The 72089-nt window shown below is 41.9% G+C and overlaps 1 protein-coding gene and 1 pseudogene across 1 annotated transcript; both read right to left on the minus strand.

The window, feature by feature from the left end:
• Window positions 1–8209: 8209 nt before the first annotated feature.
• On the minus strand, window positions 8210–22389 carry LOC114618961 (annotated as a pseudogene).
• A 3672-nt stretch (window positions 22390–26061) lies between these two features.
• Otud1 (OTU deubiquitinase 1) lies at window positions 26062–28586 on the minus strand. Its single transcript, XM_028764941.1, has one exon. The coding sequence runs from the start codon at window positions 28584–28586 to the stop codon at window positions 27231–27233; it is 1356 nt and encodes a 451-aa protein (XP_028620774.1). The 3' UTR covers window positions 26062–27230.
• Window positions 28587–72089: the final 43503 nt, after the last annotated feature.

Below are 72089 nucleotides of genomic sequence, written 5' to 3' on the forward strand. Positions count from 1 at the left end.
TCCATATCTCTAGTCTCTTGATTTAGATTTTAAACTCCCTCTCACCTTGAAATTAAGCACCAGTTTGCAATTGACTTTTACAAAGGGCCCCACAGACTTCAATGCATAAAACAGAGGACCCAGGCCTCCAGGCACTTGTAAGGAATCAATCAATGGCTCCTTCTGCTCTTTGTCCGTGCACTTGGCAGTGTAAGATGCTACCTTGATTTTGGAGATTTGAGACAGAAGTTGGCTGCAGAACCTGTTATTGAGAGCAAAGATCTTTTGAATTACACTGAGAATGGGAGTCCTGCAGAAACTGAACCAGGAAAAGGAAAACAGAACGATCATCTGTTTGTGCTGGCTCTGCAAGCCAGGGTGCTGGCAAGGCCGGAGAATTTCAGCTGCTAAGAAAAAGGTAATGGATATTTCCAGTTTCCTGTCACGCCCTCCTCCCACATTCTTATCCTCATGCTCATCGGTCTTTGGAGACTCATAGTTTCCAGTTTACTAAAAGCCCACACTCATCCGTCCCGTTCTGTTGATTCCTCTTACACTTGTCTGGACTTTACAATTTGTACGTCCTAATACTTTCCACATCTGTGTTTATCCAATAACACAAAAGTAGACACATCCAAGCTGTGTCCCATTCATCTCTACCCCAGGGACAATCAGACAAAGGAAGTCTGAGTCTTCTGTCTTCTCATCAACACTATCCTGACTCCTTCAACATAGGGAAGCTTTGCTTTACTCTGTAATTCAGAATCCCTCTCTAGAAACTTAAAACACTCATTAAGTACATACTGTCAGTTGTTCTTCTACTTGATCCTAACAAACTCAGGGTATCAATACTTTTCTTTTTTCCCAGCAGATAAAACTAAAAGAGTGATATTTTTACAGTTCAATATTTTTTCTAATCCTGTGTCTGTGAGATGGCTCAGCAAGTAAAAGTAATATGGAAATTTTGGGAAGTCCACCACCGTTACCATGTTACTGGGGCTTTGGGGTTCCCCTTTGGAGGTTACTTGTCTCATTTGTAAAATGAATTTAAGAGTGGACACAAAGGGAAGCTTCAAGACATTTTGTTAGACTTTAAAAGAAAAATTCCAGGATGGGAAGCTGTAACTCTTACCAGCTTCCTGGAGAAAGATGGAGACTAGAAAAAAAGGCTTGGTCTAGCCTGGTCTATGCATAGACGTCAGGCACGCCAGGCATCTACCTGGTGGGAAGGGGAGGTGGAGAAGAAGAAAGCCCAAAATGTTACCAAAAGCATGCTTAGGAAAAAAAAAGGAAGAAAGATTACAATGTTTTGTGTGATTCAGAAATACAGGCTCCAGGCTTCAGCTCTGTGACTGCCTTAAGTACAGAAATTCCAGGGAAGAAAAAGTACATGGTCCCATTAAAGAGATAATTATTTCTCTTATCTCTTTAGGATGAGCTAAGGTGACATCTCTTGGCTAGGTGATTGGCCTTCTATAATGAACTCCATGGATTGAGTAGCTAGTAGGTCTCCATCTAGGCCAGAGAACTAGCTTTCTCCAATGGGCCTCCACACAGCCCCGATCAAGGCTGCAGTAATGGTGCTTTCTACCAAGCTTAACAACCTGAGTTCAACCCCTGTAACTCACATGGTAGTAGGAGAGAATCAACTACATACATACACACACACACACACACACACACACACACACACACAGTAAATAAGTGGTTTCTAAAAGTAATTTGTTTGTTGGTAGGTATGACTTCAAAGCCTACATTCTTCCTTGTAATACTTAATGTTCCAGCATTTTCTTCATTCATTGATCCAAGTATGTACATATGATTTCCACAGAGACATGGAAAACAGACATGTGGTACTTCTTTATCCTCGAGGCACAGCGAGCACTGGGTGGAAATGTTACTACAACAGTTGTTGATTCTCTACCTGCCAAGCCAACCTCACCAAACCACCCATAAATGCAACAAATAAAAAGCACATCAGCTAAATGGACTGCCCTAGTACTTCCACCAAGCACAAACATCCCGTGTTGTCACTTGAGTACAGAACTATTGCCTGGGCAGTCACAAGTTTGGCTCACTCACACCCTGGGTGAGCTCTGGCATGGTGTATCTCCACTTGGCAGATCATGCCCACTCAAGGATGACGGAATGGCCTTGCGACTGCTGCAGAGCTTCAGGACAGGGAAGGCTTCCCTCGGTTACCTTCTGAGAGTTGCTCACTTAGCAGTTTTAGAAATTAAGTCAGAACACTGTTGCTTAATAGTTGGTGGGTCCATATGTTCTGCCCTGTGTCTTCTATATCCAGTAGTGATCGTCCATTTGGTTACTTAACTGTAACATAATGAAGTGGCATTAAGCTATAGATCTTTTCCAGGACTATGGGAGATGTGTGTGTGTGTGTGTGTGTGTGTTTGCATACATATGTGTGTGTGTGTACATGTATGTACACATATACATTACATACACATATATAAAAAGAGGGTAGTAGATATCCTCTAATTTGATAATTGTTCCAGAATTGCCTTTCGTGTGAGACCTGCATGTGCTTGCTAGAAGAACTACAGGCTCATAAACACAGTCAACCCAGCTCTCCCTCAACCCAGCTCTCCCCTCTCAACCCATTGCCTCAGCCTCTATCCTATTTCACATCCTTTTTCTTAACACTCACTTTTCTGCAGCTTCTTCTCTATGTGATGTGGCATTCTTTCTTTTTGTTTTCCTGTTTAGCATGGAACCCAGGGTACAGAACTTGCTAGACAAGTGCTCGGCTGCTGGGCCACACCTCTAGCCCACAGATAGTTTTAACAATAAGCCAAACCCTCTACTTCTTCACTCTCTGCTTTAAAATATTTAAACTGCTTTCTAATTTTACTTATAATAGTTCCAGATGTCATATAAAGTCTGCTTGGGTCCCCGCCAATATCTCTGACCCCATCTAATTCCTCATTGCATAAATATTTTTGGAATGAACCAGTAACATTTTTCTGGGGCTGGAGAGATGGTTCAGTGGTTAGGAACACAGACTATTTTTGCAGAGGATGAGAGGTCAGTTCCCAGCACTTATATAGGGCAACTTCAGACTGTGTGTAACTGCAGATCCAGGTGAGTCTGATGCCTCCTGCTGGTCACTATAAGCATTGCATTTATATGCAGAACCCCTCCCATTCAGGCACAACCACATATACCTCATTTAAAATAAAATGAAATACACATTTTTCTTCAATTTTATAACTTATGGAAACTTCGCGAAACTATTGTGCTAGAATATAACATGAATTCCAGGTAGTCCTCTAGATGACGACTAATTGATAAGTATCATTGGTAAACACATCTATTATCAGTAGTTAGCTCTGCTTTGTCAGTAATGGAACGATAAACTTCACCCCCACTACACCTCAAAGGCAATTTGTGAAAGCCATGCGCTTTCATTTTTGGTTGCCTGATAGTTAATAGGGCAAAAATCAAATTGAATTATCTGTATCAGCCAAACAGTACTGTACTAAGGATGAGCTGTAGATGTTTTAATGATGAGGATTTGACTGGCTGATTGCTGTGTCAATCAAGGATTCATTAAATTTCATACATAAGGAATTTTTCAAAGAATTTTCACCAATTATTATTACTATTTTACTAAGTTTACTATAGCTTAGATTTACTAACAACACCCAGCCAACTGACAGCAACTACTCAGAACACTAGGAAGGGAAGTGTCAATACTGCCATGATCTAGGAATAGTTGACAAACAGTAGGCTGTTATTGGGCTTTGGGTCTGTGACGGACAGGTTCATTAGTATGCTGGCTTCGTCCCAAGAATCCTCATGCTGTCACACTTGGCTAAATGATCATGAAGCCAACGCAGACCGCAGATAAAACCCACAATTCTACCTGAGCAGATCCAGTGAAAAGCAGCCCAGATTGTTAGTTAAACATATAGTTAGAGAAGTGAATGAGTCCAGGTAAAAATATATAATTACTTTGAAAAAGACTATTTTTCAGGTTTATGATTTCCTTAACTACCCCCCTTCTTAACCAATACTTATTTATAGCAGCTAGGCCCTGGAGTCCAGGAAAGTCATGCTTCAAGATTCAGTCTGGGCTCCTACTGAATTGGGCCATGGGCGTGTTTTATGACCCAGGACAAGGAATGGACATTGGGTTTTTGAAACTAACCCATTTTATCCTGAAAGTTCATTTTCAATTCACTCTCAATTGCAAAGAAAAAAGTCATTTTTCTAGACATTTTTAATTTAGCCTGTAAGGAAACCCAAGGGCTTAAAATGCTTTAACTATTCTAATGTAATTAGAAAATGTCATTTAATGCCTTATCTTCAAAATTCAATCTCTTAAAATAAACCTGAATGACCCAAGTGTGCAGAATCAGCAAACACATGCAGACCAAGAGAGCAGACTGACATTAATGGGTTTTGATATATCCGCTGAGAATCACATGGGCGTCATGAGCTTTAATCAGTCCAGGAAATACAGAAGAGCCAATGGTACAAAGAATATATCAAAAAGGAAGTTCAGTGATCAAAACGAACTCCAGCTCATTGATACACTTAGAAACGGCCTGTTTTCTACCTGAAAATCTTCTGACTTGAGGCTGGAGGGATGGCTCAGTGGTTAAGAGTGCATTTTGTTTTGTAGAGAACCTGAGTTCCACTACTAGCCCCCAAATCAGGTGACTCACAGCTATCTGCTACTCCAGCTAACCTAACACCCTCTTATGGCCTCTAAAGCACCTGACCCCGATCTCCCTTCTTTCTGTCTCTCTGTCTCTGTCTCTGTCTTTCTGACTCTGTCTCTCTCTCTGTGTCTCTCTCTGTCTCTGTCTCTGTCTCTCTCTCTCTCTCTCTCACACACACACACACACACACACATACAGTCACACACATAAAAATATGTCTTTTTTCAAAACTCTCCTAAAGTGAAAACAAACAAAATACCTACACTCTACTACTAGCAACATCCTTTTAAAAGGTGATAAAGGACTTGCAAAGAGGCAATACAGCCCACAGTTCACAAGAAACTTGAGCACAAATAAGCAACTTTGTTTGCTATCTTTGTGCTGTGGCAGGTGGATCCAGGCCCCACAGGCACAAGCCAGAACACACCCCCACCCGGAACAGTTCCTGAAAGGAGAAGAGACTGCTCAAGTAAACCGTCAGTGGAGTTTTCTGCTGCAATGGCCTGTCCAGCATCCACTTTATGTGATAGCTAATGTTATCTATGTAAATGTTAATATGGCAGGAAATACAGAAAATTGTATTAGGGACACAGAAAAGATTAACAGTTTCCTTTTCCCTTTCATCTAATTTAGTGAATTAAAGAAACCAGGAGTAAACATTGGGTACCCAATTATGTTCTGGCTTCAACTGTTTTTATCCAACCACTATTTTAACATTAATTATTCATTTTTAATTAGCATCAATTCATTTTTTCAAACAAAACTTACACCTTAAAGCATCTTTAGCACAAATTGCAGTAAAGAACTTTTTAATAAGAGGTACAGTCATCCCTTAATTTTCATGAGAGATTGGTGTCAGGACTCCAGGGACTAACAAAATTCACAAATGGGGCTGAGAAGATGGCTCAGTAGGAAAAATGCTTGCTGTTCCAGCAGAAAGAACTGATTTCAAATCCCAGCACTTGTCAAAGCAAGGTGTGACGTTGATCTTCACACACACACACATATAAGCTCGCCCCCACATGAACTTGTACAAACAAAAAATGAATAAAAAGTTAATGGTCAGATCCTTGGGATACACACACACACACACACATATTAAAGCATTTCTAGATTACTTATATCCAATGTAATATAAATTTTATGTAACCAGTTGCTAGCCTGACTCGTTTAGAGAATTATGACAAGAAAATGGATATTCATAGTCTGGTTATGCAATTTCACTTTTACTATTTATTTTATTTGTATGAATACTTTGCATGTATATATTTATGTACACCAAATGTACATGTGGGGCCAACAGAGCACAGGAGAGAGAGTCAGATCCCCTGGAACTGGGATTTAGGGATGTTTGTGAGTCAATAGGTAGGTGTTAAGAATTCCTATGAGTCCTCCCAGAGTGCAATGTGTACTCTTAACCACCGCGCTATCTTTCCATCATCCATAGTTTTTTGGTTGGTTGGTTGGTTGGTTTTAGTATTTTTGATTCGTAGTTAGTTGAATAGATGGGGGTGAAACCGGCCAACATGGAGAGAGAACTGTATTTCAAACCAAAGGAAAACCTCAGCCTGAGAGGAGAAACTATGCACTTTTGCAAGTTGTGTTTCCATTAGAAGAATGTGTAAATGTATTTCACTTGACAAAAACCCATTTTCAAGTAGCAATACATTTTAACTTGCTTCTAGATTCTGGGTAGATGAATCCAGAGAACTGTGGTAACAATTTTGGAATTTTGGTCTCTTTAAAAAAACACAGAAATATAAGAATATGTTTCTATTTTAATCTCAGGTGTTGAATACGGGGCTGCTTCAGATTGTCCACAGCAGCTGACTATGATTTGCCTTGTGTAGGAAGCATGATTTTTCAAGACACAGGTATTTTCTGTGACATTTGGAATTCTGGGGACTTTTCAGAAGGTATATAAATGGTAGGGCCCCGAGAGGCGGGTGGGTTATTGGTTGTTGGTTGCTGTTGATTGCTGCTGGTCACAGTTTGTCAAGTAGTTGTGGACAAAGAAGAGACAAGAAGAAAGATATCTAACAGAGAAGATCAAACTTGGCCAGAGGAACTCGACGCCCCTAATCAGCAGGAATTAATCTAAAACTAATGTCACCTCCTTTCCCCTCTATCTTTTTTTTTCTCTCCTATCTAGAGTTAGAGGCTTGAGGGGAGAAAAAAGAAAAAAGAACTCATGAAGTATCAAAAGACCAGCTACAGAGAGCTAGGGAAGATCATCTTTCCAGAACTTGTTAGTTACCAATTCAGTGCAGAGTTTGGATCCACAAGATCACTCTTGAATCTCGGGTCTAACTGGAGCCCACCTGTGGCAGAAGGAGCCAGTGCAGATCCTCCACAGCTCTCTCCCAAGGGATGGATGGATGGGTGACATGCTGCAGTCTAGCCACAGAGGAAGCTACGACTTCAAAGGAGTCAGATGAGGCTATGTATAGCCGGGATCACCAACAAGCAAGGACCAAAGTCCAAGCCAAACCAAAGACCAAGGACCAAAGACCAAGACCAACCAACATGGACAAGCATGAAAACTGCACACACACACACACACACACACACACACACACACACACACACAGAGCTGGGCCACTGCCAAGAAGGGAAACTCTCTCAGGACTTTCTCCGCCTCCCTCATCTCAGTCCCTTGGCACATTTACTTTATCACTTTGAGAACCAGCTACATTTTCTGCTCCTCTGGGACTTTGTGGAGTTAAATTACACTTAAATTTAGATGTTAGCACCCCTGACTCCAAATGTGCTGTTTATTCCAAAAGAAAAACACTGATCTTGCATGGGCTGAATGTGTACCCAGGTGCTGGGAGCCACCTGCATCAGGGTTACGACTTCCCCTTGATGGATTCTGATGGGCGAAAGCATGAAAGAGTGACAGAAAGCAGAAAAATAATGACAGACTTGAGAAAACCTTTAGACCAGTGGTTCTCAGCCTTCCTAATGCTTTGATATAGTTCCTCACCTTGTGGTGACTCCCAACCATCAAATTCTTTTCGTTGCTATAACATAACTGTAATTTGCTACTGTTTTTGTTTTTTTCCTGGAAACACCTTTTATAGCCACACTAGCAGGGACCCAGTGGCAGTTGCCAAAAGGCATTTTTTCCACACCAGAAAGGAGCTATGACTTGATTTTTCCTGCTTCCAAATTGTTCATCAAATCCTGTGTCTCCCAACAAATGAAACATCCTTTGTCAGTGAAACCAAGACGTGTTCCTCTAGGGGATGGCAGTGAAACTCCAGTCTGTGTGTGCCATGTGAGCAGGAAGGTCAGTCTTTCCTCTTCTTTACAAATCTTTTCCTTCTAAAGTATCATTCCGGAAAACCGGGAATGAAGGACTAAAAGGTTGAGGGAGGAAAGGGGGTTGGGGAGCACACACCATGAACACAAGCAAAATTAAAATTGTACAAACTCAGTTTATAATAAGACTACTCCGAGACACCAAAGGCTGGTTGAAGGAATTCACCATTTTGCAGGAGCCGGGGCTATGTGCTGTGTGGCAATCTGAGCCAAGCAATTCACTGCCTTGAAGTCGTAATCCCCCTGCCCACGCCATAGCCTGGTTTCTACACCATGCCTCGACAGGGAGGGCCTCTCATCCCACCACTCAGCCCACCACGAGGCTTCCAGGTTCCCGAAGGCGGTTATCCCTGTAGTCACCTTCCCTGTCAGTTCGACTCTTCTCTTCCACATTCAGGCGGACCACACCTCAGAACATGATGGGCATATTATTAAGGACCATCTGGACAGGTGCAGAATCATCAAACACCAAAACCAAAATTGGGTAACTTCCCTCCACTGTTGATGCACGGCTCCACCACATTCCCATAATTTTGGGGGAAATCTTTCAGTTCCAACGTGTCAACCTCATGTGGCAGGTTCCCAGTGAAGTGTTGGTGACTGTCAGGGCACATCACCATCCTTCGAAGGCCCACAGCTCTTGGTTAACTAGCCTCACAGATTGGTCGGGGTCCGCTCTAAGGAGGGATATTGATCCGTTGCTCTAGAACTCTCTGATCCCTCTGAGGCCTTTGTGGTAGGATCTGAGGATCAGGCTTAGATTCTGGACGGGGCTGTGACGCTGGCACTTTGACCACACAAGGTGGTGTCCCCATCACTGAAACATTCCCACCGGGAGGAAGGCTCTTACTAGTCACTAGGCTCAAGAAAATGTCTTCAAGTCCTCCTGTGCTGGGGCCACATTTGGGAAGCGCTCTTCTGCACATCCTTGGGAGCAGCTTCTTCCAATTCTGGCTCAGGCTTGTCCTCTTGAGTGCCAGGCACAGGTTCCGGCTCTGGTTCCCATTCTACAACAGGCTCCTCTAAGTGCTCCTCCAAGTCATTGCTGACAGTCTGATCATAGAAAGTGCCAGAATCATGAGGCACCACCTCTAGTGTCTGCTGTCTTTCTTCAGGTTTCTCTACTTCTTCCTCGTATTCTTCTTGAGGCTCTGTGACAAAGCCACCGAAGACCTCATCTTGGTATCCAAAGATGACGTTGTGAACATAGAATTTGTTGGCAACAGAGCCCTCAAGAGCAAAGACAAAGGTCTGCATGAACCTCGGCAGGGCCTGGATGTTGTTGGACAGTAGCCCCATTGCTTGGACCACTACCCCATCATTCAGAGTTGCGTGAGCATCCGCATGGAGGATCTTGGTGTGGCAGTTGGTAAAGTTTTGTGACATCACTTTCCTGTGGATTTTCTTCTGCCTGTAGACTGCATCTGCTGGCTTCCCATAGGTATCCAAGCCCCCATGGACATAGGAAGAGTCTTTTCATAAAATCTCTGCAGCATGTCCAGGACCTGGTTCAGCAGGGTATAGTACTGTCCCACAAACTACTGACCGACCAGCAGGGGACTAGGCGTCTCCATAACCAGGACAGGGCTGTTGCGTGGGAGGAGGTGGCAGCATCCTTCGCGCAATCAATTTTGCTAGTGTTATGAATTGTAACGTAAATATTTTTGGAATTGGACGTTTACCAGAGAGGTCATGACACACTAGTTGAGAATCGCTGTTTTAGACCAGTTTAAGTGATGAAGAAACCAAAGTTCAGGAGATCCTGATTGATGCCGAGTAGAAAGAACATGGCAGCCCAATGCTGAGTCCCAGGCTCTTCAGTTCTCAGCACAAAAGTCACATCCAACCATATATACTATTACACAATGGATGCGCAATGCCCCCCCCCTCCAGGCCCCTGGGAACCCTTGGTCCCCAGCTGGAGGCATTCTTTTGGAATGGGGTCTAAAGGAAGGAAGTGGTTAGCTGACTGTTGGCCTTACAAGTTACAGCCTGGCCCTGGTTCTCACCCCAGCTGTAAGCTTCCTTCTCTCCACCCGCCCCCAGCCCTCCATCATGCCTTTCCACGGTCCTGGTTCCCTCCTCAGCTGTAAGCCTCCCCCCACCCCATCCCACCTTTCTCATCCCACCCACTCACCCCCCCCCCCCCGTGCATCTTCTCTCTGAACCTTCTAGACAAAAATAAACCCTTCCTTCTTTAAGTTGCTTCTTTCAAGAACTCTGTGAGAGCTTGGAGAAAAGTAATACACTTGAGCAGCAAAAGGAGATGCTTGTGTTCATTGGTATTTTTAATTCTACAAAAAAAAAAAAAGGCACAAAGTTATATCTTAAGCCAAGTATGCACCAAGAAGGTCACTCCCCTATTCTAAAGTAGAATTCTATAGTACGTAATCATCTTTATCATTCCTAATTCACATCTCTCTTCCTGTTAAGACCTTTCTGTAACGTAGCCTCATTCTACGGAGAAAAGCTTGCCAAGGGTCAGTTTCCCAACCACCAGCTCTCAGGTACTTAATGAGTTGCTATCGCTAGAAAAAAAACCATAGTTTTGCAAAGAATGAGCAAGCTATTCTAGTTCTTTTTCCCCATCTCCACTTATGCTTTAAGTCCCCCCGTATCTGAGCCTACTTTGTGATCTGCACAGCAGAAGCCTGAATCTCACTGTGCTTAAGAACAGACAGATCAAGATTTGCTTCCTACCACACACAATGTCTCAGTTATGCCATTTAAAGTAGTTCACACTGTTACAAGAATTAAAGTCTTTATTACTGTGCCACAGCATTAAGAACAGCACTGAACTAAAGTTTGGGATGTGGGGCTTTCAAGAACTTGTAATGTTATTTTTATGCTGTAGCTGTTACATCATTAAGTTGTGCATGTTCACATTTTTTAGTGTCAAACAACTAACTCAACACAGCTTAAAACGAAAACCAGCAATTTCCATTACAGCCCTCCCATTCCCCAGACATAAGCCCATGCCTGTACCTTTTTAATCTGGTATTTGATTATACATTTTAACTAATGTGCATACCTTTTGTTATGTTATAGTTATGTGAGTTGATATTTAGTGTTATTATAAATATAAATGTAGTTTGATGATAACATGTAAATGTTATTTTATAGAAATATTAAAATATTTGGTTTTTACTTTTAAACATTACAAAATGTTTAAGTATTGTTGATGTGTGTCTATGTGTGGATGGATGTGTGGGGGTGCCCTGGGTGCATGTGGAGGTCAGAGAACAATCTGCGGGCATTGGTTCTCTCCTTTAACCATGCAGATCCCAGGGATTGAACTCAGGTCTTCAGGCTTGATGGCAAGCACCTTTGCCTCCTGAGCCATCTCACCTGAACCATGTTTTTAAAATTGAAAATTAAGAATTTGACCCTCTTGCTTTCTCTCTCTCTCTCTCTCTCTCTCTCTCTCTCTCTCTCTCTCTCTCACATATATATATATATATATATATATATATATATATATATATATATATGATCATGTATCACATGTAGCCCCCATATATCCTTGGGGAAATTCATCATTGCATGAACTCATAGAGTAGACTTATGCAACCTCAAAGGTTATATATAGATGTATTCCTTCAACTAGTTACTACACTGGCTGCAGTTAATAATTTGACTGCTGTAGTAAATATCTTTAAATCAATGTCCCACAGGTTGGGTGTCATTCTTCCAAGGCAGAACTGAGAACATATTATTCTGAGGCTGTGGATAGGGTGAAAGCTGTCACCTTAATTCTTCCAATGACACATACCTCTGCAAAACATCAGGAGTACACATGAGAAAGTGGTTATTTGCTGAATGTCTCTCCGGTGAATGGGAGACAGTGACTATGGGGCTTCATCACAGCTGTCAGGGACCCAGGATCACTGAGCCAGGTTGAGAATGCAAAGATATTTGTACCAGTGCATCCCCAAAAGGGTCTTTGGGTCCAGACCCTGGCAATGCGCTGTAAGCATTCAAGTCCTTTTTCACCAGCACAGTCCATAAATAATCTAAGCAATATCAAGTCACTGACTTTATTGTGTCTGTCTTAACTATAGAGTCTGCTATTTCTGATTAAGAATACTGAATGAAAAAATATATATAAAGAACATGACTGCTCCTAGGTATAATGGAGAAAGTTCACTGTGGATAAAAGTGAGAGCAGAGGCAGAGTCACCTGGTAGAGCCCAGAGTGGACATGACCCTTGGCCATGTAAGGAGAGGGAAGAAGTTATGGGAGAGAGGAGAGAGGAGAACCAGGTGCAGCAGCCAAGATTGCAAACAGTAAAAAAAAAAGGGGGGGGGAGAGCAGATAACCAAAATGGCCAGATTATATAGGGAAGATCTTCTGCAAGAAGAACAGTCCAATCACTAGGCTGGAAAGTTGATGGGGGTAGAGGGCAGGGTATTTCAGCCATGCCCTGTAATTGGTAGGGATTGAGGGTTGATGGAGCCTGGCATCCAGATCCACTCTGCTATGTTAAATAGGCACCCAGCCATTTGTCCCAGGGTATGAGACTTAGGGAATTCTAAGTGAGATCACTGAACACATAATTAACAGTTGGAATCATTGTCTTTCCTTGGAATTTGCAAGACAGTGTTCTGCCATCTTTTCATTGTTTCTATCTTGTATTTTTCAGCTCACTATTACTGTGATATTACTGTGATACATGACATAACGTAAAAAGAGGAAAGCTTTATTTCAGATGACAGGCTTGGAGGTTTCAGTTCACAGTCAATTGACCTTATTGCTTTTGAACTTGTTTGCGGTATGTCAGATCTTATGATTGGGAGTGAAAGAGAAAAAGGAAATGAGCAGGACCCATAATTGCAAGGACACCTCCCCCCACCCAACACACACACACACACGATGAGAAAAACTCCCACTAGGTCCTGTCTCTTAAGGTTTCCACCATCTCTCAATAGTATCCTGCCTGGGATGTTCAAAATGCAAATAATAGCAAGTATGATGTTATGCTTTGCCCTAAGACTATGATTATAACTTATTTTTCCTCTCTGTAGGCTTTGATAATATACTTTTTGAAATTCTTAATAAAGAGGCTGGGGAAATGGCTCCATAAGTAAAGTGCTCATTTACACAGTCCCAGAGCATCCATGGGAAATCAGGGTATGGTCACTCGTGCCTAGAATTTTTACACTGGGTATCGGGAAGTATAAAGACAGGAGGATGGCGTGGGCTTTATAACATAACTGAAAACAAACAGCAAGCTGAAGGCTCAGTGACAGACCCTGTCTGAAGAGAGTAAGGTGAGATAAATGAGACACCTCAGCATTCCCTGTTAGCGTCCACAGACATGTGCACACGTGTTTAAAAACAAAAAAATCTAGTCAAATTCCCACAATGCCTCACTTCAGGGGTCCCATTCCCATCTGAGTCCACAGATCCAACTTCTACAGCTGTCTAGGATGGCCCTGTGGATGCTGAGGGACTTTGAAGTCTGGAAACTGTCACAAAGTTCTAGGAAATCTTTTCCCTACTCTTTCCTGCCAAGCGGTGCCGTGTTCTATTTCAGGAGCATGACAGTCAGATATTAAACTTCCTAGATGAATCTTTTTGCTTTCTTTTTTCATCCCATTTTCTATGCCCTGCCTCCTTGTTCTACTTTGAGCGATTTATTCCATTTTATCATCCAAATTTCTACTGAATATTTGACTTCAGCTATGCTATTTTTAACTTCGAGAATAGGTTTTAAAAATAGCTTTCTACTCCCCAGGGTCCAAGACCTCCCTGCAGATGTCATGTGTGGGTTGATTTGTGTCTTATCTCTTCTTTGGGGTTTTGTTCTCGGTCACTATGTTCTTTTCTGTTGTCTTTCTTTCCCCTCTGCTTGCTCTTTCCTTTTTGGTTGTTTTGCAGTTTTGTTTCCAAGATGTTTTAACTGCCTTGTGACATGGTGCTAGTCCTCGGGACGTCATGCAGAGCCTGCATATAGCGAAGTGTCTCGAGACTTGTGGCTTTTACAGAGGATCCCAACTGAATGTCTCTTCCTTTAACCCCAATCAATAAAAGGAACCTGCTTCAGGTCAGTGTGCTCAGTCACTTGCAGGCAAAGCTGGGGCCTCGCCTTTTAACATCTAAATTTTCTGCTAGATGCCTGATTTCAGTATCGTGGGCCTTTTTTGATTCTCTATCCAGTGTCCATGAGGTCAGAGTTCCTAGGGCTTCCCTGGAGTGGGAAAGCCTTTGTGATCTAGACATTAGCATCCACGAAAAAGACTCAGGGGCCCAATGCTGTCTCCAAATGCATAGCCTTAACTCCACTTGTACGGTTGCCATTAGAGGTCACCCAGGGCCTCCAGTTCTATATTTCTGTTCAGGATTCGGCAGAATGAAGCTGTGCCCAGGCACCACCTCCCCAGCTGGATAAAGTCTTCAGCCATACAGTCAGCTAAATCACTTACTAGTGCACTTTTTGGTTTCCACAACCCATTCCTTTCTTTTCCACAGTCTTTGTTCTTACACCTTTCCATCATTTTAATGGGAAAATACTCTGGGAAAAAAAGAGGTAGAAACTTGCTGAAAATGACATTTTTTGAAACCTTTTTAATATCTCAGGAGCACAGCCTGTATCTGCTTTATCCATAGAAGAGTTGTAACCAACGGAAGGGATAAAACAAAACCTTTTATCACTGAGCTACATCCTAGCTCTACACAAATGTGAAGTCAGAAGAGCAGGCATGTGGTACACATCTGTTATCTCAGCACTTCAGAGGTAATGGCAAGTACATGTGAGTTAGATGACAGTTTGTTCTACATAGTAACTTCCAGGCCAGTCAGAGGGACCTAGTAAGACTGTCTTAACATTTAATTAATTAACTAATTAATTAGTTAATTTTAAAAATCAAACTAAATATTGACTAAAAGGAAAGATTTCAAAATGAAAACTAGTTAATATCATTGTTTTCAAAAGGACCTATAACTTTCAAATTCTGAGATAAAATTCTGATGTTAAGCATTCCAATGCAAAAATGTGAAGAGAAATATTCATATTAATAAATAACATCAAAGCCTACTAATAAGCAATGATATGCAATGCCAATGTAATCTTAATGAAGATGGCTCAGAAGGTAAAGATGCCTGCTACATAAACCTGGCAACCAGAGGCCTAGCCCCAGAAGCTACATAAAGGTAGAACTAGATCCAATTGTATAAAGTTGTCCTCTGACTTGTCCATGCATGCTAGGTATGTGCACCCATACACACATAATAAAAGGTTTCAAGCTGAGGAGATGGCTCAGTGGTTACATACTTAAGAAAGCATGCGGATCAGACACACACACAAACAAACAAAGACAAAGACAGAAGCTCCCCCAAAATATGCTGACCAGTGAGCCTAGCTATACTGGTGAGCTCTGGAAACCCTGAGAAACCTTGTCTTATTGAAGAGGTGGGAAAAACAAAACAAAACTAAAGTTAATCCCTTGGGCTTCTGACACATACATGTTCCACCATGTGCATGTGCACTCACACATGCAAAACATGTGTATGCAAACATGCCATATATACATGAAAATGGAAAAAGGCCAAACAAGCCTAAATTGAAAATTAAAGCAGACTAGGCATAAACTTGATGGGTATAGACTCTGCACAGTGTGAAGGACCTCACACTGAAAAGGCAGCTCAAAATGTGCTTTGAGCAGAGAGCAGCTGGCAAAGAGGATGTTCCACACGCATCTCTGAACTCCCCTCGTGTAGCTCAAGATCAATCTTCTGCAAGATGCTCAGCCTCAGGAGTCCCTTCCCTAAAGAACTTTATCAACCACAGAGGACTAACTTGGATCCTAGGAAAGGACCCTGGAGGTTGCACCATGCCCAATGAAGCGCTCTCTTAGTGTTCTCAGACAGCCTTGATTCACCATGCATGTCCTCCTCCTCCCTTCCCTAGGCTGAGTGTCTACCACTATCAAGGAGCCCGGAGTCTTTTCTCCTTCCCCTACAGCTCACAGCAGGATTTGAGCTTTAGTCAGTTGTCCCTTCTTACAGTTCATGTGTTATGGGACTTCCATGAATAAATGCATAATTGCCTTTTCTACTAATCTGTCTATGTAAATTTATTGCATAGCTCAAATCTATCTAGATGGACACAGCAAGATAATCTTTTACTACCTAAAAGTGCATATGTTAGTTCACTGTTGTAATATATTATTATAGAAGTATATATTATTCTATATAGAAGTAAATAATATATTATTATATATACTATAATTATTATATATACTATCATATATAGCATTATAGAAGTAGATTTAAAATCCACTGAGTTCTAATTCTATACTCTGTTCATAAGATACATACATACATGATGTTATTTATAATTCAATACCATCACGGCTTCTGAAATAGATACAGTGATTGGTGCTGTCACACGAGTGATGAAGCAAGGTCAAGAACTTAACCAATTTACCCAAGGTCATGCATGCTGTAAGATCTTCAGCCATAATCCAAGCCCCCCACTCACCAGTAGACTCTGCTCCAAAGGAGCCCCTAGTAAGCAAACTTGTGAGCAAAATGGGATTATAGCCTCTTAATTGTTAAGTAGATAACTATTGAGGTACAGCCCAAGAATTTACACCACACTGCACACAATGCTTATCTTCAGGAAGTCAGTATTTGCTGACTCTTTGCTTCCTACATCCAGAGAGTGTTTTGTCTGTTTCCAAAGTTACTCAGCACATCATTGTGGTTGGCCCTGATGCCTTCTGACCTATCATCAGAGTCAGTTTTCAGTCATTGTAATAAAAGGGCTGAGAAAGTCAACTTGAAGGGAGGATTATTCCTTTTGGCTTCGCTTCTGAGGCTTCTGTCTCTGGCTGGTTCACTCTGTTGTTTGGGGCCTTAATAGGAGAGGCACAACATTATCTATGTGTGGTGGTTTGAATATGCTTGGCCCAGGAAACTGGCACTATTAGGAGTTGTGGCCTGGGAGGAAGTGTGTCACTGTGGGGGGTGGGCTCTGAGGTCTCCTCCTGTGCCAAGGCTCCACCCAGGGCAAATGACAGTCCCCTTCTGCTACCTTCAGATCATGGATCAAGATGTAGAACTCTTGGCTCCTCCAGCACCATGTCTGCCCACACGTTGCCTTGCTTCGCACTGTAATGTTAATAGACTGAACCTCTGAAGCTGTTAAGACAGCCCAGTTAAAGGTTGTCCTTTATATAAGAATAGCCTTGGTCATGATGTCTGTTCACAGCAATAAGACTCAAACTAAGACACTGTGGAAGAGTGTAGGGGAGCAGAAGAGTTCACATCAGGTAGCTGGGAAATAAAGTAGGAAGGGACAGGGTTCTAATGTCCCCTTCAAGAGTATGCGCCAGTGACCTAACATCCCTATAGTAGACTACCCACTACCCAAGCACTTCCCAATGCACTATCAATTAGTGACCAACACCTTTAGCATGTGAGCCTTTGGGAAACATTTAAGATAGAAACAAAATCAGTAGATAAAAGAGGACACAAAATCCTGACAGAGATGGGGCCGATGATCTCCAGGTACCCTCATTTACTGAGGAGCTCTTGGCAATGCTCCAGTGATTGGACCCACGCCCATGCACATATGGGCAGCACTAACCAGAATTAATGGTTTATAAAATAAAAAAGACAGGAAGTTAGAAGTCAGGAGGGGGAATATTGGGAAGCAAACGGGTATGGAGGAAAGAAATGGGGCGGGGTATATATGAACATATTTCATTGTATGTAATATTCAAATTTTTTCAAAACCTATTTTTAATGATGGCTCTTAAATGCTTTAACCTCCCTTTTAGCCCACCACCCACCAGAAGTAGTGAGAAAGAAAGGATATTGGAGTGGGAGGGACCTGTTTAGAAATGGTTCTTTTGAGTAACTCTCATCTGTGTTGTCTGGAAATTGGCAGTTCAGTTCACAGGTCAGCAGTTGGTAGCTCAATCCACTCACAAATACTTCACAGAAATATCAGCAGATAAGTTCAGTAGAGTCAGGTTAGCAGCAGCTGTGGCACAACCTAGCAAGAACAGCCAGAACAGCCAGGCCTCAGCCTTGGCATAAGTCAGCAAGACAGACCAGCAGAAAAGCCAGGAAAAGTTCTCAGCTGCGCCTTTCTCTGGAGAGTGACAATCAGACACAAGACCAACAAGTGTTTAGCTATGCAAGCAAGCCAAGCTCTGCCTCTGTCACTGTCCACTGGATCCTTTTTATACTCCCTACAAACATCATGTGTTCTCCATGGGTCTTGTCTCAGCACGTGTGTCTCCCTGACTTCACTCTGCAAATCAGCCTGAGTCCAAGAAAAATGGCAAGAAACTGCAGCACACCACGAGAAGTGTTTCAGTGCATTTCTCTCTGTGAAGTCCCAACAAATGGAGCCCAGGTACACACTGTAAGGCAGACCAATACATGAGTGTTGTTAGCAAAGAATCCTTCATCACATGTCCTTTCATGTGCTTGGTTTAGCAGAACACCCTTTCACTTGTCTCTGCTTCAGTGAAATGTTCCATCATGAGTCTGCCTTAGCCTTTCACCTGTGTCCACTTCTTTCAGATGTTTGCCCCAGCAAAACACCATCCAACACAACTGACTTTCCAAAGAACCCTTAAGTTTCCACTTCAGTTGTATAGATATTTGAAATTCTCAAAAATATTTTTTTAAAGCAAGGCATACTAAACAATATGGTTACCTGTCTCTATTCTCTAGGGTTCATATAGACAGTACCATGCTGAAGAGCCATTATATTCAGGACAGTTATCACTTTCTTCTTATATTGATTACTTTTGATTGATTTCTGCTAAGAATATATGACTCAGTCTCCATGGGGAGGTGCCTTCTTCCTCCCTAGAGCTTGGGTGACGAGGTGTGTTATTATTCCCTCTGTGTGCCAACCCATTCATGATGATTCTTAGTAAGTTTCAGTTTGCAGGGTTAGTCTCATGGTTAAATCCTAAGTATGGCCCTTTCATACAGCCTCTTGCCCACTCCACAGTGCAGCTCCTGCTGTCTTCCTTCCCGGGGAAGTGGATGACAGCAAGGGTTAATCTTTTTTTACATATTCAATTTTGGTAAGTTAGTAAAATTACTAAGAAAAAATTAGTGTTCACAAATATTAGCAAATAAACAAAAACTGATTATAAGCAAATCAGACTACATACAACTATTCTAAAGGAAAAATCACACAGAAAATTACCAAATAGAATCAGAGAGAAAATAATTCCAGGAATATGCTAAACAAAGTGTTTAAAGAGCATAAAGAGAGGAAAAAAATGTTTCTATATTGTTCTTTCTAAAGAAATGCCAGGCTTACATAGGACACAGATTTTTTTCAAGACATTTCTGATATAACACCAAAAAAACAATTAAGAATAGGAGGAAATAGAAAACTAGTTTAAAAATGTGGACCGCCTTGCATGGGTACACATGATTTGTGACAATTACAGTGTTGAGGGGTTCATAATATCCTAGAGCCACCATAAGTCTTCTCTCATATAAAATGACATAGTTTTATTTACTTGCAAAATAGTTTAGTATTCTATATCTTTCTCCATAAAGACATGTAAAGTCTAAGTCATTTCTAAAGCACAGATTCAGAAAGACTGCTACCCTGTACTGTAATTCATTTGCCTCTTTGTATAGTGTTCTGACCCACAACACTTCCAGGCATAATGTACTATATGGTGGCTTCCCAATGAGGGGAGATGCAGAGGTCACCGGTGCCATCCTGCCTCATGAAGCTAGATGGAGATGTGACAGTGGTGATAAAGCTTACGTCATGCCCTGGTGACATGTCTGGGCAGCAGTACACCATGCCAACCCACATGGCTCCCTTTACTTCCATTAGAAAACACAGAAATGTGTATTTTTGTTGTTGTTGTTGTTGTTGTTCCAGTAGCCTGGCCTAGCTAATATAACCACCTATTCTTATAGAATCAAGCCACCTTATAAATCAATGAAGTCAGCTCTTAGCAAATTGTTTTCCTCTGGAGATCTCCAGCTTCTGCCAGGTAAAATGGAAAGATTAAAAAAAAAAAAAGAACCCTGAGAATTAGTTTCTTTTTTAAGTTCAAACCTAGGGGTTGGAGAGATGGCTCAGTGGTTAAACGAGCATTGATTGCCTCTTCCAGAGGCCCTGAGTTCAACTCCAGCAACCACATGGTGGCTCACAATCATCTGTAATGGGATCTGATGCCCTCTTCTGGTGTGTCTGAAGACAGCAACAGTGTACTCACATACATAAAATAAATCTTTAAAAAAAGAAAGGAAGGAAGGAAGGAAGGAAGGAAGGAAGGAAGGAAGGAAGGAAGGAAGGAAGGAAGAAAGTTAGTTCAACCTGTAGCTGAAATCCCTCTCTTTTCTGGCCTAGAAGTTCAGGTGAACTATTGCTAAGGTTTCTGCTTCAGATACACAGTATTTTATTGAGACAATAAACATGGCTTATAGTAAAAATGTCATTAAAAGATTACTCCCCCATTAGATCTAGTGAGCTCTTGCAGCAGGCTGGCTAAGGCAGGGAAGTGACTACCGCAGGAGGCATTCTGGGTGTTGGTCCCCTCAGCTGTGGCATTTCCTCTTGCTTCCATCCCTCTGACATCACCAGGCTTGTTCCCATTTCACTGACGGCAACCAAAGTGTGAATACTTCCTGTTTGTCATTAGAACTGAAAGCTTCTTTGAAGTTGATTTTACAGACTAGCTGCACATGTGTTACATGACACGTGGCCGGGAACTACCTTCACAATTAACATGTAACAAATCAGGAGCTGTCTCTGTATACACTGCCAACCTCCTGGCATCCTGAGTTCAAAATTACAGTTAAAAATTATGGCCCAAAGAATAAAAAGCTTCATAAAGATCTTTGCGTGTGTGTGTGTGTGTGTGTGTGTGTGTGTGTGTACACTCACATACAAAAGTGTATTTTCTACTTCAATTGCTTTAAAATATTAAATGTACACCCCCCCTTGGGATCAAGTCATCCTCTCTTCAAATCACCATTGTTTATATTTTAATTGTCAACTTGTGAATGTGGGTGCCTACTCAACTACTCAACATCTCAATATGAGAAGAAAGTAGTTTCCTCTCATGGACTTGAGGGCTAGGGACATGGAGGACTAGCTCGCTTCCAGGATAGACAAAATTCACACTCACTCAGAAGCTACTATCAAAGACATTCGCAGGAAGCCGGCAGGTCTGTACCCAAAGTGTTTGTGCACAGTATGACATGGAGTCTTCTGTGAAGGCTGAAATTTGCACTACTTCAAAGTTAGGGGAATAGTGAACTAAACACAGAAATATATAAACAGAAAGGAGGTGATGACAGACATGTTTATGAATGCTTATCTCTGCAAAGAAGGAAGCAAAGCATTAGGCAGCTTGTGACAAATTGGGCTTATTTTGTGGATTAGTACAGCCTGCATTTGACATTTAAATTAGGCACTGCATGCTTGCATTCAGAAATCTCTTCAATGGTCAAACCTACAATACCACAGCTACCAAAGATTAGGTAAAGGGAGTGGGGGACAAAACAATCTCCAGTAGACCAAATCTACAGCTTAAGCATGTGACTCACAGGACAGCCCCCTGTCCTACACTAGAAAAAGTAAAACCCGGTTAATTCACAGTTAATTCTAATGAAGTCCAATGTCTCTAACCGATATAGGACATCACAATGGGGAGTCAGGAGCAGAGAGTGACAATTGTGAGAAGCCAGAATGTTTGTCAGGGACAGGAAAGAGGGAAGCTGGTGGAGGGAGGTCCCAGGAAGCTGAGACCCTGTGTAGCACAGACACTTGTCAGCCACCCACTGAGTTCCACAGCAAAGGACCCAGTCCAACAGAACCCTGCCCCTCTGGGATGCGCAATGTGAGAAGATCAAACCCATTTATTTTCTAAAGGCACACAGATTCTTATAGAATTTAGAATTCCATCTAAGCCGGGCGGTGGTGGCGCACGCCTTTAATCCCAGCACTTGGGAGGCAGAGACAGGCGGATTTCTGAGTTCAAGGCCAGCCTGGTCTACAGAGTGAACTCCAGGACAGCCAGGACTACACAGAGAAACCCTGTCTCGAAAAACCAAAAAAAAAAAAAAAAAAAAGAATTCCATCTAAAGCAAATTACTTTGTTTGCCTTACATTTTTATACACAACTGACCATTTATTTAGAAATTTCAATTGTGAGAATCAAAACTTGGATTACATTTTCCGAAGACTGATCTGATAACAGTGAATTCTCTCTCTGATCTTTTCCTCAGAGAACAATTGCCAGTGACCCAATTTACAGCAGAGGAAATACACTGACAGTTTTGATCTGATTCATGCTACTTACCCTGGCCCCATTGATCAACTGGCACAAGCATGCTGTCAGTGCTACTGAATACGCCATCCTGAAAGAATGCTTGAAATGCGTCCAACATTTCAGGCCAGGCTATAGAGAGGAAAGAACGAGCTAGAAACAGCTATATTCTGGACTTGGTCAGGGTATCCTCATCCAAAGCAAGCCAGACTGAGACTCTTAGACCAGATGGCACCTTCTACATGAACTCAGATTGACTGAAGTTCTGTATGGTTCTATTGGTTCTTAAGGTGCTTGAGAGGTGACACAAAGATATATTCAATTAATGCTAAGTCTGATTACAGAATTTTAATACTCTGGGGCTGGAAATGAAGCTCAGAGGTAGAGTGTGTGCTTAGCATACAAGACACCCTTGGCTATAATCTCAAATATAGTCTTTTTTGTGATTGACCATTTTAAAGTGCCCAAATAATTTCATCAATGATTATACTCAGAATTTTTAGTCATTTTTCCATATCATATCCAGCCCCTAGATATTTTCAAAGTTCCTATTTCCATCCAACTTATTCCCTCTTTCAGACGCTAAGTACCTCCTCTGTAGAACCTGGGAGTCAACTGTGGACATAAATAGCCTACACCCACTACACTTATGCACATGGGAATAAATACGTGGCTTTCCAGCGACTATTTGACATAGTCTAGATACACCTCCATGTGATGACTGTTAAATCAATACATGCTACACACCCACTCCTGAACATATCAGGTATTTTTGTCTTTGCCAGCATTCTGTTGCTCTGAGAACAACAAGCAGGCCTTATCTCACAGTTCTAAAGTCTGGAGAGTCCAGATGGAGCATGGTGACTGTTTCCAGAGAGGCCCTTTGTGATATATCAAAACATGGCTGACGGTATTAACTGCAAAGCAGAGCAAGACGGCAGACGGCCACTTTTATAATAAAACCAGCCCCTCAATATCCCAATAATTCACTGGCCCAGTTAGCTCTCAAAGATCCTATCTCTCAAAATGGCACATATGGCTGGGGACTATGTTCCCAGCACACTTTCTAGAGGAGGTTCTCAACCATAGCACCAACACAGAAAATTGTGCATAAGAATACTTTCCTTCTTGGATGCCTTGCCAGCTCTCCCTTAGTACTGTGGTGAATTAAGAGAAAAATATACGTTTCACTGAAGCGGTAACATTACCTCAAGATCCTATTTTTGTTTTTATTTGTGGACAAAAACTACAAAGAAAACCTTTCATCATAGGGCTGGTTACACACCAGAACAATCTTGATGGTCATGGAATCCTCGGGCATTCATCCTATGAAATGTGGTTTCAGAGGAAAGCTTTGTGTATATATAAATGTAACGAAAGCTCCCCAAGCATGTTACCTATAGTGATTTAATATCCAATCCCATTAAATCCATTAAAACAGGTACATTTTATCTCCAAGGAAACATCTGAGTGGAAAATGAACACGATTCAGATACTACACTTCTGCCAAAATGCTAAATTTCCCTGCTGTCTCAGATTTTAGACAGTAATCAAATGTACATTAATAATTCTTTTTTTAAAGATTTATTTATTATATGTAAGTACACTGTAGCTGTCTTCAGACACCCATATGAAGGCATCAGATCTCATTGTAGATGGTTGTGAGCCACCATGTGGTTGCTGGGATTTGAACTCATGACCTCTAGAAGAGCAGTCAGTGCTCTTAACCGCTGAGCCATCTCTCCAGCCCAATAATTCTTTTATCATAGGACTTTTGGTTACTTTTGATCTTCTGAGGTAGGGTCTTGCTATAGATCCCAGACTGACCTAGAACTTCCTATTTAGCTCAGACTGGCCTTCTGCTGCTTGAGCTTCCCTAGTAGGATTTACAGATGTATGTCATCACACTCAACCATTTTATCATAGCTTTTAATCTATATGCCACTAAATAAAATGCTCAAGTTAACAGTATGATTTTCTCACTAATTTACCTTTAAACAATTGTTGGGATTATTTTAGATCTTATCCTTACCATGATTTAGAGAAAAATAAATTCAAAGTCTAAGTCACAGCATCAACTGTCTCCTTCATAGGAGGTTCTGGGTCTTGGCTGCTTTGCAAAGAGTAGCTGAATGAATAAATGCTTAATAATCTGCTTGCTAAAATAACTGTAAAGAAGAATAAACCTTATTATCACCTACCTTTTCAGATGTTCATGTCCTGCGCTTAGTGATCCAAGCTTGCCACTACTGACACAAAAAATTGGCACAGCAGTGGTAGAGAATATGAAATAGAAGTGAATACTGCATTTCCTTCTTCAAAGACAATAAAACAAGCACAAAGCCACACAGAGCAAATGGGTATGTAAGCAAACTTCTCAGACCACACAGCTAAAAACCATCTCATATTCCATCACTGAAAAGCAGTGTACAGGTAAGAAAGGTTCCTACTGACACCTCACATGAAAAACATCACTCTGCCCCCAAAGATGTAGAAATATATGCATTTGAATTAGCATTGCACTGGCTGAAGCTGACAATTGCCCTTGTGTATTGCACTCTATCTCACTACCTTGTCATCTTAGAAACTGTCAAAATCCTCACACTTTCCGGTGGAAATCTATGGCCAGGGATCCTGATTTGAAGACATAAGTAACCTACTTAGATCAGTAAAAGGCTTAAGGATACTTTGAGGAACATCACCCACTCTGCCTTCTGGCATAGGTTCTCAGCATCTCTAAAGTTCATAAAATAAAGCAGTGGTTTAGCCGCATAATTCAGATAGCATTTGTTCCTGACCACATTATGTAACCAGTGGAAACACAAAACTTTACCTAATCCACAATTAACATTTAAATTTCTGGTAATTTTTTTCTTTCCTTGATAACCAATGTAATCCTTCCAAGCATGTAGTTAACAGATTCCAGTGTCTGCAACTGTGGTATCTAAGCAATCTGGTGAAAATAAATCCGAATTAGCTATCGTTATTCTGCAAGATACCTCACATCCAACATTATATACACAGATAGGTGTGTCTTTTAATCTATTTGTGTTGCTAGAACAAAACACTTGAAACTGGGTTAAGTATAAAAAAAATTTATTCCCCTTTAGAAGCTGTGAAGTTCAAGAAACTGCCCTGCTTCTTTTCTGATAAAGGTCAGTTACTTACAGATAGCGACCTCCCGGCATCCATGAACTGCAGAGGTCCAAAAAAGGCCTAAACCTAAATCTTCCAGCTCTTTCATAAGGCTTATTTCATTTAAGGGGCCAGAGCCCTCATGACTTAATCTCTTTCCAAATGCCTCACCTAGTGGGAATTGTGATTTTTGAAGGTGGCACATTTATATCGCAAAATGCATTTTAGAACTAAATCTGGTTAACACATTTTAAAGTAGATTCACATTGCCATGACAACCACATTAGGTAAATTCTGGACACCACATTGGCAATTCTTTGTTACAGAAAAGTCTATGCCAAAAGAGTGGGTCACACAAAGTATGACATTTAATTAGACTTGGGCTGTTGAATTACACTTCCTTGTTCATTAGCCAACAGGCACAGATAAAATTTGATAGAATTATAATTAGAAATAATAAGAGCAATTTCTTGAGTCATTCTACCTTTAAATTTTATTTCATTGAGACTTACCCTTTGATATAACTAGACTTTCTCATTCCTGTGATAATATGGAAAACTTCTCAGGATTCTGGGACATTTTTACACTTGAAAAAAAAATGTGTACATTTAAAAAAAAGTTCTTTGAGACTTGGCTACTTAAAAACCACTCTACCCAGAAAGATGTAAAAGTATACATTTTATTCATTCATTCCATCAGCTGAGAACTGTTATATTGTACAAATACATTATTGTACAAAAAAATCACAAAATGTTACAAAATAAAAAAGTACAAACTGCATTACTTAATAAATACACTAAATGTAGTTAAAATGGCAACAGATTTTTTTTTTTGGTTGGAAACACTGTTTGACCCAGCAAACCATACAAGCTGTTTACATTTCTACATAATACAAAGTGAATTCTATTTTGCCTTTAGGAAGAACTTTAAAAAGACAGAATGTTAAGACAATAGCGACCTGCTAAAAATAGTGGTTGAAATCATGAAGCTGTATAACGCAAGAGGCTGAACTTCTCACAAAATTTCATAAATGCCTTTCCTAAGTTGATGAATAAAAAGAACGCAATCGAGACCACCAGACAATCTACTCTATAAATATCAGAGTACAGAATCATCATTCTGCCGTCAGCAAATAGCAGACTTCTATTCAAGTAAGGCCTGGTACTGTCATTAAAAAAAAAAAAAAAAAAAATCGTCCCAAAGCTATCCTTTCCTTAACTGTCTTCAAAGCGGACCATTTATTTAAAAAAAAAAAAAAAAGTCTCCACCCAAACAAATCGGTTTGTTTCATCAAAATGGAATGGGCTAATCATCTGGTAACATAATGTGTCAATATCCATTTGAAATAATTAAGAATTGTGAAACATTTCAACAATAAACTAACTACTAAATCACAAACTGAAATAAACTTCATAGAAAGCACTTCTCTGGATTCTGCTTAAAAGCCGTTTCTCGCGATTGGAACACGTCATAGATGAAAGTACACCCATTTTTAAAAATGTGCAAAAATACATTTTTATAGAAAATAGGCTACCAGGAATGAACAAATTCATACCGTGAGACATCAGCTTGCAAATTAAGTAGCGCTTACTTTATACAGCAAATTATAAATAGCAGTAGGCTCACCCAAAGCTATCAGGAAACATCATTCAGGTGCCCAGCAACCTGCGGCTCTGAGAGGACATTCAAAAACTGATTAAGGCATTACACCTAAAGCCAGTCTACTAGGAAATTGAAAAGTGCCATTACCCTAATTAGAGTTCGTGTGGTTCTCCCAACACAACTGACGTACGCCATTTCCCTCAGCTTGTCAGGTCCTCAGACTTTTCAAGAGCATGCATTTTGTTCAATATACATTTTGGACAGGGATATAGCCATAGACTTGGCAAGTTCTTCATCGCGTTTTCTCTGCATCTGGGTTTGCTTGCACCAATTGTCATACTCTGGGTTAGGATAGGAGTGGTCAAAAACAGCATCATAGTGTCCATTGCTGAGCCAGCTGAGCCAAATATTGGGCCTTAGAGAATCCTCTGGGCCCAGATAGTGGATCATGGTAGACACGGTGGGGCTCTCCAGCCTCCCTCCAGTAGTTAAGTGTATATTCACATTCAGCATCTGCCCCATGGCCAGCAATTCGGGGTATCCGGCCCACGCCCCATCTTGGGCAGCAGCGATAATAAACTCCCCCACGTCTCCCTCGATGAGGGGGCTGAAGTGGTCGAGGTGGTCCGCGATGTAATGCACAGTCTGCTCCCTCAGCTCCCGGTGCAGGCTCTGGTCCCCGTACACAGTCTTGCTGACAGCTCGATAGAGGCAGTTGCCGTCGGGGATGATGTGGAATCGGTACTTGTTCTTCTGCCTCAGGTACTTGTCCTGCCTCTCCACCTCCGCCAGGTACAGGGCTAGCTTCTCGTCCCTGGGATCCGCCCGGGGAGCGCCTAGGGCTTCGCCTTCGCCGTTCTGGGTCGGCTCGCCGCTGCTCCGAGCGGGTGCGGGGACTGGGTGAGCCTCGGCTTCGGGATCTTGCCGTCTGTGCGCGTCGGTCCCGGAGGCGTCGCTGCGATCGCTCGCCCGGTCCCAACCTCGGGGACTGCGCTCCGTCCGGCGCTCCTCACCCCACGGGCCGGCGCCGGGCTCCGGGGCGACGGGGGCCGGTGCAGGGGCCCGATGCTGGGCGGCTGCCAGGGCCTGGCGGTGCTCGCTCAGTCGGAAGTTCCTGTCGGACGCTTCGCGGGCGGCGTTCGGGGCCGCGGGCTCGTCGGGCCGGAGCAGCTCTTCCAGAAGCCAGGTGGAGGAACCGCGACGCGGCGGCGCGGGGGCTGAGGGTGGCGGCAGCAGGAGGCGCTCGGCGCCCAGGGCCCGCACGGCGATGTGCGCCGTGGACGTGAAGTGCGGCGGCAGCGGCGGCTTGCAGCACGCGCCGGGTGGGGCGGCGGCGGTGGCGGACCCGGACCGCTCGAAGCAGGCAGAGAAGGCGGGCATGGCGGCGGCGGCTTCGCGTGGTTCGGTGGCCGCGGCGGGTGGGCGCTCTCCGGTATCCGGCTCCGGGGCGGCGGCGGCGGGCCCGGCTGACTGCAAGGAGACCTTGAAGGCGGCGGTGGCGCTGGCGGCAGGCGGGGCGGCGGCCGTGGGGCCCGGAGTGCCCGCAGGGTAGTGGGTGCACACGCTGCTGTAGAGCTGCATGGCCGCGGCCGCCCGCGGCCCCTTATAGCAGCGAGCCCGGCTTGGAGACACACCCTCGGGCGCAGTGCCCCGGAGCCCGAGAATAGCGCTGAGCTCAGCGCCGCGGGCCGCCGCGTCAGGAGCCGCGAATAGCGCCCGGGCCGCGACCCAATTCGTGCTGCGCCACAGCGCGCGGGCGGTCCGAGGGCACCGGAGGGCGCGCGCTCGGCCCGGGACTCCGGCGCAGGACGCTGCCGCGGCTGTGCCCCGCGCCGGCCGCTGGGGACGGTTGGAGGAGCTGCCCGCTCAGCCGAGCGCCGCCCGCCCGCAAGCAGGAGTGCAGCGCGCGGATGGTAGGAGGCGGGGCCGCGCTTGTTTACCTCAGGCCGCGCGGCCGCGTCACGTGGTCCCACAGGAATGCGCGCCCCATTCAAGCGGGGCCGCCCCGCCCCTCGGTGGCGGCCTCCTGGGCGTGGTCGGAGAGGGCGAGGCGGGGGCTGGGCTACAGACATGCGCATTGAGTGCGCTGCTACCTGACTACGGTTGCTGGCTGCCTGGTACCTGGGTTGCCGGGTCTGTGGGCTGTGCGTCTGCTGTGTGACGCTATGGCGGGACCGCCGTTGCTGGGACAGACGACTAGGTTGGAATAACGCGTTTCTTAAAAACTTCCGGACTAGGGACGGAGCTCTGCCTGCAGGGCCAATGGCATTCACCAACTTCTTGAATCGGTTCCTCCTTTTAAAGTGTTTGGGTCTGGTCTACACGGTCTTGCTGCCCGGCTAAGCAAAATTCGACGTTCCTGCACCGCTAACTTAAGTCACCTAGGAAATGCATGGACGAAAGGAAGGCCTTCAGACATCCTTCCTTGGAATACCAAATGACATGCCGCTTAAAGCCTTTTGAAAGTAGATCGCGGCTGCTAAACTTTGAGGCAAGAGGAGGCACACAGCCTGTATTCTGGAACAGCATGGCAAAATGAAACAACAGACTGAACAGTGCTTCCTATGCAAAGGAAAGCCAGAATGTTATCAAACTGGTACCTACTCGCAATGACAGTAGCTTTTGTCTTATTCTGAGTTTCAATCCAATATTAAAGTTAGTTTCCAGATATACAGATGGAATTGGAGGCTACGTCTTGGCATGGAAAAACAGCCTGCAGGTTGTGCTACCTGCGTGCCACCATTCCACTGGAACGTAATTTCCGCTCGTTACTAGGGTCCCTCATTGAGGGTTCTTAGATTCCTTAATCAAATAAGTTTAAAAGGCTCAAAAGGAAGCTTAGGGACAATTTTACTAGTGTTTGAGAGTGTAGGCAATCTGCTAATCTTGGCAAGTGGCCACAGAAGGGAGGAGGGGGAAAAAAAGCCATACCCTTTTAAGTTAGGACTGGAAAAGGCAGGCCAGCAGGTTCAGCAATGGAGTTTGGCCAGCGGTTGCACCTGTAAGGGATGGAGCAACCCTCCTATCAAGGCTAGAACGGGTGTATTCTAAACAGATATCTGTGCTTCCCTCTTATTTAGCCCATTGGAAAAAAAAATATGGACATTCCGTGCACCCATCCCCCCCGCCCCCCCCTCTCTCTCCCTCCCCCTCTCCCTCTCCCTCTCCCTCCCTCCCTCCCTCACCCCCCTCTCTGTCCCACTCGCGGGCGTTTTCCCTAGGGATCTATCTCCTGCTGGGAGAAAAAAAAAAGGCGGAACCCCTGGGAGCAGGCAAAGAAGAAATTGATCTTCTAGAGATGACCTTTCAGGAGTGATTTGGAGCTGAGAGAGGAATGGGCTGGGGACAAGATTTGCCAGTGTTTAGTTAGGCATAGTTCTTGTTTTGTATTTAAACCTCACCCTCAGGAAACTCAACTCCAAGGCAGAATTTGTGGATTAGTAAGATCTCTTTGTCCCACTTTCCGATGTGGCCACATTGAATAAATCTCCTTTAAAAAAAATTGCTTTTCACCATTAATTTGGCACTTTTAGTTGCCTTATTGAGGAAGGATGGCTGAACTTGAGTTGGAGCACAGTCTGTAATCCGTAATTCTGGTAATAGTAGCTTTAGAGAAAAGAAAAAAAACACAGAGTTGTTTATAGAAGCATGCCTGGTATCTTCAAGCAAACAGTGCAAAGAGAAAATTACTCTTTTCTGAATGAGATCAGAAGAGAAGGAAGGCCAGACCACAGAGCTTTTTGCAAGAGAAGGCCAGTGGCCACAAGGTGGGCAAGGTCTTCTGGGAAGGGAAAGTATATTATCTTATTAAAGGAATCTTTCTTCCTCCTCCTCCATTACATAGCTTAATCTGTAGTGCCTCCATCCTGGACTGGACACAGAACGCTCAGATTCTATTCTTTTCTCCAGGAGAAAGTAGATTTGTCTTAATGCTCTTCAACAAAATATCCACATTTTACATGGTAGTTTAAGTGGGAAAGAGATACTTCCTTTTGTAGGTGTAGGGGAGGTGGGTTCTAAAGTTCTAACACTTGAGTGAAATGCCCGTCTTGCTCTGCTTTCCGTTTATTCTCTAGGACAGTACTAGCCATGCAGTGGAACTGATGGCATTTACTAAATGAAGGATTAGATGGAAAATGAATTCTCAAACGTTCTCAGAGGGCAGCGAAGTCAGAATTGCTCTCTAGGTCTCTTGGCTTTACCCAGGGCTTTCAAGAACTGACTGGATCCTAAGGGCTGTCAAATGTTGAAATGTCCCAGCCTGCTAGGTGAGTTCACTGAGGAGAACGGAAATGACTGCCGCCATAAGGAAGGCTAGATCTTGCCCCTGACTTACTGGGGATCCATTGTTCTGCCTTTAAGCATGTTACTCTAATCTCGGCCTTCAGCCTTTCAGGAACTGAAGTTGTGAAACAAGAAAATAATACTGACAATAAGATAATCTTCAAATAAAATTTACTTAGTAAATGGGTGGCTAGCAGGGCTAGCTAGCAGAGCAAGAGCCTAGAGGGAGATAAGGAAAATATCAAAATTCAAACCTTAAGTAATCCATGGCAATAGGTTGAGATAAACACAAGAAAACAAAACAAAGTGTGCCAAGTATACAGAAGGCAGATGATGTGTCCACCGGACCAAGTCACAAACAGGCACAAAGACTGGAAGATAAGCTTTGACATAGCATTGCTTTCTCTTTTAGTTAGCAGGAGCATAGTAGACTGTACAAAGCTTTACATTCACGGTGGGGATCACTATTATACATATAGTATTAGCCAGGCCTCCATGGAGACAGAAGTACTAATGATTCCATTCTGGAAACTTGTCTGTCTAGAATATCATGGTGCTGTGCAGAATGGTGGGAGAAGTTTCAAAAAACAAGATTCCAGACTAGTGCTTATGGTTTAATATACTAGAAAACAAGAAATAGTAGCAATTATCAACCAAATGGTAGCAAGAAGAAATCCAGTGTGTCTGCATACACATTGAATGAGGTATATATTGAGAAGCATTTACTGAGTCCCAACTCTGCTGCCAGTTACAGAGGACTCAGTCTTTCATGCTTTCCAAGCAGCAAAAAAACTAGCCACGAGAGGTATATGCATAAAATATAATCCTAACACATTTTTCCTACAATACTTACACTGAGAACCACCAGCTCAACATTTCTTACCTTCCCTGCTAAAATGAGACTTCAAAAACACATAAACTTTAGACTATTTCCCCTTTATCAGTTTTTTTAAAATAACTGATTTTATTATATAATTTCTTTAAAAGCCTACTATGAAAAGAGATGGCAGACCCAAACTTCAAAATTCCAAAACTCACCATAAGCCTACAGTTATGCAATGTTTTCATTGTAAAAGTGATTTTATTCACTTGATATAATTGTGGTCTCAGAGGCTTAATGCCTCTACCTACTAACCTGGGCCTAGTCCTGGAAGCTTCTAGCATCTCTACAATCTTATGTACACCTACAATGTTTAAACCTCTGAGACTTACTACTGAATAAACTCACCCCTAGTTCTTTCTGAACTTTGGCTGACTGGTTCAACTAAGTTGTTCTGGGTCAAAGTCTTCTCCAAACTGACTGATTCAATCTGACTTCTGTCTTGGCCTCTAACTGAATTGTTCTGCTTGGCCTCATACTAACCTGGGCAATCTGTTCTAATTATCAAGCTACCTGACTCACTTTGTCTTCTTACTTGGGCTCTGACTGAATTGCTCTTCTTGGCCTCATACTAACCTTAGCAATATGTTCTAATTTTCTAGCTCCTTCTCATTCTCTGGCTCACTCTGTCTTCACCTTTGTCTAGCTTGTTCTCTATCTGCAATTTGTCTGTCTATACTGTCCTGGTAAAACTGCCTCCTCCCTTTCTCTACACTGCTCCCTCAGGTAGCTTCCTTCCTTTTCCTATTTCTTCTTGTGAGAGTTGGGCATATCTTATTCTGTCAAATCTTTCTCTGATTTATCACTTTGTCTGCCACTCAATTAGATGTCATTTTCAAACATGGGTGCTTCCTTCTACAAACTAACTTTACCTCCATTGCTTGGGATTAAAGGTATATACTAAGGGTGTGTCTGCATTCTAGTCAGAGGGATTAAAGATGAATGTTAAGAGTGGAGCCACATCACAACTACAGTTTTTTTCAGTAAATAGCACAATCACTTGGGTTTCACAGTGTGATCACATATCCTGCCATACTTCATGCTACTTCCTTGAAGACAAACATGGATCAATGGAATAGAATTCATAGTGGAAATTAGTTATAAAAGTTCGTACATTTAAGGTCAATTGACTTTTGTTGTAAACATTTATAGTTTATGTGTATATATATGCTACATGTCTGTAGGTGCCCTTGAAAATGAGATGAGGAGGATCAGATCCCCTGGTGCTGGAGTTACACATGATAGTGACCCACCAAACCTTGGTACTGGGAACCAAATTGGAATGCTAACCACTTAGCTACCTCTTCAGCCTCTCAACTGACTTTTAATAATATGTCAAGACAATTCAGTAGAGAAAGAACTGGATATCTACATGCAACAAAATAAGTTAGACTTCCTGTCTCATAGCATGCACAAAGCTAAAATCTCAAAGACAAGAGCTAAGACTATAAAAACCCTTAGGATAAATGTTTAGCATAATTCCTTATGGCTGTGAGTTAAGTAATAATTTCCTAGGTTTAACACTAAAAGCATTAACTACAAGAGAAAAGTGTAGATATAGTGGGCCTCATGAAAATTTGAAGCACCACAATTCAGGGGACATCATAAAGAAAATGAAAGGACAACCCAAAGAATAGAGAACATACTTACAAGTCATATATCTGATAAGGGAATTGTATCCAGAATATACTGTGTATAAAAGTTATATAGGACAACAGTAAAAAAAAACATATATTGAAAACCTAGTCTTGAGAAACTAGTTGCAATGTATCTTCCCTAAGAAGATAGACGTATAGCCAATAAACACTGCAGCAGATACTTAGTGCCACTGGTGTATCGGAGCCTCAATACAACCATACTTCATACCCACCATGATGATTAACAAGAGTAACAAGGGTGGGGTGCAGATAAGTCCAGCTCTGGGGTAACAAAAGATCTTGACTGAGAGGCTAATCTGTTTTAAAGAGGAAAATGTAAGGGCTGGCAGCTCTATGGATGGTAGCTATGGAGGTGTTCAAAAGTACAGTGACTACCTATAATAGTTAAGATCTTATGCTCTAGAATCTAACATTGCACAAAAACATAATCAACATAGAAATGGAATCTGCTAGAATTCATATAATACATTGCTCTTGAGTTAAACTTTTGTATGTTTTAGAGAGCAGTTTGACAGTCTTACAAAAAGGTCACTAAATTCATGTTTTACTATTATAACCAAGTACTTAAGTTTGGGTACTTTGGTTTTCTTTTTTAAGCAGTTTAGCTCTGGCCTGATGGGCATGGGGCTGCCCAGAATATTATCCCTGCATTCACTAGAACCGCCAAGGTCATCCCAGAGCTGAATGAGAAGCTCACCTTGAGAAAGCTGCTAAGTACAATGACATCAAAAGGGTGGTGAAGCAGGTATCAGAGAGCGAGCCATCTAAAGGGCATCCTAGGTTACACTGAGGACCAGATTGTCTCCTGCAACTTTTGTAGTGACGATCACTCTTCTGCCTTTGATGCTGGAGCTGGCATTACTCTCAATGACAACTTTGTAAAGCTCATTTCCTAGTATGACAATGAAAATGGCTACAGCAACAGGGTGGTGGCCGAAGGTTCATGACCACGAAGGGGTAAAAAGCCATGAGCCACCAACCCTAGCAAAAGCATGAGAGGAAAAGAGATACCCTTGTCTGTTGAAGAGTCCATGTCCCAACTCAGCTCCCAATACCAAGGGGGCTCATCTCCAACACTCATCTCCCCTCTCAGAAGAAGGGGGGAGCTTAGGGAGTCCTACTCTATTGAATATTGTCAACAATTTACTGTACACCCCGCCCCCCCAAAAGAAAAGCAGTTTATTTGAGCTACAGTTACAGAGGATCAAGGTTGACAGCAATGACTTTTACATGACAGATGGCATCACAATGGCAGGCGTGCATGCTCAAGGAAGACACCCCATGGCAACAAAGAAAGGCAGATTAAGATGAGGGTGGCAGTAATGACTTTGCGACCCCACCCTTCTGGACATCACTCTGAGATCCCTCCTCCCAGCACATGAATCCTCGGGAGGAGGGCAGGCCTACTCAAACCACAGCAGTCACACAGTTCCTCATAAAATCTAGACCTTCTGTTCCCAGAGAAATGAAAACATATGTATCCATATTACAACTTGTCTATCCAGGTTCATGGTAACATTATTTATAATAACCATAAAATAGAAACAACAGAACCATCCATCAAGCAAAGAGCAGATAAACAAAGCCTGACATATGCACATAATAGGATACTAAATCAGTCATAACTGGAGCAAGGTACTGACTGACACGTGCTCCATGAACAGACCTTGGAAACACACCGTGTTCATTACTTCTATTCATTTCTTATTCAGGAAAGAAGAGTTGGTTTCGCTTTGGATTTGAAAGCATGCAGTCCAGTCCATCATGGCAGAGAAGGCAGGGAAATATGAGGAGGCTGGAAACACTACACCTGCAAGGTGGAGTCAGAACGGATTAATGTCTGATACTCATTTCTCTTTCTCCACTTTTATTCCTTATTCAGTCTAAGACCCCAGCTCATGAGATGGTCCCAGCCATACTCAGGGTATGCCAAGAAAGAAAGATAGGAGGACTTTATAGGGACAGGCAGGGCAAAGGAGTCCCCTGCCCCACAGATCCAGCTGAAGCCTTTCACCAGCAAAGCAGCAAGAATTCCAGTTTTAACAAGTGCTTAAGGCCTTTTCCCCTCTTAAGCTATAACCCGAAGTTTTCCAGAAACCCCAATTACAGGCAAAACCAATGTACTAAGCCCCAACTCCACTCCACCTCTATGGAACTGTAGTGGCTTCTGATTGTATCACATCATCTTTCCATCCAAGGCATCCCTAGAGCCACATCATTTGTCAAAAGAGAGAAAATCAGAAGGAAGTTTCTTAGCTGCTCTTTGAGGTGTAACTTGATAGCATTCAATATGGCTACCACTGAGACAATCAATACTCTTCCTTCATAAGGCGCTGGTCCCCACTCCTGGGTATGTCTTACTTTCTACTGCATCTCTTCTTTGAGAAGTCTGCACCCATGCTCTTGGGTGTGTCTGACCTAAGCACCTCTCTATCTCTCATCCCCCTGTCTCAACAGTTTAGTCAGGTCATAGACTGTCTAATCCTGAAACTCTGGTCTACATCAAATGCATGAATCCTGGTTTGCTCTGAATCACAGTCCCAACAAACTAGCGGAATATTGCTGGAGTGACAGTGTCTCTGTCTCCTCACCACTCACAGTTCTTCCTTCCTCAGTTAAACCTCTCTGGAAATGTCTTCCCAGGCATAACTGGAGGTGCAGCTCCCTGTGACTTTGAATGTAGTCATCAAACTGGCACTGAGATTGTCCCACATTATGTGAAATAAATCACATGCAAAATGCTACTTATTGCATAGTATCACTTATATAAATCACTCACGGGAAAATCCATAAATCAGCACCTTAGCTCTGGAAACAAACAAATGGGGGAGATAGAGAAGGAGGGAGGGAGGGGGGAGAGGGAGGCAAGGATGGAGGGGAGAGGGGGAGGGAGGGTGGGGGGAGGGAGAGAGGGAGGGAGGGAGGGAGGAAATAGTAGTGGTTAAGGAGGGAGCAAGGAAATAGTAGTGGTTAAGGACTAGGTAAGACAGTAATGAAGGCTAATTACTAATGTGTTTCTTTGGCAGTGATGGGAATGTCTTGATCCTAGATTATGGTGCTGACACTTGTTGCTCTAAATGAATACTTGGGTTCAGTTCCCAATACCCACACGGTGATTCACTCATCTTTAATCCCAGTCCCATGGGATATTGGTCCAGGGCTTCTTCCTTCTTTAGACCTTTTATGTTCCCAAATAAAAGACACACAGATCCTTTTGTTTTTGTTTTTGTTTTTTTTTTAATAGCCAAGACAGCAAAATAGCTGGTCAGCTGCCTACCCTCCACGCAGTTAGAATCTACTTTTGATAACCCCAAGTTATAACTTACTATTTACTATGCTCCATCTGGGGTTAACCCAGTTGGGCAGCCCTCTGGGTCATATTCTCTCTCGGCCCTTAGCCCATGGCGGCTCTCCTTCCCCCTCCTGCATATTCTTTTCTGTGGCAGCTTCTCTCTTTTCCCTCATTGTGGTCCTCTCTGACCCAAGCCCTGAAAATCTCAACCCCACCTATGTGTCTTCTGCTTAGCTATTGGCTGTCTTTATAAACCAATCAGAATTAACTTGGAGGCAGGACTCCAGGGGCTATGTGCAGACTCCAAGTCTTGGGGGCCCATACTTAGCATAACAATAGACAATGAAAGACAAAACCTCAACATCTAATGTTCTCTTTTGACCTTCATATGCAGGCAAAACACTCATACACATACAATAAATCTAAAAATAATTTAAGCATGTATTTTAAAAGTCATTGCATTATACATTTTAAAGGGATAAATTTTATGGTGTGTGAAGTATGTGTTATAAGCCAGGTATTGTGTCAGGTGCTTGAGAGGAAGAGATAAGTTCATATAGTCTATAAATAGCTCAGCACAACAACACGAAGACATTACTGCGTAAATTGTAGGCAGACTTTTATGAACTTTTCCAGTACATTCATGGTGCTCTGTGCGGCTGCTTAATGCAGTGGTTAAAACAATAAAAACACTAGAATATAGTGACCCACACCTGTAATTCCAGCATTTGGAAGGCAGAGGTAGGAAAACTATTGTGAGTTTGCAGCCAGCCTGTGCTAAGCAAGACCCTGCTCCAAGCCCACCTCCACCTTCACAAAACAATACTATAATGAAGTTGAAGCTTCCGGAAACCAAATTATTTCTGCTCAGATGGAATGAGTATTTAAGGAACTGCAATATTGAAATAGCACCTGAATTTATAATTTTGCTTTTCCTTATACATTCTTTAGTACTCTTTTAATATTCTATGTCAAAACCAAACTCCTTCATTTTTGAAGGGGAGGAGCACTTCACAAAGCATCTGGAAGTTGTTCATAAAATGCCTTTACCTAAATGCAGAATGAATCAATCTGAAAATGTGGTATGAAGTACAAGGGAAAGACTTTGTGCTTTTATTTCTTACTATCATAAAAGTTTCTTTACGAAAAAAAATAAAAATGAAAGTATCCATGGCCTTCTCTGCATCATAGTCAAATGGATCCTTCAGGGAGACCTGGATTTCTGGTGATGAGCCATTACGCTCACTCGGAAGCTGCCAATCCATTGACGACAAAGTGCTGCCCTGACTCCTGGCATTACCACCAGGCCAGTGCTTTGCTGCTCACTGTCTCCGCACACTGATCCACCACATGATCATGAAAGGACCCAGTTCTGTCATTATACCTTGGACACGATGCTGATGGCTGGCATGTGATATTAATGGTGACACCTGACCCAAATTTCTTCAACTCATCAGAGTGAGCTTCACTCATGGCTTCTCTTCAGTGGCTCAGAGCTGCCTTGAACAGAGTTCATGGTCTCCTTAGGGTCTATAGAAGTCACCACTGAAAAGAAAAAGTACAAAGCAGTCAGGACAAAGGGCTGAGTGTCCTCAAGTCAGAAAGAACATCAGCTACCTAGGCAAGCCTCCTGGCAAACAATATGTGGTGAATATCTGCTCATACTTAGGACACATTCTGTTGAACTTATGCTCTAACTCAATAAATAAAAGACCTCCTATTATTCAGACACCTTAATCATTTTTCTCGGGTCCATCTATCATGGCTGACATGTCACTGACACTGACATTTCCAGAAGTGAAAGATACTCAACTTGAAGATTTTTAACCTTCAAGTTCCTTTGAAACTGAGTTTTTTCAATTACTTGAATGACTTTAATCCTGTGCTAGAGATAAAAATCTATTATTTAAATATCCCATGACTTCAGGAAACTTAAGTAACTCTAACAAGTCAAATAATTGTTAAGTTTCTCTTTTATTCTGAGTTTCTTCTTTTTCCTTTGAGACAGGCTCTTGCCACATAGCCGGTGCTTGACTTGAACTTCTGATCTTCCACCCAGAGTGTCCTCAGTGATGGAAGAGGTAATCATCCGGATGTTACAATATATGTTCAGAAAACATTGTGGTTGTACCAGGGTAACTGTCATATACACTGCATCAAGCAGTTATCATTATTCCCCACCATTGGGAATATTCAAAATCCTACTGAAGTACACAATTTTGAAATGTACAGTGTTGAAAAAAAAATACACACGAATCATGGACAGCCATACCATGTTGACTTTTTCAGTACTGTGACCAAAGGTGACAAAACAATGCAAAGGAGAAAATTTGGTTTGAATTCATGGTTTCAGAGGTCTTGGTCTATCCTCGCACAGAGGTTGTGGTGTATAAGAACAGCTGCCATCAAGGAAGCTGAAGAGGATACTATATTAAAAGGCCTTTTAAAAAAATCCATCAGAGGTCCTCACAACCAGTGGGGTGGTGCCTCTCACACAGGGAGCAGTGTTTTCCCCCTTAGTTAGTCTACTGAAGAAGCAGTGCACCCAGACACACCCAGAGGTGAGTGTTACTAATCTCCTAGAAGATGCTCAATCCAATCAAGCTGTCAATCAATATTAGCATCACACGCTGTTACCATAGTGCTAAGATTTACTCCTTCTAATCTAAGTTTGGAGTTTTGTAAGAAAAAAAAAAGTAGAATGAAATATACAGAAAGGATTGACATTGAATGCTTGGGCTTGGAAAGTGACCAGCTCCTGTTGGTAAATAGTTGGAGTTGCTATGGACTGACTAGCAAGTTTGAAATCCTGTTCATAGGTGGCATTTGTCATCTGAAGTCAACTGAGAACGGAGAGAAGTTAGGACTGTTAGTCACAGGAAGGTTTAAATGACATGGTTTGCATTTTTGTCCCCATGCCCAGCTTTGAGTCACTCCAGCCTAAAGAGGAGGAGCCCAAACACTCAAGTTCCCTGCATTCTGTTGCTTTATATTTGAAAAGGAAGCATTTTGATATGTGCCCTCCTGCCTGCCTGCCTCTGACTAACTTTACCAATATGGTAATCAGGTCTCCTGCATTAAGTAGGCACCAAAACACCTTAGCCTTGGTTATGAAGAGCTTAACAGAAAACAGTATGTGAGTGAGAAAGAGCATGTGCAGGCTTACACACACACTTGAGTACACACACACACACACTGGAAAAAATTGAAAACATGACCAACGGTTGCCAAAGGTGATTTTTAGCACAACTCAGTTGTCTGTGTGACGACATTAATATAAACCTATTCATTCTTTATAATCCTTACCTGGTCTTAAAATATCTATAAATAAGTGACCTTGAAAGTATTTTTTTACTCCACAGCCTGGTCCACATTCCTTCTGTGTGGGTAGAAAAACAGACTGAGAAAAAAAACCTCTTAATGGCCTAGAGGCCAATGTTGCAAATGCCTACCTATTAAAACGATGTTCTCCTAAACCTCAGAGAAGGAGAGAACAAGTGTTCAATTATTTCAAAATTGCTTTTAATTTTTTAAAATAGCAATGCAAATAAGTCAAAGGGAAATGCAAAGGGTGGGTTATAGCACTGTGGCAGAGTTCATGCTCGGAATGCACGAGGCTCTGGCTAGCAAGCTTGCTTTCTAGAAGAGGACACTCCCTTACAGAACACCATCCCGGCCACCCAAGTCCTTCATCCCCCATGGGAACCGGTATGAATTTCACGTACATGTAAATATCATACACACACTGTGCTGGAGAATATTTCTGATTTTCATCCTTGGATCACACTGCACATTTTCTCTACAATAGGCTTTTATTCACTGTGCTGGCTATGTTTTATGTCATAAGGCACAGCTCTCATCCTTTTAGCAACTGCAAAAAATGTCCAAAGTAATGGTGTGGTAATATGTTCTCTCTGTGCAGGCAAGTTGTCATTTTGTTCTTTTAAAGTTCTCTGAGAATTTCATACATCTATGCAGGGTATTTTAGTCATGTCCATCTCCTAATCTCCCTCAACCAGTAAATAATGCATCTCAATGACATTTAAATGTCTGGACTCCTACATTAGTCACACTGAGATAGAGAGCGTCTTGGTACATAAATCTGAACTTTATGTAACGACTCCCATAGATGCTTATAAACATTTCAGAAAATCATGAGGCTTGTCAATCTGATGTTCTGTATACCAGTCAATCTTGTCTTTTAGAAATCAGTCCTTACAACGTACATGTAATTATATCTTAATTTTTTCCCTGACTCCAAATTTTTGGAGGCACTAGATGAATAGAATGTAATAAATAGGCCTCAGAAGGCTGTTACTTTATCGTTTGTAAACTCACAAGTCTAGTGTTAATTAGTAGTTGATTAGCTAATCTCTTGGAATGAATAAGAGCAAAAGACTCATACCCATCTGATAATTTAAGTGATATGCCTGATTTCTCTGGATATGGAATAAGAATGTGAACTTTTGGTCCTCATCCAGAGTCCCCTTTTAGTCGAGTTCCATGGGTGGTGGGTGCATCTCTGATTCTAATGTGTGGCTCTGTGCCAAACATTCTAAAGTTTCTGAAAGTTGACAGGCGCTCAGAGGGTTTCTGTGATGCCTTCCAACTGCTCTGAGTTTTGATTCCTGGGATGACTGAGGGTGAGACCTTTAAACAAGCTCAGGGTGGGACTCTCCACAAAGAAGCCTGTCAGAGCCACAAGTGGACTCTGAGAAAGGCCCTGGTGGAAGTACCGATTATGTCTGATTAAAACTCTTGGCTAATAGTTTTCCTGAGCAACTGGGCTGCCACTGGCCAACTGTGGTGGGAGATGGAGGCAGAGGACTACATATCCCATGCCCACCCTCTCCCTCCGGAGTCTTATCACGTAATTACCCAATGCTATCCTTTAAATGAGCTGGGAACCTTACAGGAGTGTTGCCCTGAGTTCCATGAGACACTCTAGCAAAGGAATCAAACCCCAGCTGGGGTCGTAGGTGAAGGGTCTCTGACCAGCTTGACCATTGTAAACTAGGGTTCTGGAAGCCCTTGCCCTCCTCCCCTCCCCCCCCCCCAATTCCCTCTGCTTTGCTAAAAAAAGCAAAACCCCTTAGATTACATTCCTAAAGCTGGTCACTAAGATCTGTTTCTTTATATGGCCAATTCCTCTTCCTGAGGCTGACTATCAAGGTCCAGCTACCTAAGTATTGAAGCTCAGCAATCAAAAGCCCCCTTTGGCTCACCTAATTAGCCTCCTCTACCAAAATCCTAACCCATTCTAAAGCAGACCACCCCCTTTTCTCTTAAAAGTTACACCTGCAAAGTCATTTGCTGGTGTTTTTCTGCCTGAGTCAGAAAACATCCACTTTAACTTTTCTTCCCTGCTTAGTAAAGGATCTCTCTGAAAACAGATGTCTGGGTGTGGTTTGTGCCTAATCCTGTCTGAAAGGGAACCCCCACTGGGTGGGTGGGGGGTCTCCTAACCATGGGAGCCAAGGCTGGGCTACTTAATCTGTTGAAATATCACCATCTGACAAGGGATGGAGTGTTCAAGCACAGGGACCTTTGGCAGACATTTTATTTTCAAACTATAAGAACCAAGGTTGAGAAACCCTGACACCCGCGGGGTGTACATATTATACACATCTTTTTGGCAATGATGAGAACATACTACATATGACTGTCCTTTATTTTTAACTTACATGTCTAAGCATTTTATATTAAACTATACTTCTATAATATCTTCACCAGCATTTCAATAAACCAACTATTCTTGAAAAACTGTAACATTCTTGCATAAAGGCAAGGTGTTAGTGCCAAAGTGTCTATACCAGCTCAATCTGCCTTGCCTTACTCCCCTAGAAATGATATTGGGTCCTCTAACACACACACACACACACACACACACACACACACACACACACATGCCTGGGTGCACACAAAATCAATTGAGTCATTTCATATAATAACACCACATTCTGGATGCAAGATTAGCTCTACTTTCTGTAAAGGTTGATTGTATCTGATAAGTTATTTGTCTGCGGGTGAAACGAGTCAATTCAAGCCAGATTAGATTTTTTTTAAATGCAGATTTATTGGGATACTGCTCTCCGGCAAGTTCACAGACCTCAATGACTGAGGCCAAGGGAAGGGAGAGGGGAGAGAGAGAAACAGCATGCAGGGTGTGTGTGTGTGGGGGGGGGGGGGATGTGTGTGTGGGGGGTGGGGTGGGGACCAGGGAGATCAAAAGAGCCTCTGGGGGAAGGGCAGCCCAGCCCCTGGCTGGAAAGTTCAGGGCTGGGGGCAGGGTATTTCAGGTAAGAACTGAGGGATGCTGGGAGAACCTGGAGGCCAAGTCAGTTTTTATACACAAAATATGCATCTCAGTCTTCCCCCCCACCCCCAAGTCTGAAACCAAGCAAACCAAACAATATCTTCAGATTCTTTTCCTGGGCACTATTAACTGGGAATTTAAAACTACCTTGCAGTCAGTTCTCTTATCAAAGACAGACAGGTTTGCCTTACTCACAGGCTTCTAGGTAAACCGATAACACAAGTTCAGATGTAACCTTCTGCTACTTCCTTATCTAAACTCGGTTTCCAGTGACTGAATGCTTCAGATTTCCTCCCTTCTTATGCCACTGTTATATTGAGACTTCAAGAGTTTAAAATTCTAATTTGTATCAGTAGAGTGTTATACTAACTCTAATAAAACATTCCATTATATGATCCAACTTTTATAATCACAAGTTCAAATTTTAAATTTCCATTGGTTGTCTTTTAACTATAGACTAAAAGTGTTTCTCATGCTAAATCTATACTCTCAGCTATCCTAGTTACAAATTTAAGTTTCCTTTAGTTATAGACTTTAGGTGTTTCTCATGCTAAATTTATATGATCAGTTATCATATTCATAAGGTCAAGGTTTTGAGTTTTCTTTGCCTTTTAAATGTAAACTTATAAATGGTTTTCATATATATATGAAATATATATATATAAAGTTTTATGAACTTATAAGTTCCAAGAAAGACACTCAAATCTACCTCTTGTGGACCAAACAGATCTACCTCTTGTGGACCAAACAGACTCCATCTGGATAAGGACACCTGTCAATTAATAGCCTATGTTCCCACATGCTACCTATTCCAAGATTGGGACTCCCCTCACCCCAACCACCAAGACCTAAGGGTTCCAAGTGTACATTTAAGAAATTTTTTTTCTCTCAAACTTAATTTTATTCTCTATCATACATATATATTGGCATCTTGCACATATACATATACATATACATATACATATACATATACATATACGCATCTTGCCAACTCCAGTCGTTTACTCTAAATCTACATCCAGGACAGCTCCAAAGAAGCAACCTACAGATGCTCCAATTGACTCTCACAGACAGATGCTTCTACTGAACCTGCTCCTTCTACCTACAGATGGTTCCACAGACCCTGAACAGCAAGGAAACAGCCAACTCTCCTAAGACTGGACCACCATTCCCATACCCATTTTCCTAGGTTCCCCAGATACATGTCGCCCCAGAATCAGCAGAGAGTAGCTAAAGATCATAATGACCCTACCCCTGCTCCACCATCGCCTCTTTCTAGTTTCTCCTTTCTAAAATTAAACTAAAAGGGAAGAACGTTAGCATTCTTTCTAGGCTCCAGCCAAGTAGGCCTGGCTTGCTATAAAAGGGGCTGTTTAGCCCCTCCTTCCTCTCTCTTCCCCTTCTCTCTCTGATTCTCTTCTCTCCCTGACCCCTTTCTCCTTCTCTCCCCTTTCCCCTAAGCCCTCTCCACGTGTTCCTGGCTGGCTTCCGGTGCCCCACCCCACCCCCACCTCCATCTTTCTCTGTCTTTACTCCATTCTCAACTCCCATTCCTATGCCCTAAATAAATTCTGTTTTACACTATACTCTTATTGAAGTAAGGCATCACGGTGAACCCGGTGCTAGCCAAGCCCACTTACTGTAAGCAGTCAGGCTGCGCAGGAATCCTCTGCTTCTGCCTCCTCAGCAGCTGCCATACCTGCCTGCCTTCCCAGTGGGTTCTGGGGACCTGGGCTTCATCCTCAAGCTTGTATAGTAAGTGCCTAATCCACGGAGCCATCTCCCCAGCCTGAGCAAATTCTCAGAGTGTATTACGACATTCCTCTTAATAGTTATTTCAGATTCCATGTAAACCGAGGGCACCCTAAACAAAACAGGGTATGTAATTAGCAATAATGGACATGGAAAAGAAGTAGCTAACTTTATTTTCCCTATTTTTCTATCATATCCATGAATGTAGACGGTCTATGATATTTGGTGTATGAGTGTTACAACTTGCTAATATGCGCTAGAATAAGTTCCTTGGGATTCCCCTCCCAATCTCAAAACTAATTAACTTTGAGAAAATGATTACATTTCCCTGCCCCCTAATTATGCCACCTATAAAATATACCTTGATGATCTCTTTGATTTCTTTTAACTTTAAGATTATATGATTTTATGCAGTAGAACATGAAGCAGAAACAATCTATAAAAGCTTTCAGTACAAATGGAGTTGTGTAATGTCCTAGCTATTGCCCATATCTAATTTCTTAGAACATTTCAATCTGAACAAGAAATCAGAGAGAACCCCTGAGCTGGGCTCATCCACGGTGCAGCCATGTGGAGAAAAGCACTAAAGGTCTCACGACAGTTTCCTTCTGTCTACAGGACTATAGCTTAAAAGAAACAAGAAAGAATTCCTGTGATAGGCAGGTATCTTGGGGAAAACAGTTATAGAGAAGAAAGAATTTGGAATCAAAGGGAAATGTACCAAAGATTAAGTGACAGAACAGTGCTCAATTTCAAGAGATACTGACTGTAGAGGGCACTTGTCGTGCTTGTCACCATCCAGCACCCTTGGTGTGTGTCTGTGTGTGTGTGTGCCCTGTGTGCAGGCCTGTGTTTGGGTGCATGCTTATGCGATGGATGCCTGTATACTTGTGCTGCGTACCTGTGAATACCCTTGATTGATGTCAGAGCACTTTTTTTCAATCATTCTCCACCTTATTTACTGAAGCAGGGCCTTTCAACTGAAACCAGAACTCTCTAATTCAACTTGTCTAGCAAATGGGTTCCCATCTTCTAGACCAATGGGATTAGAAATAAGCTGCCATCCCCATCCAGTGTTTATGTGGGTCCTGGATATCTGAAATCTGCTAGGGGTAGAAGTGCTTTTCCTACAGAACCATCTCCTCCACACTCCAGTATCTTTTAAGGCACCCCTTCCTCCCACAACAAGCCCTTCTTCCTCCAGATAGAAGCCTGGATTTATTCATGAAGCTGCCTACAAAATGATGACCAGGATTCAAGTTAGGTTCCAGCCATCAAATGTGTTCATGCAACCTGGATTTAAGTAAGAAAATAATAGCCGAACAGAGTCCCTGGAAATAGCCCTGTGACTGATGCAGGAGCAGGGCCTTCTTCTAGAAGCAGTCCTTGCCACAGTAAGGAGTACCTCAAGCTTGCTTCAGACTCTCCCTGGAAATTCTCTAAATGTTCTAAGGCCATTTAATGCATTTAAAGCTACATTTGTTAGCAACTAAAAGCTCCAACAGGCACTACCTTGTGTGTTCTATTATTAACATTTTGTCAAGGAGATAAAAGGATCATCTAGGCTAAAAGCTAGAAGTTCTGTTAGAAACTATATTCTATTCTGGACCTTAAATATGGCTATCTGGAGAAAGGAGGAGAGCTGGCTGTTGAAGAGTTGACCCACATAGAAGCAAAGTAGTAAAGGCGAGCTACTGGGGAACTTGTATGTGCTTGATATGAAAAAGCAAACATCACTTAGTGTGGAAGTCATCTTAAGTGTGAGCTGATTGCAGCTTGATACTGGCATTTTTAGGGTTGAAGTTAACTTACCTTCAGTGACCTCAATATTTTTACTCTTAACATATTATCTCAAGATTACAAGATCATTAGAATCCCAGAAGGATCCAACTAGAGGAAAGGCCAAAAGAGGATATGATTTCCTGTGACTAGAGGGTAAGTTTGGAAGAAAGGAGAGAGAGCAAAGAATATGTAGAAAAGGTCCAGCATAGGCAGCTTTGTCACAGGATTGGAAACTGTATATAAAATTATCATAGCAAAGTGATCATGGGGTTGCCTTAATAACTAACAGGCTGATCCATAATCATTTAACTTTGTGACCCACACTTACACTATTGCTAGAACCCACAGTGTGGTTGAGTAATCTTAGGTCAGTCCTACCCACACATGATGGCCATCCCTATCTGGGCATAAAGAATGTGGAAGGGTATAGGACAAATTAGAATTGTGTGCCATTCCAGTCATTTCAGTGCCATTGTCACTCATGAGAATGAGCCGCTATAGTGTTACTCCTCAAGCACTGGCTTTGTATGATTGATTGAAGGCCCTTCTGACATTGATGCCAACCTTGTGAGCCACTCAGCTCCAGCTTCCTGAATATTAGATGTCCATAGATTACTTTAAGTATTGTGTATTGTTTTAAGCCATTGAGTTTCTGGGCAATATGTTACAAGCCATAGATGACTAATATGCTATTGATCTTGTTCCCTAGTCCTTATTTTTCTGCCATGACATATATAATATTCACAAATATTATACTCCTGGGTACCTGAGATTCGAGAGCCTGAGGAAATAAGTCATGAAAATAACATAATTGGTGCATCTCTCAGCAGGGCACAGGTAAATGCTGCTCCTAACATGGTCCGTGGGTATTAATGTCTTGCCACCTATAAAGAAATCTTCTGTTTCTCATTCACAAAATGAAATGGAGCAAATTGAAGGGGATAATCACATGGGTAAGTTTGCATCTACTTCCACTTGTAGAGAAATCACTCCTAAAGATCTCCATCCAGTGTTATGTCCAACTGACTGAAAGATAATATACTACATGCCCCATCACTTGAACTGTCAGACTGAGCTAAATTAAACACCTTCCATTTCCTTAGTACATCTGAACTGACAACTAGTAATGATTCACCTGAGAAAACATTCTACAGATTAAGTGAGAGAAAATTTAGAAAGGAAATTGATGTTTCACGAAACACCCACCAAAGATCAATAGCATATTAGTCATCTATGGCTTGTAATATACTGCCAAGAAACTCAATGGCTTAAAACAATACACAATACTTATAGTAGTCTGTGGACATCTAATATTCAGGAAGCTGCAGCTGAGTGGCTCACCAGGTTGGCATCAATGTCAGAAGGGCCTGCAATCATACAAAGCCAGTGCTTGAGGAGTAACTCTATAGCGGCTCATTTTCATGAGTGACAAATTCATTGCCACATACTGTTTTTATAAAAGACTAGTTGAGGGGCTGGAAAGATGGCTCAGTCAATAAAACATTTGTTGTGTGAGCAAGAATACCCAAGTTCAGATCCCTAGCTCCTACATAAAAAGCTGGGCGTAGCAGCACACATCTATAATTCTTGTGTTTAGTGTGTTTAGAGATTTTTGGTCCCAGGAGCTCACTGGCCAGCCAGACTAGCCAAATGGGTGAGCTCTTGGTTCAGCAAGAGGCCCTATCACACAAAATAAGGTAGTTTGCAAGACACCGAACGTTGACCTCCAGCTTCCTCACATACTTGTGTGTGCACACAATCACACAGAGAAAGGCTATTTGAATGCATTCATGACATAGTGGGGGAGCTCACTGGCCAGCCAGACTAGCCAGATGAATAAGCTCTGAGTTTTTTTTTTTTAGATTTATTTATTTTATTTATGAGTACACTGTAGCTGTCTTCAGATACACCAGAAGGGCATCGAATCTCATTATGGGTGGTTGTGAGCCACCATGTGGTTGCTGGGATTTGAACTCAGGACCTCTGGAAGAGCAGTCAGTGCTCTTAACCGCTGAGCCATCTCTCCAGCCCAAGCTCTGAGTTTTGTAAAAGCTCCCAACCTACAAAGAAGGTAAGGAGTGGAAGACGCCCAATGCTCATCTCTAGTTTCCACATGTCCTCATGCACACACGACCACACTCAGGCTATTTGAATGTTTTTATGATGCCTCATCCCTTGTTTCATCCCTCATCACTAGATAGGAGGGAAAGATGGATAGAGGGGAGAGAAAGATGGGATCCCCAAATCTAATTTCTACTATCAAACAGCAACCATCCCACCTGAATGACCAACGGCTATCAACCTCACCTCTCAGGGTCCTTGGAGTGAAAACTTGAGGGTTCTTTGGAAAGTCAGTTGTGTTGGATGGTGTTTTGCTAAGGCAAACACGTGAAGGAGTATTTCATTGAAGTAGAAACAGGTGAAAGGCTAGACTCGTGAAGGAACATTTCACTGAAGCAGACACAGGAGGAGAAAGGATGTTCTGTTAAAGTAAGCACACGAAAGGACATGTGATGAAGGATTATTAACGACACTCATGTATTGGTCTGCTTTCCGTTATGTAGTTGAGCTCCATTTGTTGGGACTCCATAGAGAGAAATGGAGCCAAAAAGCTTCTGGTGGTGTGCTGCAGTTTCTTTCGTTTTCTAAGGACTCAGGCTGATTGGCAGAGTGACATCAGACAGCTGCACATGTTGAGGCAAAAATCCGTGGAGGACACGTGATGTTTGGGGGGCATTAGAAGGACTCACTGGAGTGAGCGACCGGAGCTGACTTGGTTTGCCTGTAGAGCTAGCACTGTGCAACACTTGTTGATCACATCCTTGCTGATCCTCACTTGGTTAAGAGAGGCACAGCTGAGAACTTTTCCTGTAGGGCCTGGTCCCTCCTGCTGACTTGTGCTGAGCCTGAGGCCTGGCTGTCTCTGCTAGATAGTTCCACCTCTGCCGATTGGTGTTTGCTATCCAGATTCTACCAATCCAGACTGCTGGTATATTTGTGAAGTGTTTGTGAGTGGATCGAGCTGCCATTGGGCCTGTGAACTGAACTGCAGATTTCCAGACACCACAAAGGTTGCTCCAAAGAACCATTCCTAAACAGGTCCACTTCCCCAGTATTCTTTCTTTTTTACTACCTGTGGTGAGTGGTAGGCTAAAAGGGAGGTTAAAGTGTTTAAGAACCATTGTTAAAAGTAGCAGTTGAAAAATTAAAGTTACAGGTCCTTGCATTTATATATCCTCTGAAAAGTTCCCTGAATTTCCAATGTCACTAAACAGCAGAAATTATCTGCAGCCCACAAGGCCATGCCTTTGCTAGAGCGTAAGGCAAACCATAGTCAGCTGCTGCTGTAGACAGTCTAAAGCAGCTCTGTATCCATACCTGGGATTAAAATAAAGCCACATTCTTATTTCTGTGGTTTTTAAAGAAACCAAAACTCCAAAATTGTCACTACAGGAGATACAACATGCACACCCTAAAAAAAGAGTCCCTGGCCTACCAAAGTAACAGTTGCACCAAAGTCCAATTTGGTGGTCCAATGAGTTTTATTGGGGTTACTAACAGGAGCCTGTGCTAGGGGGTCACAGAAGCAGGGATGACTCAAAAGCAGCTGCATCATGGAGAAGCCTACCCTAACAACTAAGATTATTTTGTGAGCAGGTGACAGTTCATGAAAGCTCCACTCATGGACCTTTATGCACAACTTGCAGGTCACTCAACAGAGTTAAGAATCTCCTCTTGACACTGCTGTTGGTCAGTCTCATCCCTCAACAGTTGTTTCCTATTCAACAAGATGGAAAGGGGCCTTCCAGACTCTTCTAAGTTTCTGTTTTTCCATGACGTGATGTCTGTTTACCTCCCTAGTCTCAAGAGCCTCCAGCTCCCTCCTACAGGGAGTGTTTCAATCTGGAGAAAGTGCTATATAATTTTGTGTGTGTGTGTGTGTGTGTGTGTGTGTGTGTGTGTTGTGTGTAGGTAACTTTGTGGGAGAGTTGGTTCCAGGAATAGTACTGAAATGAACAGGCTTGAACAGTGTCTTTATTAGAATTTTATTGCTGTAAAGAGCCACCATGACCACAGCAACTCTTATAAAGGAAAACATTTTGGGGGTCTGGCTTACACTTTTTAGAGGTTTAGTCCATTATCATCATGGTGGAAAGTATAGCAATGTACAAGCAGACATGGTGCTAGAGGAGCCAAGAGTTCTACATCTTGATCCGAAGACAGCAGAGAGGATCTTCCTCTCAGTGGAGCCTAAGCATAGGAATCCTCAAATCCACCTACATAGTGACATACTTCCTCTAACAAAGCCACACCTCCTCCAGTAAGGCCACACCTCCGAATAGTGCCACTCCCTATGGCCAAGCATTTAAACATATGAATCTATGGGAACCAAACCTATTCAAACCACCACAAACAGTAAATGCTGTTACCCCTGAACTGCCTTGCTAGCCCTGAACTGCCTACTTCTAAGTAAAAGAAAAAATAACGTATTTGATGTAAGCCACTGTTATTTTCACTACTAATAGTAGTTAAGCCAATATTCTAACAGATCCATTAACTTGTCAGAAACCATATAGCAGCAGAGGCAGACCTGATGCATCTTCACTTGCTGACATCCACTCTCTCACCTCCTGCCTCACCCTTTGACAAACATCTTGTCCCAGGCAGAAGAGGATGTTCCCTTGCTCCCTCCTTCAATGAACCAATGTATTCTAAAGGTTTAGTCAACATCTGAACTATCATCGCTGACAATTGTATGTCTTGATTTATCAAACTCAAAACAAAGGCCCTCCTAACATTGAGCTCATCTGATTTCATTATGATAAATAATCAGCTTTTTAGAAGTGAGGTCTGTTTTCACTCTTCTGAGGCTCTGAGTCATCTTCTATGGAACCTAAGTCTGTTTGGGAGATGTTAAATTTGCTGATTGTTTTCAAATAAACTCTTCTACAGACGTATTTTTCCCTGTAATCTTGTGTACCCCTATCTTACCATCTTCGAATTGCTCTTCCTGTTCTAAAAACAAGAGTGCACAGTTATTACTCATCCAACATGTATGGGTGCAGCCACACTAACTGAACTCCTTATTCTTGGCAACTAGCTAACATCCAACAGCCTCCAAGACCTTTCCACTCTTCTAGTCTCTGTGATCCTTCGCTAAGCATTCCATGGATTTAGCAGCCTCAGAAAACAAGTGGGAACCCACATCTCCATGACCCAATTCCTTTCAGCTTGACTGGCATTCCTATCAATATGTCTCTGGAAAGCCAGGAATGGTGGCACACATCTTTAATGCTAACACTCAAGTGGCAGAGATAGGTAGATGTCTTTGAGTTTTAGGCCAGTCTGGTCTATAGAGCTAGTTTCAGGATAGCCAGGACTATATAGAGAAACCCTGTCTCAAAAACCAAACCAAAGCAAAAGTCTCTGGGCAATAGCCAGGTTTTGTCTTGCAAAACAACTCATAAAAATTTCTGTATCTAGTCAATTTCCATAGTTAATAATGTCTTCAAAAACAACCTGTCAGTATGAAGATGCCAACATCAGTACTACTACTACTAATAATAATAATTATAATAATTTTTTAAAATGCTTTTCTCTTGATAGTTTTACATCTTCACAAAACTACCTGCATACCCTATGATTCAAGGCCTGTATTTTTAATAGTATCAAAGGTCTTCCCTACTAAATTTCCATTACTATAACACACAAACACAGATACACACAGACATGCATACACACACACATACACATGCATACACAGACACACAGATGTACATATAGACACAAACACATATATGCACACACACACAAACACACACATATACAGACATAAACAAACACAAACAAACACACAAGCATACACTTATTAAGCTAACAGACCCATGCTATAGAGAAATGAGTTAAATCATATACAATTCAAACCTACTTTTTGCAGCCTACCTACTGTTCCTGTATAAGCCCACACTCTTGAGAAGAAAAGCGTTGTTAGCCTCAGTGTGACGATATAATCTCTGTAGTTACAGTCTGTCTCCACATGAAGCCCCACTTGTGTTTGTAATTACAGAACAAGCCCTCTTCAAGCAACTTCATTTTTTTCTCTTCTGCTTTTGACAACTCTAATATGATTTATATGTCTTTTATGGCGCGCTACACTAACATTACTTGAAAAACAAAAAAAACACAAGATGTAAAACATTTGCATATTCCCCAGTATGTAATCAGAAGAATAAATGTCAGCTGCCATTATTAGTGGTAACATTACTAACAGTATTATTGTATCTATAAAGAATAATAGATTTCTTGTCTTCCTTCTTGCTATCCACAAGGCTACTGTCTTATGCTTTCTGTTGCTAAGAGGAAACAACTTGGGAGAAAACAATTATAAAAAACTTGTGAGGAAAGAGTTTATTTTTTTTATAACTTTCAGGTCTCTCTCCATAATTGTCAAGGCAGGAATTCAGGTAGGAACCTAGCTTCAGAACCTGGAGCAGAGGAGGAATCTGCTGACTGACTTGCTCGATATGGCTTTCTCAGTTGGCTTTCTTATATAACTTAGGACCATCTGCCCAGGTGGAGTATCACCCACAGTGGGCTGGGCCCTCCCACATCAGTCATTAATCAAGAAAATGTTATAGACTTATAGTTCATCATACAGAGAAGTCACGATAGGAATTCAAGGCAGGAACTTGGAGGCAGGAGCTGATGCAGAGGCCACGGCAGAATGCTGTTTACTGGCCTGCTGCTCATGGCTTGCTCAATCTGTCTTCTTATAGACCAAGGACCACCTGCTTAGGGGGTGGCAGCAAGGATGGACCTTCCCATATCAATCATTAATCAAGACAACACCCCATAGGCTTGCCTATAGGCCAGTCTTACAGAGGCATTTTCTCAGATTGATTCCCTCTTCTCAGATAACTCTAGCTTGAGTCAAGTTGTTTCAAAACTAGCTGGTACGGCTCATATTGCTATTTATTTATTTATTTATTTATTTATTTATTTATTTTCTTTCTCGGTCCCAAGGGTTGAACCTAGGACCTTGAAAAGGATAGGCAAGTGCTGTATCACTAAGCTACTTTCTTAGCCCTTCCCAAACTATAATGGTTTAATATCGATTATGAACTTGGCAGGGTCTAGAATCACTGAGAAGACAAGCCTCTAGGCTTGATTAGATTAACTGAGGTGGGAAGACCCATTCTAATAGTGAGTGGTACTACCTTATGGGATTGGGGACTCGGGAACTGAAGAAGAAGAGCTGAGCACAAGCCTTCACCACTGCCTACTTCCTGATTGTAGATGCAATGCGAGGAGCTCCTTCCAGCTCCTGAGACCGCCCTCCCTTGATGGACTGTACCTCTAGCTGTGAGCAATGTCCATCGTATATCACTATTTGGAAGCTGTAGAGCTTTTAGGTGAGACCTGGCTGGCAGAACTAGGTGATCAAGGTTAAGACTTTGAAAGTCATAGCTGCTTCTGGTTCACTCCTGTGATCCTTGTGTCCTAGTTGGCACCATTGTACAGATTTTAGTCACACACATCTACAGAGAATCTCTGTTGTCCACACCTTCCTCTGCTGTAATGGACTGAACTCACTCTGAACCAAAGGGAAAATTTTCTCTTTGAGTTGTTTTTGCCTGAGATTTGGTCAGAATAGCTCAAAAAAAAAATTAGTACAAAGGGAGAGTAATCAAAATCTTTCCCTCGTGAGTTTCTTCTTAGGTTTTCTGTCAGTACTATGCGTGTCAAGTCAGTATATGAAGAGGAACTTGTGCTCTCTCTTGAAATCAATCAGTGCTTTCATTTTGAAACAATTCACATTGTATGTAATAAGACTGAAACTAAAACAGAAACATGAATTTTTACCTAGCCACTATGTGTTAATAAATCAATGCCCCTTTTATCTTAAGCTAACATGTATGTTTTCACTTTATGATCTCTAAAATGGGGGAAAGAAGGCATATTCAAAGAAATGATTATAAATATTGTGTCATTATAATTCATTATTGTTTGTTTTTTGAGATAGGAACTCTTATATAGCTATGGCTATCCTAGAACTCACTATTTAAATACAGCCTGGCATTGAACTCACAGAGATCCACCTGCCTCTGCCTCTGGAGTGCTGGGATTAAAAGCATAGGCTACCATTCCTGGCTCAATCATTCTTTTTTTATTGTTTTGTTTTGGTTTTGGTTTTTTGTTTTTGTTTTTGTTTTTTTCGAGACAGGGTTTCTCTGTGTAGCCCTGGCTGAGGCTCAATCATTCTTTTTTTATTGTTTTGTTTTGTTTTTGGTTTTGGTTTTTGTTTTTGTTTTTTTCGAGACAGGGTTTCTCTGTGTAGCCCTGGCTGAGGCTCAATCATTCTTAGTATCAGGTTAAAGACATGTAGACATGCATAAATTTAATATCTTTCTCCACTAAGTACATCTTCAACAAATGTGTTTGGGATACAAGACTGCCAAAGGATGGATTATAATGTTTAAAAAGGATAATCTGTGGTTAACTTAACCTCTTTCCAAACAACCACAATCTAGTAACTATAATTAGCATTTGCATATATTTTTAGAGAGTAAATTCTTTTTGAAAAATTGTGTGTGTGTGTTTGTGTGTCGGGGAGGAGATGGGGATTCCATATCATGTGCCTACCTGGTGCCTGAGAACAGAGGAGAATACAGGATCTCTTAGAAGTGAAGTTACAGGCAGTCGTGACTTACAGGTAAATGTTGGGAATCAAACTGGAACTCTTAAAGAATAGCCAGTGATCTTAACCTCTGAGTCATTTCTCCAGCTTCTTTCTGGACTTAAAAAAAAAAAAAGTAGGTAACTTTTCATCCATCCTGTCTTTCCAGGATGGACAAATATTCACATGTGTACTCACAATTAAAAGGAGCAAGTAAGTCTCAACAACTTTAAAATATAGACCTATAGGTAGCTTAGTAATTCTATCATGTTTAATTTAGAATATCCTCTGAGTTAACTTTTATACACCAGATATACCCATCATATTTCTAATCTCTAGTGGCCAAAACAGAGAAAACTATTTGGAACTTCTTTTTAATATTTAAGGCTTATCTTATTTTTAATGATGTGCATATGTGCGTGTGTGTATATAGGGGGGAGCTGATATGTGCATTCGTGAACACAGGTGCCCATCGAGTTCAGAGCTGGAGTTACAGGCAGTTGAAACTACCAAGTGTGGATGCTGGGACCCTAATTCAAGTCCTCGGCAAGAGCAGCACACGTCCCTCATCACTGAGACATCCTCCAGTCTCTTACCAATCACTGGGCCATCCCTGTCACTTATTAATCACTGGGTCATCCCCAGCCCTTATTTGGCATTTCTTCAAAAGGAGAAATACAGAGTAATCTTGTGACTCAGGAATTCCCCATTCTAGTTATAGATCAAATGCAGTTTCTTGATGAACCAGACATGTTGTAAGACTTCAGATAATGATGTCATTCACAATTTCATTCTAATGGCATATGGACATGGTGAAACACTTCTGCAACCCCCCAGAACTGGAGGCTAAGTTGGAAGATCTCAAGTTCCAGGTGACATATTAAGGCCCTGTTTAAAATATGTAAATCTGAAAGGAAAGAGGGGCTTGAACCTTAGGAAAACGTTACCAGGACAGCTGTCTGAAGCCCTTGCCCAGGCAGAAATTGAAGTAAATTGTAAATTACGAAGTTGGCATCCTGCCTTCAGATTCTAGCCATCTTTGCCACATATGAGCTCACATTTCCTGAAGGAACCTGGATTTCACAGCAGGATCTATTTACCAGCACAGTTTATCCACAGGGGAAAACTAGAGGAAAAGGGGGTGAACATGGACTGTCTGTGGCTAAAACAAAATGGAAAGAAGGAGTTCCAGGCTTTGTTTGAGTTTGAGAAGAAAGATGGGAGTCAGATCTATGGATGTGATTGTGAGTTGGGATGAAGAGAAGCTCTGCCAGGTATGAAGAGTGAATTGACTAAGTGGGGAGAAAACACATACTGGGAGACAACTCTGTCAATCTGACCAATTGCGGAGGAACTTGTCCAGAAAGGTGTGAAGAACCCTCACAGCTCACCAGGAAGACAACCCAGGTGTGAAATGTGGCCAAAGAACTTTGCTACACTTTTCTAGAAGAGAAACGTCGTCTTAGGGAGTAAGCAGGTAGACAGAGCCTTTACTGTTTTATTCTTCAGGAAAAATCAATCAAAACCACAACATTTAGCCACTGAACATCTGTCACCAAACCAAACCAAAAATGAAACAAAAACAGAAAGAGGCGAAAGCTAGGTTAGTTGCCATCGCTGCTGTGGGAGGGAGAAGCTAGGGGCTATGGAGAGGGGCAGCTAAGGAAGGAGTAGGGGTTTCTTTTGTGATTATGAGGATCCGTGAACATTATGTTAACCGCTTTGAATATACTGAGGACCACTGTGGGAGTAGGCACACTTCCATGTATTGTGTTTAAATCGCGTCTCAGTAAAATTAAAAGGGCAGTAACAATTGCTGATTAGTGTGTAAAGAACTTAGAAACTGTACCTGTTAGGGCAATGCAGCTCCGGTGGGAGAGAATTGGGCAGCTGTTTAAAGTGACAAATGTGGAGTCGTGTGACCCATAAAGTCTCCTAGGTACAAACACAGAAGCTATGAAAGACTGTTTGTACACAAAAACTAAGACGCCAGTGTGTATGCAGGCATTGTTTGTAGCAACTCAAACTCCAGCAACCACGGAACACATAATAGAACGTGAGCACGCCTCACAGTGGAGTATGAGTTAACGTGTTACACAGATGAATCCCGGAAAAACTGCTAAATGACTGAAGTCACCGATAACATTTGCAGGATCCCACTTACCCTATGCTCAGAATCGGCAAATAGAGACTAGAGACTACGTAAATTTAGTGGTTGCCTAAGTCTGGAGGAAGAATGCGGAAGTGGGTATAAGGTTTCTCAATGGTGGACATGTTCTAAATTTAGATTGTGGCAGTAGTTCTGTGACTGTAAATATATTAGAAAATATTGAATCTGCCAGTTTAGCTGGGGAACTTGGTGGTATGGTAGCTACACCCCCAAAGAGCTGTTAAATAGATAGTCTGTGGTATAGGATCAGCCGAAATTTTGGTGACTTTGAGGACAGTCACTGTCCCTAAGCCTTGGCCACTCTTTCAGGATTCCTTTTTCCTCCTACTGTGTCTGTCTTCTCTACCAGCTTTTGTCTTCACTACTCATTGTTTTCCTCTCCTTCTTCTGTGAATGTTTTTTATTCGTGCCTCCTTCCTCAAAGTGTGTCCCGTTCCTTTAACTGGTTAAAGTTCCTAAATCAAATTAACATACATTGCATATCAATGTACATTGCTTATAGTGAATAAAGATGAACCTGACTCATTAAAAAAACAAAACAGATAATTAAGTTTGCATGTTGCAGCTGGATGATGGTTGTTCATGCCTCTAATCCCAGGATTTGAGAGGCAGAGGCAGGAGGGTCTTGTATGAGGCCAGTCTGATCTACAGATTGAGTTTAAGGACAGCTAAGGGTACACAGAGAAACTGTATCTCAGAAAACAACCATTTTTCTTTTTTTATTGCCTGTTCCACCTTCTGGGTCTTAGGGTTTATGACTCCCAGTGTTAGAATCCAACTGAGGCAGCTTTCAGCATGATTGGGATCTGGGTCCATCCTTTTGGTATAGTCAGTTTTTTTTCTTATATTAGTATTTCCTAAGGTGCCCTAGCATACACTGTGATGAGCTGTAAAGTCTGCCTCCTACAGTGAGGATTTATCACCCATTCAAATCCACTCCAGAAAAAAAAAAAAATCTTCTTTCTCATTCTCTCCCTCCCCCTCCTATCTCCCCGCCCCCCTGTCTCCCTCCCTTCCTCTTTCCCTCATTATCTGAATGCCATTCCCCCTTTTATGCCTCTCACTCCTCCAGACCTAAGCTTAGAAAACAAAACTCAAAATAGTGAGTAGAAACACCACTTCTCTTTTTCTGCATGGTTTGGGTTTTGACTGTTTTCCTTTTCCCATTTCTCCATTTGCAGAGACAGAGAGAGAATGTTCTCTATCTCGAGCTGTTCCAGTGATGTCAGAGACTCTAAAATACCACATGTGTCATTGACTGGGACATTTTCTCAGAAGGGCATTTCCTTTGGGAGGAGTTGGGGCCATCACTGCTGACTCGGTGTAAATGATGAACCAATTCATGTTGCTAAAATTGTGGTCCCTTCATCTCAGCCTTTGGGACACTCGATTCTCTCAGCTTGGCAACTGCAAGCATTTATTGATTAATAGATTCTTGTGACCATGAGAATGAAGACAAAAGCAGAGGATCTTTCTATGTTAATATAGTCTATCCGACATTATCTGATACCTGGGGGAAAATAATCTTTTTTTTTCCACACTGAAACCATTTCTGACAAATCCTCTAAGGAAAAAGGTACTCTCAATTGGCTTTCTTTTTATTCAATAATAAACCAAGATCAACTGGCCTTTATCAAACAAACAAGAATGCTTTTTAAGCATGGAGGAAAAGCCCATATTTTCTCAAGCCACCACTTAGCAAGCTGGCTGGCTGCTATCACCTCATAACAAATATTGTTTTAACAGAAAACAATATATGAGTAAGAAATATTTATTGAGCCTGTTGTTGTGGGAACTGTTTTAGAAACTCCCCATACTTTCCCTCGATTCAGCCCCACCTCCATTTCCTTGAAAGGTAGTAATATCACCAGCAAGCTCCATGGGAGGAAACTGAGTCACAAAATAAACCATAAGTGGCAGGACAAGGTTTGAAGACTGTCCTATCCAAGGGACAGTCTTTTTATTGCTGCACATGCTGTCTTTTCTAGGTACAAAGTACTTCCTGGGAAGAATCTAATAGTTTGTTGTGATAAAGACAGGCAGAATTGGTATTAGCTTAGATGATCTGGTATTCCCTTTCTCAGTGAAATTCTGAGAACTCCTCTGGAACCCTTGGCTCCTGAAAGGATCGTGCATTCCTGTATAAACATTTTATTTATTCAGTTGAAACAGACACTTAAGGGACTAAAGCCATGAGTTTGTAAGGGATAGGAAGTGGAATCGGAACACACAAAGCTCTTCCTGTGTGGGTTTTAAGAAAGCTTCCAAGCTGGGCCTAGTGGCATGTGCTTTTAATCCCAGCACTCAGGAGGCAGAGACAGGAGGATCTGAGTTCAAGGCCAGCCTGTGCTACAGAGAGAGACTGTGTCTGAAAAGACAAAAGTATCCATGTTAAGTGTTTACAGTACAGACCGTTGGCAGAGAAATCCCAAGGCATTTGGTAGCTGTGACTTCACTTGGGATTGTTCCCCTCCAGGTCATGAATCAATGTCATTTGATCCACATGCATGTTATGACTTTAAAATGGTCCATTATGTCTCTTTTGTAGAACTAGTAAACTAAGAGTGAGATACATTCAAGATTTAGAGAACTCTAGCTTATCCATGACAAAGAGGTTCTGATTTACAGAGCTACGGATGTCACACTCTGTAGTGTCAAGATTGTGCCCTAAATGTGGCTCCCACCAGGAGTCTAGGACAGAGTTTAGAGCTCTCTTAACATTTATATTATTTTTGTTGTGTGTGGTCGTGCATGATAGGGCACACATATGGAGGTCACATGACACCTTCGTGGATCTGATCTCTTCTTCCACTTTTAAGTGAGTTCCCAGAACTGAGCTTAGGTCATCAGACCTGTGCACCAAGCATCTTCACCTGCTGAGTCATCTCACCAGCTCCCTCCTCACCATTTCACCCGCTGAGTCATCTCACCAGCACCTGTCCCCATTGGGTTTTAAAAGATAAATTCATAGGTAAATAAATTCACTCCAGCTAGCTAGATACCCATTTCTTGGTTTCTATTGTCATAACAGTGTGCTTCATGCCACTGGTTGGTAACTGGCTAGGAGCTCTCTTACAAAGCGTCTGTCTCTTTCATCTTTCTTAGGACTGAGTTCATAACATACACACCATGTAGCAGGAGGCAAACAGTTATTCAATGGAGTCACTGTCACCAGAGGCTCTGCTTGACTGCCAATGGGATCCCTGAGATTCCTGGAATCTGTTAGATGGAGTAGACAGTCACCAGAGTGTTTTGATAATACTACAGCATTAACAATCCAAATTAACAGCATATCTATGTAAAGAGTAACCTAAATTTTAGTTACCAGTAATAGCCATGAATACTGTTAGAGTCTCTGAAGATCACTTGCATTCTTTACCTCCTAAGTTATTTTTGTGGATGTTAGTGTTGCAGGCATGTATGCTTGTGTGCCACGTACATGCAGTGCTCTTGGAGAACAGAAGAGGACATAGGAAAGCCTGGGAGTAGAGTTAGAGATTGTTGCTAGCCTTCAGGTCCATGCTGGGCCTAGAACCTGGGTCCACTGGAAGAGCAACCAGTACTCTTAATTGCTAAGCTATTCTCCAGCTCCCAATTTGCATCTTATTTATTGATTTCTACTAACATTTTTGTGTTAACCCCAGAACCATAAAACTAGCCAGACTGGGCTTCACAAAAGGCTGAGGTGACCAAGCCAGCTCAGTCAGTCAACAGGTTCTCCAGCACAGGAGTGAGGATTAAAAACAAAAAGGACAATTAGACAATACTGTAGCATGACCCCAGCCAGTTATGAGGCTGAAGCAGGTTTAATTTTTTTCCCCACTCTGTTTTTATACCATTTTAATTACATGCAAGTAATAAGATCAGTTCTAGGAACAAGTCAATAAACAAAAATAGTCAAGAAACAAGCAAGGCAATAAACAAACTCCCATGATCACTGTTTCTAAGGGCTTATCAGGATGACCAAGATATGTAAGCCTACTTCTCTGTCCTTGCCCAAAGTCATATTCATGCCTACTTCTTTGTTCTAGCCTAAAATCAGATTTCTGCCTGAGATTACTTCCTTGTCACGCCCCAGTGTCAAATTCCTGACAAGGAATTTCATTCCTGACCCAATGTCGGATTCCTGCCAAGTGGCCTCAAAAACTCTCCACACTGAGGCAGGCTTGCTACAAATCTGAAGCCAGGCTAAGGAACATAGTGAGTTGTAGTCTAGTTTAAGCTACGGATGATCCTCCCCCAAACAACAACAACAAAACAACAACAACAACAAAAACCTACAACACTGATACATCCAATTTTTATAATTCTAAACTTTTGCTATTAATTCTTTTTGCCTGATAAATATGACCTTAGTCATTTATTCATGTATGTTCATGTGTTTAGGTGCATGTGGAAGCCATAGAGAAACCTTGGGTTTTGATCTTCAGGAGACATCTACCACTGCTTGGGACACATGGCCTCTTACTGGCCTGGAGCTCACTGGGTAGGTCGGATGACCAAACACTAACTGCCAAGATCCTCCTGGCTCTATCTCCCAGTACCAGGATTATAAACAGGCACCATTCTGTCTAAATTTTTTTATTTAAATGTGGCCTTCAAGGTCAAATTTAGGTCCTTGTGATTATAGGATAAGTTCTTTCCTGATTGAACCATTTTTTTAGACCATGGTTGATTTTCCAAGAGATTTAAAAATGAAGGAAAAGAGGGGAAAGAGGAGAAGGAAGAGAAGGAGGGAAGAGGAGGAAGGAGGGGAGGAAGTGGAAGAAGAAGAGGAAGAGGAGGAGAGAGAAGAAGGAGGAGGAAGAGAAGGTGGAGGGGGAGGAGGAAGAGGAGGAGGAAGAGAAGAAGAAGAAATAGTTGTTTTACAATTGAAACAAACATGCTGTAGACTATCTAGACATCCTCCCTCCCTCGCTAGGACAGTAGAGTGATAAAGCACATGGTGTTGTGGTTGTGGTGTTGTGCTAGGCTACAAGATAAGTTTATGATCCTATTTAATACCTGCCTCTGTGTCCCTTAGCATGTAGGCCAGGCTGGACTAGATAGTAAGATATGAATCTTATACAGCTCCCAGAGAATTTGTAAGGGGCAGAAAACTCATTTTGCCCTCTAGGTATGAGGGTGAGGGCTCCCTCTCCCTTCAAGACCCCATTATTCTGCCTGGGAGGTAATGCATTTGTCTTTTTCAATGCTCTACCCCTTCAAGGCTCCATCAGCCATGGTGCTGTGTAGTCTCAAGGCTTTCTCTCCTAGTACGTCCATTCTGAAGACTCATTACATGCCAGATCTTGTTGATTATTTTTTAACTGGTGCTGTGTAAACTTTTCCTGGAACGATAGGAAAAACTGTCTATTCACTTCAGACAGGCACCAATGATGATTCCACCAAAGGATGATTCCACATGTGTGAACCTGTGACCCTACTGGGCTCACTGATGGGTAAGATGTTGCTTACAGGAGCATGAGTGACCCCTAATAGCTAGAAAGTTGCAGTCCATTCTGATTGATAGCCACATGAAAACGCATCAGTGTCTCCTTTACAGCTAACCTTGCACTGGTTTTCTACTCAGGCATCTCCCAAGATCATTTGTAGCCTGGTAGATGAAGGTCAGATAGGTATGCTTTCTAGAATTTTAATGAGAGTCCTGTGACTCTTCTCCACCTCTTTCTGCTAAGGAGGATTTACTGTTACCATTTACCTAGCTGTTAGCCTGCTCAACTAGTTGCCATGGATACCTGGTTAAGGCAACCTATATTCCACAATGGAGACAGGATGATCATGCTAAGCACAAGAGACAGACACTATATTATAGACAGCTTGACTGCTGTCTAGTCCAGGAGACATTAAGGGAATGCCTGCAAAGTATGGGAAAGGAGACATGGATGGAGAAAGGTGATAAAAATCTGAGTTAGGAGAAAAAATACATACCATTTAGATACATATTACATAACATGGCTCGCCTTCTCTCCACCCTCCTTAAGGCATTAACTGTAAACCTGAATCCTGCTTTACACAGGTTACCTACTCAGGCACATTCTTAAGGTAAATTGGGGCTTCAGAGTCAGAAAAGGGTGACCGGCTAGTCAGTAAGGCAAGCCCTAGACTATTGCTGGGTCCTCTCACCACATGCCTTTGAAACTCTTTTCTTAGCCACTTAATAATATTTTTTTGGTATGTTTTCTTTTGAGTCTCTGAGGTATTGAATCCTAACATACTAGATAGCTGCATAACGTCAGTTTGGAGGGACATGGATTAGCTTTGTGTGTAAAGTTTTAGGCTTATTTACTTACATAGGTTTGCTTACACTTAACACAGTTTCCACATGGCACTCAAACACACGTGCACTTCTGGAATTAGAGATCAAGGCAAGAGGATTTATTTTAAAAACAATGGAGTATAGGAAGGGGAATTATGCAAACACCTTTATAGTAGTTGCTGGGAAAGTCAAGCTTTGGGGCCCAACATTGCTAATACGACTAAGAAAAATGCTAAAACAAAATTAGAGTTCAGAGGGTACTTTTAAGTGTATATTCCAGTGTGTATTAGCAATTTTGAAAGGCACAAAGTTAAATTATAACCTAAATGTTGACTTTCTAGCTGTGCAAGAGGGAGGGGAGGATAGCAGGGTATATACAAATGTCATCAGGTGTCCATTCTTTTATTTAGCAAGTATTAGACACTCCCCATGTCTCACAGAACAAGATAGATGTGGTCTCTGCCCTCTAGAAACTGGCCTTCTTAGAGAAGATAAAAGAAGAAAAGTAAACATTGAATCATGAAAACATTTAATACAAGTAATGACGACAATGTACTGGATTGTTTTGTTTGTTTGTTTGTTTGTTTTATTGTTGTTAAATTGACACAAAGTAGAGTCATTTTGAAAGAAGGAATCTCATTTGAGAAAATTCTTCCTGGAGGCATTTTCTTGATCAATGATTACTGTGTCTGCAAGGGCCCAGCCCACTGTGGGAGTGCTGCTATTCTGTGCTCTGGCATGTGGTACTAAAACGTATAAGAAAAATAGATGAACAGGAGGCTGGAAGGCAAGCCAGTAAGCAGCATTCCCCCACCACCTCTGCTTCAGTTCCAGCCCTGACTTCCTTTCAGGATGGACTGTAAGCTGAACACTGAAACACACCCTTTCCTTCTAAGTTGGTTTTATTCCTGTGGTTTTAATCACAGCAATAGGAAGCAACTTAAGACGGAGCCAATTCTCTCCATCCAGAGCCTACCAGGAGCTTTCCTGTAGTTGAACAAGTTGATTTTGGCCATTGCATTCAAGATAAAACCACACAATATCCTGTGGTGTTCTGTGGTGTGTCAGAAAGAGAGTGTGGGAAAATGCTGGTGGGTAAGTATAAAAAATTAATCCAAGTCTTTCCTCCCAGCCCCTGCTTGAATGCCTAGGCCACCAGCTTTGGCTCATTCTCTGACTAGATCATAACTTATTTAACTCATTCAAACTATTTTATATCTTCCACATAGTTAGTTACCTCTCCTCAGCCTCATACGTCCAAGTCCAGGGAGAATCTATTTAAACCTGAGTTCCCCTGCATGGCTGGTTATCTCTGTTTAGCTCCCAAGCTTCTGACCTCTATGTTCCTGGGAGAATCTCTGAGCCCCTAACTATTTCCCACAATCCTCTCTCTCTCTGCCGGATGTCCCTCTTCCTATTTCCTGCTCCAACTCATTGGCCATAGGCTTTTAAAAACTGATAGGTGATGCGTATAACAGATTATCTCTACAGGTAGGTTGGAGTATAGGCTCAGTTATGAACAACGCTAAACATGGAGGCACTTTTGTCAGTGTTGTACAAGCAGTAGCCACACAGCTAAGTGTAGAGGTGAAATTTTGAGTGGGCCACATATTGGCCTTGTTCTTGTCTAGCCTTACTTGTGTGAAGTGAGTGTGGTTTGATTTGTTTTGTCATGGTCTCAGAGGAAACTTGTCCAAGCTTGGCATTCAGTAATGTTTTCATCTAGCAACTGTAAATACCAGGACAGATTCCGCATGCCAGTGTCTCCTCTTCCCTATGCTGACTCCCAGAAGAAACACATAAGGTACCATGAGGGCAAATGGTGGGAGAGAGAGATCTATATTCTTTAGGGGTAGTTAGATAGGGTTCTTATCTCTCCCAGGAGTTTATTCTTGGAATCTTGGAAAAGCCACTAATAGACACATAGTCTGAGATACAACTGGGTAGGATACAACCTTGCTATTTCATACAGAAAAGGTAGATGTGTGTGTCTGTGTCTGTGTGTCTGTGTGTCTGTGTGTCTGCGTATATGTTTTTGTTGTTGCTGCTGTTGTTGTTGTTCTTACTGAAGAACAAGATCTGGGTGATTTAGATTCTTTTTATTTCGCCAGTCTCTGATCCTGACAAGACAGCAAATACATGCTCAGTGACAGAGTGAGCATCAGCCCCATGAAAATGACTACAAAGTAGTTCTAATCATTACCTATTAATAACTTTCAGCAACACGGGCCTCAGATAAACAGGCAAATGTCAATGGTGTGAATACTGAGGATGACTGCTAGCACATTGGCGAGAATTACAATAGTGATTTTGAAGAGAGTCACAAACATAATGAAATGTCTTTATTTTTCAAGCCCCCCTCCAACCTAAATGCACTGATCTTTCAGCTTTCTATTTTTACTAGGAAAAACTATATTAGGAAGGTGTTTGCATGCTGTAGATGCTGTCTTGGATGTCATGGAAACTGCTTGCTTTTCATCAAGTAGTTTGTGTCAGGATTATACATTTAGCAACTTACTGCAGGATGCCTAAAATGATGGGTATATTTTAGCCATCACTTCATGGAAGTCTTTTCCAGAGATTCATAAATTCAAACTTATGAGAGAGAAAGACAGGATACAGAGATCACCTATGCTTCTGAAGAACACTTTCTTTCACCAACAATGTGTGACTGACAGGCATTCTATTGCTGGCAGGCACAGCATACAATGCCACCATACAAATACAGAGGCCCATGAGCAAAAGAACAGACTATGAAACACAATTCCGCTCTGGTTTGACTCAGCTATAAAGCATGACACCAAAGACCATGGGACTCAATTTTCCTATCTGGATAATAGTGAATTGTATTTAGAGAAGTCCTTGCAGCCTTCTTTTTCTGTGGTTGAAGCTTTTTCTTCATAAGCCTGTGTTCAAAAGGCCCCTCCGATACCTCCTCCTAGACAGAGCAGTGTGGTTAAAAGTTCATGCTTGGAATGAAAACAAACCTAGGCTTAAATAAACCCTGGCTCTGCCCACACACTTGCTATGTGTCCTTGGAAGGGTTCCTCATTTAAGAAATGGACCTTTTAATAGTAACCAGCTCATAGGGTGGTGTTGGGATGATTGGCATGGACTTAACTTAGTATCTACCTCATATGCTATATTAGTTATGTGAGTGTGGTGATCTGAATGAGAAGGCTCCATAGGCCCATATGCTTTAATATTTGGTTTTCAGTTTGTGGAACTGTCTGGGGAGAATATTCGTGGCCTTGTTGGAGAAGGTTCATCACTAGAGAAGCCTTGAGGTTTCAAAAGCCCATTCTATTTTCAATTTGCTGTGTGTGGTTGGATCTCAGGACGTAAGCAGTCAGCTAATGCTCGAGCACCTTGCCTGCCTGCCTGCCTGGTATTCTCCTCCCCTACCATGTTGGTCATAGACTCTAAACCTTTGAAACTATAGCCTCCAAACAAACAATTTGTTTCACAAGTTGCCTTGGTCATAGTGTCTTATCACAGCAATTGAAAAGCAGCTATGATGTATGAGACAATATAATAAGACTTATTTAATATGGTGCTTGGACCATTGAAAGTAATCAATAAATATGACCAAATATCAATTCCAGCCTTAACAGATATTCTCCTTAGGGGAACTGTTTAATAAAACACATGACTAGCCAGCCTTGTTGAGTTATAAATAATCAGACCAATAGAACCTCTTCATAATAAAGTAAGAGAATCTGACATATGTAATAGCAATTTTGAAGTTTAGTTTCTTTGAAAAACACAGAAGTATTATGGGAATGTGTTTTTGTTTTGATCCTAAGTGTTGGGCTATGGGGCTGCTTCAGACTGACTGCAGGAGCTGACTAGGATTTGCCTTGTTCTCGAGCAGAAGTGGGATTTTGCCAGATACAGATAGTTTCTGAAATTGTGTGATGTTTGGAGTTTCTGGAATTACCTTTTAGCTGTAACCAATTATAGGTCACAGGTACTGAGATTGTTTAAGAAATATATATTATTCCCCAACATGCAAACATTAACATATCTTTATAGCTGTCTTTTGCTACTCTGTGGGTTTTTTTTTTTTCTCTGCGGTGGTTTGAATCTGAGATCCTTTATACATCTATTGAGCATTTGATAGTCTACAGTTTTTGCCAGCTTGGCCTTGTGGAAAAGGTGTGCCACTAGGGTGGGTTTAAGGTTTCAAGGGCCATCCCAGACTGGACCTCTCAGCTACTGCTCCAGTGCCATTTCTGTTGACTGTTGCCATGCTCTGTGCCATAATGATGGATTCCTAGCCCTCTGGAACTTTAAGCCCCCAATAAACCCTCCCTTCTATAAGTTACCTTGGACAAGGTGTTCTATCGCAGCAATAGAAAACTAATAAATAAATAAATAAGTAAATAAATAAATAAAATCTAAGGTGGGAAAATTTAGGCACTGTACAAATCAGATTCTCTGGCATGCAGCATAATGAGAAACTCTAGTGAGAGTAAAGGAGTGACTGAGCGTCTGGCAGGGGTGCAGGGGAAGAAGAATGGTGGGCAAGTGGGGTACACATGGGAAACGACCATGTGATAACAGTAATATTATGCTCTGACTCTGTGATAATAGCTGCATATCATCATTCGCAAACCCCACAGAGTTGGTAGAGGTTAGTGGTGGTGGTATTGCTAACTGACAGGTACTGTGTAACTAAGAACTAAACACATTTGTGACTCTGTTTATATGCAACTTAGAACTTAGTAGTAAAACTAGACTTTAATAATAACATTTTGTACCAATATTGGTTTATAATTATAGCAAATGTCCAATATAATTTCAAGATATACTAAGAGAGGAAACAAGAAGGGGCTTGGACTTTCACAAGACTTCTAAAATTTTCTCTAAAACTAAAACTGCTCAAGAAAATAGTCTCTATTTTTAAAGCCAAGGTGGTAAGTCTAGGTCACTGTGAGACTTGTACTTCTTACGGTCATTTAAGGATCCAGTTTCCTTCTATGTCACCAGTCTGACCCCCAACATGCCCAAGTAATTGTTACTGTCTGCATGGATAGAGGTAGGTCACCATCAAGTCTGAGTTCCCTTGGAGATAAAGGGGAAGAGAGGGAAGGAAGCAGGCCTACTGTCCATGAATCTAGCCCTTCCCACTACTCCAAGCATTATTCTATTTTGAGGACATAGTCACTTGTCATGGCTGAAAGGATTGGTGGAAAATGTCCACACAGACGCCCAAAAAGAAGCAAGGAACAAGTCAGAATTAGATTGTGGTGAGTGGCCAAACACACACATGCACTTAAATTAATCTATATTTTGTGTATTCTATGTATGTTTAAATATATAGTGTAATTATTTTTCACTTAAAAAGTGGGATCAAGGGTTGGAGAGATGGCTCAGCCGTTAAGAGCACTGATCTTCCAGAGGTCCTGAGTTCAATTCCCAGCAATCACATGGTGGCTCACAACCATCTGTAATGGGATCTGATGCCCTCTTCTGGTGTGCCTGAAGACAGCTACAGTACTCATATACATAAAATAAATAAATAAATCTAAAAAAATGTTTAAAGTGGGATCAGCAGCAGGACAGTGGTGGTACACAACTTTAATCTCAGCACTTGGGAGGCAGAGGCAGGCAGATCTCTGACTTTGAGGCCAGCTTGGTCTTCAGAGTGAGTTCCAGGACAACCTACAGAGAAAACCTGTCTTGAAACACACCCTCCCAAAAAAAAAGGGGTCATCTAAAACCCTATCACCTATAATTTTATATCAATCAGAGTATGCTACTCTGCCCTCAAATTGTTGGTTACAACCTTAGATGGTTCTGTTTGCAGATTTGCTGTTTAAACTTATCTCTGATCATGAACTTTCATGCTGTTTTACAGTTTCCTGTCTCCTATCTCTAAACTGGTTCAGGTCTAAATTCCCATAGTCCCCTATTATTTCTTCACTGGAAATGAGGCAATATTTAGTTAAATAATGTATCATTGGCTTCATTTGTCTCTTGTGTTTTGTTGTGAGACAGGATCCCTTCATGTAGCGCTGGTTGTCCTGGTACTCATTATGAAGAACAGGCTATCCTTGAGCTTATAGAGATCCATTTGCCTCTGCCTTCAGAGTGCAGGAGTTAAAGGCATGTGTCACGGAGCCCAGCTCCCTTATTCATCATTGTATATATCATGGGCAAACAAGTCCATGAGTTGGATGGTTTGTCATTTGCTGAAGAACTCTGTTGTGAGCCATGACTGGACTTGTCTTTTTCCCTGCTCCACCCTGGCCCAGGTGCTGAGCCTACTGCACTCTCAAATTAGTTGTATGAGTGTATTGGTTATGTCATTGTCACCATGGTAAAAATATACCCAGTGTAACTTAAGAAGGAAGATTTTGCTCATTTTCAGAGGTCTAGCTCATGGTTGGTGCACATGCTTGGGCAGAAGTGTGTTGCTGGAGAGGCTTAACATGGTAGGGACTGGGAAGTGGAGCGAGAACTCTTGCTTGGGCTCCCTAGCCTCCTCTGTTGTTTAGTCCACTCCTGTCCCAGACTATGGAGAGCACCGCATACATTCAGGAGAGTTACCCCTTAGTTAATCTTCTGAAATATTCTCCCAGACATGCCAGGTGTGCATCACTGAATGAAGAAGCACTGCTTCATCCAGGCAAGTTGGTGATCAACATTAACCAGATGACTGAGGAAGAGAAGTACCTTGGAGTTCTCAGGGCATTTCTGGCATGATTCTTACAGCACAGCTGCTTCAACAAATCCATATGAGCATGACGTGTTTTTATAGCTGCTCCCAGGTTGACCTGCGAAGAGTTTGTCCTGAGATTTACCCAAATCTGGAGTGAAAGAGGAGGCTCCATTTCCCCCACACTTTCCCACAATAAAGGGGGGAGGTACAGACTTATCTTTCAACAAAAAATAATATCAAAGAGAGCAGTTATTTTAAAGCCCAATATAATGCATCTCTATAATTATGTGGTGAGAAAAAAAAGGTTTTTGTTGTGGAAGAAAGTTGAAAGTCATAAAGTAGAGGCTCTTGTTAAATAATTGTGTCTGGTTTCTTTTTTCTGTAAAATTTTCAAACACTATTCTATGTTCAATGTAGCTTAAACATGCCTTGATTTGTATAGATGGCATATTATTGTACCTTTCTTCTTAAGAAAACATCATTAATATTATTATAATTAAGGTATACTTCAGTGGTAGAGAAAACACCTAGCATGTGGCTCTTCATCTCCAGTATCGCAGAGAAACAAAACAAAGTCTAAGTTGAAATAATAAATATTTAAAACCAGTTTTGAAAGCTCAATATAATACATAGATGGACACATTTTAAAGTTTTTGTTCAAAGCACATTCACAGACTCAATACGCTTATGTAACTAGCCTCAAGCCAAGAAACTAAAACTGTCACTACCTCCCGGAAGTCCTCTAAGAATATTGTTATTTATACATATATTCATATGAATAATTGTTGGGCCCTGCTTATTAAGGTCGGAATCTACCATTGTCTGGATAGCTCGTCACAAAATGGGGGACTCCCTTTACCAGCAGAGCTTCTCCTTCTCTGAACTTGTCTGGGGAGCACAAAACCCCCACTGATCATTGATATCATGTTGATGCACATTATTGCTGTTATTGTTATTATTTCTGAGAATTGAACCAGGGTCGTACATACTTATTATACAGACCCCACCTCTGTGCTACACTCTCAGACAGAATGTACATCTTACAGGAGAGTATTTAAACCACATTTGTATATAGCGACATTTCCTTCATCATCACATCACATATTTTAAAGGCAGATCAATTCAGACAAATAGAAGATTACTCACGTCATGAATAGCTAAAATTAACCTCCCTGGTCACTCTGCACATTCTCAGAGGTTTCCAGATAGCACCAAAAGCCAGGCACACAAGTCATGGAAGCAGCTGAGGACTCTGTGTAAGAGCCAGTGAGGAAGATGATTCAGGTCCAGGGTTATTATTAGAGTCAAGTATGTGCTAAATGTGCAAACAGATTATTAAATAATCCC

The sequence above is a fragment of the Grammomys surdaster genome, unplaced genomic scaffold (genome assembly GCF_004785775.1).
Source record: "Grammomys surdaster isolate TR1022 unplaced genomic scaffold, NIH_TR_1.0 146, whole genome shotgun sequence".
NCBI lineage: Eukaryota > Metazoa > Chordata > Mammalia > Rodentia > Muridae > Grammomys > Grammomys surdaster.

Coding starts and splice junctions, on each gene's coding strand:
- Otud1 (XM_028764941.1), bottom strand. CDS start 28,586: ATGCAGCTCTACAGCAGCGTGTGCACCCACTACCCTGCGGGCACTCCG.